Source organism: Nicotiana sylvestris, chromosome 8 (assembly GCF_000393655.2).
Source record: "Nicotiana sylvestris chromosome 8, ASM39365v2, whole genome shotgun sequence".
Lineage (NCBI taxonomy): Eukaryota > Viridiplantae > Streptophyta > Magnoliopsida > Solanales > Solanaceae > Nicotiana > Nicotiana sylvestris.
Window position 1 is genome coordinate 111700367 of NC_091064.1, and position 65223 is coordinate 111765589.

The window sequence follows — 65223 nt, forward strand, 5'->3', positions numbered from 1 at the left end:
AACTACACAGTACAACAGAATCCACCGAGTCATAATTCCCACGATGCACGCCCACACACCCATCACCTAGCATGTGCGTGATCTCAACACCAAACACATAACACGTATGTTTAGGGATTCATACCCTCAGCACCAAGTTTAGAAGTGTTACTTACCTCGAACAAGCTGAATCCAATACCTAGTAAGCCAAACAATACTCCAAAAATGTCATCCCGTACGTACCGACCTCTGAACAACTCGAAACTAGCCAAAAGCAACTCAAAAACATCAATAATACCAAAGGAAACAAACCCAATCGATAAAGGCTGAATCTTTAATCAAAAATCCAAAGTTAACTAAAAAGTCAAACACGGGCCCGCACCTCAGAATCCGACGAAACTCACAAAATCCGATAAGCCATTTAATTATGAGTCCAACCATACTAGTTTCACTCAAATCCGACTCCGAATTTATGTTTAAAACTCAAATTTAGACAAAAATCCCCAAATTTCACTTTGAAATCATCAATCAAATGCCAAAAACGAAGATGGATTCACGAGATATAACAAAAACAGAGTATAGAACACTTACTCCAATGTATATGGTGAAAATCACCTCCAAAATCACCCAAATCCGAGCTCTCCAACTCAAAATATGACCAAATAAACAAACCCTCGATATTATATGCTTCTGCTCAGCTATTTTGCCTCGCTTTTTGTACCAAACGATCCCATAACTCACTTTTGATACCTCCAATGGATTTCTCGTTATATTCCAGTGAAGTTAGGCTTTTTAATCACTCTATTTGACTCTATAATGAAGGAGATATGTTGGTTTCAATATTTGAAAATAATGTAGATTTTTAAGTATGAATGTAGTAGCATTTTCGTAATTAATCTGAAAAATCTGACAATCCAATTCTTAGTAAAATGGCCATATATTCCTCATACGATGTCGAAACTTGATGATTTTAGTTGCTGTAATTTCAAAATTACGATACAGATATAATGGTTTAGTCGAAACACAAATCAAAGGCCATTTTCTTAATATAATAACCTTTATGCTCAAATCGATGTCGAAATCGAAAACAATCACCATACAACCCAAACTTATCTAAACCTCATCAGAATTTAACCAAACTTTGTGAAAATGTCCAAAATCATCATACAAACCTATTGGAATAATTAAAATCCGATTCCAAGTTCGTTTACCCAAAAGTCAAACCTTGGTCAACTTTTCCAACTTAAAGCTTCTAAAATGAGAATCATTCTTCCAAATCAATCCCGAACTTCACGAAAATCGAAACCAACCATATAAGCACGTCATAATACATAATATGAAACTACTCAAAGTCTTAAACTACCGATGGAAAACTAAGCTCAAAACGACCGGTCGGGTCGTTACATCATGGGAAAGTTAGAATTTGTATATAGTAAGTCAATACTGGGTCGATCGAGACTCTTTCTTAGTGATATGGAACAATAGCATCGAATCATACTGGCACAGAAGAAGAAGTGGTTCCATCCTACCGACGAGACAATTCGATTTTTAGCCAGCTTGAAAGCTTGTCTTTTTTTATTTAATTCATCCACCCACGCTTTCACCCCCTATGGTGGTGGGGGGTTTGGCTTGACCCCTACCTTTTATACTAAAAATATAATATTACATTGGAGGGGGACATAAAACCAATATCTCCCGAAAAGGTACAACACCCAAAAATAGAGTTATTGAAATGTACCAAGGCTAAAGTGTGCAAGCACATTTAAAAGAAATAGAAGAGCTATTGCCAACAATATTCCTTAACAATGGCTCCTCTTTGGCAGATCATGGAGGTTCGAAGAACCAACCTGAATGTTTTTTTGCCTTTATTCTAAAGGTTGGAATTTGCATCCTATCCAATCTGTGAGCTCCTTTAATCTCATTGGATAATTCATTTTCTGTCAAGTAAATTTCCTTATCAGTGATGGTGTTGGCATACTTAGATAGTAGGTCGACAACTCCATTACCTTCTCTTAAGCAATATTTTATCGTGATATCTTGTTATTTTATCATGTTTTAAATTTGTGTAATGAAGTCCTGTAGCTTCCATGGTATCTTAGATTTGCCCAAAATCATGTTACCACCAAAAGGGAGTCCATTTCTAGCGTAAGCTGTTGTAGATTTTTTTGGCAACACCATATAATATCTTGAAGGGCAGCTTGGGCCTCTGAATAATTATTAGTCAAGAATTAGATTGGTGCTACAAATGCCATCACCATGTAACCGTTTCTGTTCCTAACAACACCTCCAGTTCCTGCTCTATTCAAGTTATTCATGTAGCTTCCATCCGTATTGAGCTTTCAGGCTCCCTCTAGTTTTTCCCATTTGACTATGGCACTTGATAATTTAGGCTTGTAATTTTTTACCACTTGGCAGACTTTGATCCAGTTCCATTCCCAGTCCGTTTTGCTAAACTTCTTCCCGATGGAAACTTTAACCTGAAAAAGAACTTGTTGGTAAATTCTAGAAATAAATATAGAATTATGACCATATTTTTTTCCGCATCTTGCTTGCCATAGTTCCCAGCAAACTATTGTTAGAGTGATTTGCAGTAGATATATGTGAATTATGTTTGTTGCTTGTTTGTTCCACTAGTATTTAAATATATTTAGAATAGTCCATCCTTGCGCGGATATATTCTTCCATATTTTCCTAGCTATTTCACCTAAAACAAAAACTTGGTTCATAGTTTCTTCTTCTGGCATCCTGCATCAAACAAATCTAGAAACAATGTTCATGTTAAATTTTTTAATAATATCATCGAGCGACAATCAGCCTTTTAAAATTCTCCAAAAATAGTTGCTTCCTTGGTTGATTTTCCAAAAAATGTTAGTATCTACTTTTTCTCTCAATTCTAGTAGATTCCTCCATGTATAGGAGTCTTTGGAGTTTAGCACTTTGGACAGAGGGTTTGATCTCGGGCAGTATTTGGCTTTTAAAAACTTGGTCCATAGGTTGTCTTTCACTCTGAATCGCCACCATCTTTTTGCCGAAAATGAGTTACAAATGTCTTGGAGCTTTTTAAAACCAACACCACCTTCATCGCAAAGGTAACTCACATTATTCGACGAACTCCAATGATAACTCTTCTTGCCTTCTTTTTCATCCGAGAAGAAGTTAGCTAGATACATTTCAATTTGACTAATAATCGTTCTTGGGGACCATGGCAGCGAAAAGGTAGAAAGTCTGGGACTGTAGCACGTGATTAATGATAGTAGCTCTTCCACCAAAAGATAGCATTTTGCTTTGCTTACCTAATTCTAGAAAGAAGTATCATTAAAAAATAGAAATGTTAGCTGAGAAGCTCTTGCTTGCTTTGGGCAACTCGAGAGGAGAAAGATATAGTCATTATTTTAATTATTGTGGCAACCAAACGATCTCTTAAGGCCTTAAGTGAGAGCAAAATCAGATATAATGTAGTTATGAGTTTATTCGAATCAAGGCTTTTGTTCAAAACTTATATATATTAAAAGAATTTAGTAAATAAAATACTAATGACAAATGTTAACAACAATGAATCAAACCGAGTGCAATAACTTTTAAACTTGAATCCATAAAATTCAAATCTGGGCCCTCCTCTCGTAAGTGTTTCCGACTAGACTAATCTACAATTCTACATGCACCTCGCTCAAAATAGATATTGGCTGCAACCGGGGCCAATGAAGTTATCCAGACAAGTATAGGGTTGGTACTGTAATTTAAAAATTTACAACGACCATATGTTAAAATAAAAAATCAGCCCCCTTTCTTTCCGTTCCCAAATTTTAAAACTCATAAGTTCAAATCCCACATCAGAAAAAAAATTCATACTAAAATCGAAAACGTTACTGCAACGCTGTCGGTTCTTCACCTCAAATCTTGAATCTTTCCTCAACGGCTTCTGTCGGTTTGCTTCAGTTCAAAAATTTCCCTTTCTGGGTCTTCTTGTACATATATATTTATGTGAGTTTGTCTGTTAATGTTACTTTTTCACTAGTTGGATACTAGTAAAACTGTTCAATCCCTTTTTTAGCTTGGTGGCTCTTCAAAAATTGAGACTAGTTTTAAGTTTTTCATGTAAGCTGCATTTTCTTGATTACTTTTTTTCTTCTGAATTTCACATTTTCTTGAACTTGTATTATGAGCTGATTCTTTGACCCTTATGATATTGGGATACTATATGAATGAAAAATGGGTTTAAATTTCTTTGATGACAGGTAAATTAGGTGCTTTATCGGCTAAGTTTTATTATGTCGCTGTTAAGTAGATTTTTCTACAGAAGGCCCCCAGATGGGTTGCTGGAACTTGACGATAGAGTATACGGTAAAACAACCAATTTTGACTTGATAATGTGCTTGATATTCTACATTTTATTGAATACTCGAAGTGCATTGTATTTTTCTCAAGTTTTTTTTTCCTTGTGTTGAATGTCTGCAGTTTTTGATTCTTGTTTTTCGACTGAAGTACTGCCTGAGGGAGTTTACAAGCTTTACTTGCACGAAATCATAAATGAACTGCACGAAGAATTTCCAGATTCCTCCTTTCTTGCTTTCAATTTCAGAGAAGGCGAGAAAAGGAGCCAGTTCGCGGAGATTTTATGCGAGTATGATGTAACTGTAATGGATTATCCAAGGCAATATGAAGGCTGTCCTGTACTGCCTTTGTCTTTGATCCATCATTTTCTATGTGTCTGTGAGAGTTGGCTTTCTCTTCGAAATCATAACAATGTGATTTTGTTACACTGTGAGAGAGGTGGTTGGCCCCTTCTAGCCTTCATTTTGGCTAGTTTCTTGATTTTCAGAAAGTTACAAAGTGGAGAGAGAAAAACTCTCGAGATGGTTTATCGTGAGGCACCTAAAGGTTTATCACAATTATTATCACCTCTGAACCCATTCCCTTCTCAGCTTCGTTACCTACAATATATATCAAGAAGAAATATATCTCCCGAGTGGCCTCCTCCTGAACAAGCTCTTTCTCTGGATTGCCTCATTCTTCGTGCCATTCCAAGATTCGACAATCAAAAAGGGTGTAGGCCAATTGTCCGCATTTTTGGCCGGAACCTTCTTAGCAAGGATGGATTGTCAACTCATATGTTGTACACCATGCCAAAGAAAGGTAGAAGTCTTCGACATTATCGCCAGGTAAAAAAACTGCTGTCACTGCATCATGTTTCTTGTCTTCTTCAATTCTGCTGTGGGGCAACATGATTATTATCATTTTGCAGAAGGACAGTGATGTCATCAAGATTGATATTCAGTGTTTGGTGCAAGGAGAAGTAGTATTGGAGTGTGTCCACTTAGACCTGGACCCTGAAAGGGAAGTCATGATGTTCCGTATAATGTTCAACACAGCTTTCATTCGCTCCAACATTTTAATGTTAAACTGCGATAACTTGGATATTCTATGGGATACAAAGGCACGCTATCCAAAAGGCTTTCGAGCTGAGGTGAATACTTTCTTGTGTCTGTCTGATTAGTGTTGGTTAAGTGGATCATCTTTGCTCTCCATATTTCTCCTCTAATTTTATACATTCTGCTCGCAGGTTTTATTTGGTGATGTTGAGAGCATCTCTCCTGCAAAAGCTCCCACTGCAGCTCTAAATGGTGAGGAGAAAGGTGGGCTTCCTATCGAAGCTTTTTCAAGGGTACAAGAACTTTTTAGTGGTGCTGATTGGGTTGATACTGGCGATGATGCTGCGTTATGGTTGTTTAAACAACTATCGGTGTTGAATGATATGAAAGATTTATCAATTTTGCAAAGTAGGATGAGCGGGTATTCGTCCCCGTTTGACTCTGAAGAAGAAAATAATGCATCGAGTATTGCTGACAGTTTGGACTTTCTGGACTCAGAGAAAGCTAGTAATCTTACTTATGCTAATACAACAGACATCAATTTTTTAGATGAACAGGATTCAGCTTCTGATGGAACTTCTGATCTGAAGATTTCTGAGGATCAAGTGAAGCTTTCAATGTCAGATATTGGTCCTGTTCAGTCTCCTTCTGAAAATAACAGTCAATTGGATGCTGCCATTGCTCCTGAACATTCAAAGGAAGTTCGAGATTGCGATACAAGAACTTCCTCTTCTTCTCCATTACCTTCACCACCTTCGTCACCTGTCCCTGTGATTTCTAGTACAAAAGTCCCTGAATCATCAGCACCATCTCCCCCTTCGGCACCCTCTGTGTTTGGTTCTCCTAGCAAGGAGGTTTCTTTACCTCCACCACCACCACCACCACCTCCTCCTATATTTGGTGGCCCTTCTTCTGTCCCGCATCCTCCTCCGCTTCCAGCACTTGCAAGTTCTAATAGATCACCTCCACCACCACCGCCACCACCACCACCTTCAATTGGTGGTAATAGAGGACCTTCACCGCCAAGAGAACATACTTCTTCAACTTCCCCTGATAGCTTTGCTAGAGAACCTCCGCCACCTCCACCACCTCCACCACTTCCAAATAAGAGCTTTTTATGCACGCCTGCTCCTCCACATCCACCTCCTGTCCCTACATTTTCTACTTCTCGAAGTGCTCTGCCTCCACCTCCACCTCCCCCTCCTCCTCCTCGGGGGTCATCTAACTGTAATTTATCAGCTCCCCCTCCTCCCCCCCCCTCCTTTTGTCTCTTCCAAGTTCCCCCCTTTATCTCCTCCACCACCACCACCTCCCCCTCCACCTTCCGTGTCATCTAAGTGTACGCCCTTGCCTTGTGTAACTCCCCCCCCTCCCCCACCTCCCCCTTCTGTCTCTTTCAAGGGTCCTCCACTTCCACCACCACCACTGCCTTCATCCTCTACATCAAATAGGTCAACTCCGTTGGCACCTCCACCACCACCTCCACCTTCATCCTCTACATCAAATAGGTCAACTCCGTTGGCCCCTCCACCACCACCACCACCACCACCACCTCCACCTTCATCCTCTACCTCAAATAGGTCAAGTCCGCTGGCACCTCCACCACCACCACCTCCACCTACAAGCAATTCTAAAAGGCCACCTGCACCTCCTCCACCTCCTTTGGGAGTTCCTAGGCAAGGTTCAACTCCACCTGCACCTCCACCAGCACCAAAGGCTCCTAATGCTCCACCACCTCCTAGGCGGGGTTTGACACCCACTCCACCTCCACCACCTGGTGGAAAGGGACATAATGTGCCACCACCACCACCTTCATCTACTGGACGTGTAAGAGCCTCTGTAGGCTCAAATGCTCTAGGGAAAGGGCGAGTTGCAGGAGGTACTTCAATTCCTCCTAAAAAAGCTTCATTGAAGCCTTTACATTGGTCGAAAGTTACCCGGGCCATGCAAGGGAGTTTATGGGCAGATACGCAAAATAAGGAAAATACATCCAGGTATGCAGATTTTATTTTGGGCGATGAAAAATTACAATGAGAACTTTCTGGATCATTTCAATTTAATACGCAGATCATAATGTTTGCTATTTATTTTTTCTCGTGAAACTCCGTTACAGGTCATCATTAGGCTAGTTCTGAGCACTTTGATTATACCCTAGCTTGCATGGGGTACTGCAATTTTGTTATTTATCTCTTTGTTATGGGAAGTTCTGATCAAACCTTTTTAATGTATGTGGCAGAGCACCTGAAATTGATATTACAGAGCTCGAAAATTTGTTTTCGGTGGCTTCAGCTACTGATGGAACTAGCAAAGGTGGAGCTCGACGTGGTTCCAAAATCAGCAAACCAGAAAAAGTGCAATTGGCAAGTTATATATGCTTTATCTTGTTTCCAGTCTCTATAATCGTTGAATGTGCTGATGATTTGCTATTAAACAAGTTTATTACTTTCTCTTAAATTGCTGAGCAAGGCACACAATGGACATGTAGGATGAAAATGCCCCGTTTCCTTTGTATGTTTCACTCACTACCTTATCTGTTTTATTGGAGATACTAATCATTTCTGTCTTTGTTCCCTTCCTCTGGGACTCACTCACTTTAGAGTGCTTTATGTGTTAACAACATTTTTCTCTTTAGGCTCAAATTAAACCTTAAACTCCTCCAGTCTGCAGAATTGGATATGTAATGGAGGATACTATAATCTAGCTCATCCACTTTCTTCTCCTTCCTCTTTATTCCCTGCACGGACATGGAAGCCGAATCTTATCTTGTTAGATAATCCTTCTCCTATTGATACTCCTTACTTTCCTCTTAGCCAAATAGGCACAATGGTTTCTTAATGATGCTTGCTGCACTTGACTAATGGTAATTGAGCGTAGAAGTTACATTTATACATGGCACTTTAATTCATAGATTTATATCAAATCATCTGTCATTGAAGGGGAGCCTTGGCGTAACTGGTAAAGTTGCTGCCATGTGACCAGGGTGGTCACAAGTTCGAACCGTGGAAACAACCTCTTGCAGAAATGCAGGGTAAGGATGCGTACGATAGACCCTTGTGGTCTAGCTCTTCCCTGGACCCCGCGCATAGCGGGAGCTTAGTGCACCGGGCTGTCCTTTTATATTGGATCATCTGTCATCTGTTGCCCATGCAATTATGCTTTTTCTTCTTGCCCAAATAAAACATTTGACATTGCGTCTTTGCCTAATTTAAAAATGCATGAACATCGAGATAATGTTGAATTTGCACATTTATAAGGTCAAAGGGCATATGAAAGCGTCAATAATCTTCCATGACTAGTACATGTAAGATGATTGTTTTAATGATTTAAACTCAAGAGGAGTTTAGAAGTAAATACACACCTTGAACCACATAGATTTTTTGAAATGAGAAATGGACTAAATTGCTACTAGTGCCGAATTACCATGATATTCTTGAAGTACTTGGTAGGACTGTACTAGTGTACTCTGGCCAACTAACAGTGTTGTAACTCAATATCAGTCGTAAATCCGATCCAGAAATAGAGTGCTGCCACCTCGTGACCTTCACTTTCAATGCACCTAGTATTGGATGAAAATTCAAAAGTTCTCTTGCTTGTTTCCTTGGGCAGCTGTGTTACCTCCACTTTGGACTTCCCAAAACACGTAACTTCCACCCAGCCAGCTAATGGCTTTTGTGCCAACATAGAAGTGGTACTGAGACAGTCTTGTGACGAGTCAAATCTATTGAGGATACTATAACCTTCTTCATGTATATTTTATATCTTTTTCTTTTTTCAAAAATGAAAAGTAAGTGAAGTTACTCTTGGAGTAATAGCCAAGTCCTCAGTTATGGCCAAATTGTAAGGGTAGGGATGCCTTTTGGACTCATTGTCCTGATAGGCATTATCATGCAAGTTTTTCATGTAGTTAGGAGAATATTGTAGGATGAGTATGGATCTCTTTCTTTCACTAGTTAAAGAAAGATATTAAGAATTTTGGATAGGTTTTAAAGGGGGGTTTTAGTGGTAAGTTGTGGCTAACAATGTGGAAACGAAGTTGAAAGTAAGGCCTTAAATGGGTTTAACATAGGCGAAGTTTGGAAGCAAGCATTCCAAGATAGAGAAGAACATGTGGTTGCGGGACGCAGATATGAATGATGAAATGATGAACTTTGGGTGGAAAAGTTCTACTTTTTTCCATCCCAGAGGTAACACCATTTCTGTTCCAGGAAACTTAAGTTAGTCATCTTTGACTGAATAATGGAGGGATATCCTAGTGGTAAGGTCCTTCACCTCCGACCATGAGGTTGAGGGTTCGAGTCACCAAGGGGTAAAGAGGGGAAGACCACTTGGGCCTCCTAGATAGAGGTAGGAGGTTTGGAGGATGGGGTCCATCATATCAAAAAAATTTCAAATGGTTATCTTTTGAAAATTTCTTAGAAGTTGTTTTAGTAGTTTGTAATATATATTCATGTAGCAAAGTCATTTTTATAGGTTGTGATACATGTCTAGATGGATTAGAATGAAAGGGTTATGGAGGCTGTGCTCAAACATAGACGCGTCCCGTTGGGATGGCCATTGACCATGAATGAACTGCAGTTCACTTGCTACTTAATTTATCTGTTAGTGCTAACTTGGGAAGAGATAAATCTCTTCTATAGAAAGAAACATTTACTTTAAAGCTTTCACTATATATTATGAGATCACTATGGAATAATTGGTGTACTGTCTACTGGGTGTTGGCTTCTTTTTCTTCTTGAGGTATTGGGAGTCCATTTTACAGAACTCACTCCGTTTGTAGTGAAAGACTGGAAGTGTTAAATTTTGGTTTAACTTGTTAAAGAAAGGGAATTATTTCTTAACATATGCTTTTGTCAGGTTGATTTGCGCAGGGCTTACAATTGCGAAATCATGCTTACAAAAATCAAGATTCCCTTGCCTGATATGCTGGTGAGTTCTTTTAGCATCTTCTTGTTTCTACTATCAACTTCAATATTTTATCTATTGCACTAGTTTATGTATCCTAGTCCACAGGTCGGTCTTTTGACCAAACCTTTTTATTGTTTATCATATGAAACAATTATATTAGTTAATCTTTACTTGGCTTTAGGACAATCAGAAACTTTTGAAATCGAGCTGCTTATAATTTTAAAGGTGACACAAATTAACAACCAAAAAAAGTAATAATGACTCGTTATGCTTTTATCAATTGTAATCAAGTAACAAATAACATATACAATTGAATGTATATACTGTAAGACTTTATTTTCCAAAAGATTACAATTAAGTATTTTGGTTCTTGTCCCTTTTTAAATTTGCTAAATCTATAGAAGTATCTGATGAATCAAATAGATACAATATTATGCAAAAATATTGAATCATCATCATGGTTTTGATGGTTCTCAACAAATAAAGAATAAGATCATAGTATGTCTTGAACTCTAAATTGGAAGTGAAATATCTTTATTTCTGCTTAAAAAAGAGTGATATACCAATTAACTATCTATATTTCTACTCAATAAAAGAACGAAGAACGAATCCCAAACTGTTTGGGGTTGGCTATGTGAATCATCTGTATCCATATTGCTCTATGTCAGTCGTCAGGTCTTATTCAAAAGAGCTATGGTAGTTTGACTATTTTTATGAGAGCCATTAACCGATCACAATTCTCCTCGTAATTCAGTTTCGAGTTAGTTATGTTTTTCTCATATAGGTGGAGTTCACCGAGCACCTAAGAGTGTGGCCTAGTGGTCATTGAGGGGGGAGAGGCCCTAGGATTTTAGTTCAAATGCGAACAGAGGCAAAAAGTTAAGAGGCAGTTTCTCTCATCTGATTAAATTTTGGTGGGCATACCTATGCCGATAGGAGGTATCGCCTATAGATTAGTGGAGGTGCGTGCACAAGTAGGACCGGGCACCATTGTCATTGGAAAAAAAATAGACGGAGTTCAATGAAATGAATAAAAAGAGAAAATGAGTTATATATATTATGAAGGTAGAAGTTACTGAAGAAAGAACTAGCTACACCTACTGATCAAAAAGGCATATTCATTCTTTTATAATTTTAACAACTTTAGAGAGTTGAAAAGATCATGTAATTTCACCTGACTTGAGGAGATCAAAATTAAATGTTAAACTCAATCGATATATTCTGTTGAAATTCAAAAGAATCACTATAGATATTGTATAAAATATTCTATCCTTTGGCTTTGTCATCAAATCGAATTGTAGTAATGCACAGTAATAATATGCTGATTCACACATGTGTTCAGTCAGCATGGTGAACATTCTTTAGGGATGCTCATGCATGGTTTCTTAGGATGGTTTTTTGTTTGTCTTTTTTGAGTTTTAATGAAGGTAGACTGAAATGAATGAAATATTTACCCTGAATCTCCTTTACTAATACAACAACTACGCCTCAGTCCCGAGCAAGTTGGGGTTGGCTATATGAGTCCTCACTGACCATGTTACTCCATTTAAACTCATCTCATGCCAATATTATGCGAATACAAGTAGGATTTCTTTTTACTAAAAATTTCTGGATTTCTGACACATTAGTATATGCATGTTTTACAGAATGCTGTTTTGGCTTTGGATTCGTCAGCTCTGGACATTGATCAAGTTGAAAATCTGATAAAGTTTTGCCCAACAAAAGAAGAAATGGAGACACTGAGGGTACTATCCCGTTCTAATCCTGGCAGTGCTTGCCTATCATGGCAAAGTTTAGCTCACAATAACATTTGTGTATTATGCATCTAGTCATTTATTTTGAGTTCATAAGTAATGTTAGAGATATCTTCTGAAATTAGCTTCAATTTTTGTTAAGTCTCCTCGTTTAGAGAAATTTTGTTTAACTCTCCTCGTTTAGAGGAAATAATTCACATTGAAGTTCTTACCAATGGTACTTGGAGCCAAGACCAACACATTCACCTTTTGCATTTGTATTTGATTTTAGAATACTAGTTCAGCGAGTCATTGGAGCCAGTGGCCTATGATTTTGTTGATGTGCCTTTTGTGTAAGTAGCTGTGCAGATTGATGCCCATAATTCATTGACCCATTTGGCAGTTGCATGCTTATATGGAGTACGTACTTGCATCTATGATGTGCAAGCTTACGTTTGATGACTCCCTTTCCTGGTGTCTGTGGATGTGTGTATCATAGTCTGTTGTGTACGTAGATCCATACTTGTTTCTTCTTGATTTCCCATACCTTTATGAATTTAGTTGTGCTAGTTTCTTAACAGTGTATACTTGCCATTTAACAACTAAAAGTTAATTTTTGGTTTCAGAATTTGATCTTACTGGTTATGTTCTATTTTTCAGAACTATAATGGGGACAAGGAAATGCTTGGAAAGTGTGAGCAGGTCTTCTCCAATTTGACTATATATATATGGGGAAACCTATGTTGCTCGGACTCTCCGAAAATGTCAGTGGGTGCGTGTCTGATCCTTCAAAAATAGTGATCCGACACGGGTGCGGTGCTATTTTGGAGAGTCCGCGCAACATAGTGGGAAACTACAAAATTCTTTAGCCTCTAAGTTCTGAGTTATTAACTGGATTAATAAATGTTTCAGTTTTTCCTGGAGCTGATGAAGGTCCCACGAGTTGAGTCCAAGTTAAGAGTGTTTTCGTTTACTATCACTTTTTCTAATCAGGTATTCGCTCTTGTACTTGTTAGTGAACCAATGTCTATGCACTCTGCCATTGATTTTTCTATTGACTGTAATATCTTGAATTGTTCAGGTGACTGACTTGAGAACTAACCTAAGTACAATTAACAATGCTACTAGAGAGGTACTTTTAATACCTTATGAAGTTTGATTTGGCACATTCTGATTTCAACTGGATTCTAACTGCATTTCCTGATCGAGTAGGTGAAAGAATCTGCCAAACTACGTCAAATAATGCAGACCATTCTAACATTGGGAAATGCACTGAATCAGGGTACAGCACGAGGTACAAGTTTCTAAGATCTAGATCTTCATACAAAAAAGATTAGTTGTTTGGTGGAGGCTCTGTGAATAATATCTTTGTTTTTGTAATTACATTGCAGGATCTGCTGTAGGGTTCAAGTTGGACAGTCTTCTTAAGCTTTCTGACACTCGTGCTAGAAACAACAAAATGACCTTGATGCATTATCTGTGCAAGGTAGAACTATTGCATTATGATGCTTTTCTGTTTTTACCTTTATGTAAAGTTGCATCATTTTAGATCATATTTGTTTCCTGGAAATTTCTTTTTATCTTGTTGTAATTGCACAAAGACTGTAACTATTTGTTGCTGTTTTTTTCTATTAAATGTCAGGATGTTACTTTTGATCCGCAAGCTTGAGCTCTAAGGTAGTATATATCAGTTAGCTCTAAATTGAGAGGGATTGAAGGTGACTTAAGGTTAAGTTGAGTTAGATTAGTTTGGCTCAGTGATGATTGATGAGTGGCTCAAGATTGAGTTGACAAAGTGCGAAATTTTTCTGAGCTCTGTGTCATAACTTGCCAAAAATATTTTGCACATGCTACAAGGGCTAAGGTGGCCATTGACAGAGAGGAGGCGAGCGCTTTCAAGGTTTCAACATTCAAGATCAAATGATTGTTTGTTTAAGTTCAATAATAAAATAAGGGTAATCGGGGAAGCGTTGGCATGGTGCATGCCAAGATCAAATGATTAGTTTGGCCATCACACGTGGTAGTGTTGGCGCGATGGTGGAGCATGCACAAGGCATGGTGACTAGCCGCAGTGAAGCACGAGCGGGAGCCATAGCGTGCAAGCAAGGCTTACACCATAAGTGTGGCATGGTGCCCGACAAGGGCAAGGTATATGCGCGAGGCTAAATGCCCGTGGATAGCGCATGTCATGCACGTGGTGTGATGTGCGAGGATGATAAGGTACATGTCAAGGGACGGGGGTCCAAGCATGGCGAGGTTCGCAGAGTGTTATCAAAGGTGCGCTTAAAGCACGCTTAAGCCCTAAACCGGGGCTCAAAACATGTTGAGCGCTTCGTCTCGCTTAGTGGGTGCTTTAGTGTTGTCATCAAGGCTCTAAGACATACTTTTCCTTGCCAATGAGTGTAATCCTGAAGGGGCGTCACCAAACAATAGTTAAAGTCTGCGCTTTATTTGTGCTTTGCGCCTAAAGCCCCCACAGACCTTAGAGCTTTTTTGCGCTTTTCACCTTTGATAACATTGGGTTTGCACGGGTGATGTGGAAGAATGACCAATAATATGCCAAGGAAGCTTGAGGGTGTTAGCATATAGGGATGTGCTGTGGAATGCAATTGGTCTAGGGTGTGATGGAGTGCATTGGGCTGGGCATGGTCTATGGCCCAACCCCTCTGACAACAGAAGTGTCTAGAAGGCACTTAAGGGTTTAGGGTTGCTGCCAATGGACACTCTGGTGGTCAAGTCAGCCCTAGCCCAACTTTTTGAGTCTACAATGATCCTTGGGGGCTTATAAATAGGAGGAGACCCACACCTTTTGTAAGCAAGCAACCCACCAATAGATCTAGCAATTTCCAAAGTCCTAAGGGGTGGTTTGGTTTGAATACGGCTTATGCCGGGATAAGTTATACTGGAGTAAGTTATGCTGGGATTAGTTATGCTGGAATTGTTTTTTATCCATTGTTTGGTATGTTGTATTAAATATGACAATTGCATAATTTGTAAGAAGAATGTATAAGTTATACCGATGCTAATTACCACACCCTCTATAAGATATAAGTTATCCCCGTGTTAATTTTATTCCCGGGATAACTTATACCTGGTTTGCTAACCAAACAAAGTATTAAGATGGTATTAAATTTTTATACCAGCACTATACCTTCTTATACCTCATACCAAACGACCCCTAAGTGTACTACTAAGCATTCTAAAGCTTTATATGAGTGTCCTAATGTCATGTACTCCTTCAAGCATTGTGCTAAGAGTTGTGTTATAATACAAATGCCAATTCCCTCACTAACCAAGGTTATTTTCCAAGTCATCCATTGTTTCAAAGTGTCGTTTAAGCATTGCTAAATGCCACAGATGCTACTAACACTTCCAAAACCTCGAGGCGTACTTTGTCTAAGTGTAGAGGCTTGCTTGAGTCAAGCGACACATGTGGGAAGCTAAACCTAGCGTCTATCATGGGCTAAGTTGCTCCGACATGGCAATTTAGGTGCCGCACCCGTGTCGACAGGATACTAGTATGGGTGTGGGTATGGGATCCATACCGGATCTGGTCAAACAATTTTGGGTATTTTGACCACGATGGGCGGAAATATTCGACACGAGATACAACTTGATTCCCAAAATCAGAACCAAAACTAGGATAAATTTGAAGAAAATAGCATACCTTATCTAAGAAATCAATCCTTTACTTATCTATAACTTGAGAATAAAAAGAAATCCACACTTTACAAGCTTATACATAATTATTCCACAAAATTTATCATAATTTAAAGATATTTTTATATATTTTTTTGAATTATTTTGTAGTCGGATCCCCGCACCCGTATCCGTACTAGGATCCGTATCCTCAAGTCTTAGAATTTACATCTCGAAAGATTCGACCTCTAGATCCGCACCCTTGTCCGAGCAACATAGATCATGGGGGATAATTCGACTAGGTGCCGCACCTGACGCTAGTGAAATTGAAGATCAAACATGAAACTAGGTATACGAGACTCTTACAGAAGTTAAAAATTTCAAGCTTAAGTTATCTTGCCAAATGAAAATATTTTAATAAAATACACAAAAAGAACCTACAAATCGCCCAAAGGGAAGTCCAGATGTGTTTTCTCAAAATTAAAAAAATAAAAAGCAAAGAAAAGTCCAATGTGTATAGGTGCTTCTGTTGAGCACCTAAACAAAAAGAAGATTGTGTAACAAATCTCTGAGAAAAGGGTTCCATTCATTATCAAGGAGAAGGAAGTCAAAACTTCTAATGATGAAAATCTGAAAACTAATCCTTATAAAGTTATCTGACAGCTTAAGACTACCCACGGTATTAGCAGGATCAGCACCATTAGAAGAACTGCCACTTTTATGCCTTCTCAACATTGTATAACTTTGCTGGCTAACATTCACAATAAAGTTCATGGGTAGCTTATATTTTTGTTCATTTCCTATTTTTGTGTGCCAGTGATACACATCCGCGTTATGTGATTCGAGAGATCCATTTCCTTTTTATCATGTAACTTCCTGTTCTAGGCATTGCTCTAAATAGGATTGGTGGTCACATTGATTTTTCCATTTGCTGCTTTAGATTCCTCTTCTGCATTAAATCTATCTGTCCCATGATCCTTTTCCCCCATTTTAAGGTAATATTATTTGATGTGTATCTACCAAATTGTGAAATCATTAAAGTTCCTAGTCCACTCTTCGAGAAGTTTGCGGTGGGCCAAAACTTGTGTATGTTGAGGGAATGTTGGAACTTGGACTCTATTCTGGAACATCCAGAAAATGAAATTTTATTAAAATATTGGAACAACATAAGACCTTGGCTCTGAGATTTCTTCCTGGTCCAACACTGTTGTTAGTCGATGAATCTGCTTACTAACTGATAGTACACTGTATTGAAAATTATGCAAGTTTCCTTGTGGATAATAGCAACAAGCTGGAACAAGTTGGAATTAAAGCTCAGTTGTGGTATAGAAGATTAGACGTCTTTTGTAGAGAATCATGTTTTGATGTAAATTCTCTACTTTTGGGTATACTTCTTGTATACGGGAGTTTTTTCTCCCTTTTGATTAATACAATTTACCTTATCAAAAAAAGGCTCAGTTGTGCTGGTACCCTTACATTAGGTGGCGTTTTCCGTCCTTTTAGCTTGTTTTGAGATTTGTCAGTGGAAAATGTAGAGAACCTTCAGTATTAAAGGAACCACTAATTTGTTTGAAAAGACAAATTATTGAGTATTGGATTGAAATGAGTTCAAAGGAAATGGTGTACAATGCATATGAGGATTCATATAGCCGACCTCAACTATTCTGTGATTGAGGCGTAGTAATAGTAGTGGTCATTCTTTTTGACATGCCGGGAAAAAAAGGAAAAAAAAAAGGAACGTCACAATAAGATTTTGAAACAGCGTCATACTGCCATTTTGTGAGCTCTTAGAAACAGATCTTTAGAACCATGCATCAAAGTGCCAAATCTGCATCATTTCCAAGTTATAACCACTTAAAAATTTTCTTTTTGGTGTTTTGCAGACAATTGATGACAGCTTTAAATATGTAACTAATTAATTCATGTGCACAAGTTATTTGAAGATTAATTAATACAAACTACTCCTAACTGCCTTATCGAGGTTTCTCATGGGGTTTGGATAGAGATACTGTCTTTTCTTTGCTAGCGCTGCTGAAAACAGTAAGAGAAAAGGAAGGAGAACAGATGCTGAAATTCACAGAACGAACTGAAGTTTTGTAAGGGGAGAAATTTAGAAATTTAATTATAAGTAATGAAAATATCAAGTTAAAAACAACTTCAGACACAAGCGCCAGTGATGAGATTAAATTACATCAGAAACAGTGAAAACAGAGAACTGATGAGGAAAGGGATGTGGAGAGAGGGTGCTGGATGCTAGGCAGGATGAATGTGCTGCTTTGCCACAAGTGGGTATGGCTATGACAGTGGCAGAAGCGAGGTTACTATATTTTCATGCCTCTTTTGTTGTTTATATCATCTGAGGTTTCCTCTTCAATGTCAATGGTGTGTGTGTGTGTGTGAAGAGATAGAGAGAGAGAGAGAGAGCGAAAGGGTCAGCCACTTGGCCAACCTGGACTTCTCTTGTGTCTTAACTCTTTTTCCATATGTATGTTTCCACTTTGCACTGCGATTCCAAAGATGTAAATCTGTCTTGTTTCTGTCAGCTCCTTGCTGAGAAAATGCCAGAGTTGCTTGATTTCGACAAGGATCTTCTTCACTTGGAAGCTGCTTCTAAGGTACTCTTTGCTGTACATAATGGTCTTCACTTGCAGTAATATTAGTATAACGGTGAAACTGAAATGTTTGTTTACGTTATATTAATTGATTAGATCCAACTGAAGTCTTTGGCTGAAGAAATGCAAGCAGTGAGCAAAGGTCTTGAGAAAGTTGAACAAGAACTTACTGCATCCGACAATGATGGTGCAATATCTTCAGGCTTTCAGAAGGTGAGATAAGAGAATGGTAAAATGTGATTGTTCCTACTTCCACAATGCCTTAGCTGGTTGCATATACTTTCAAGTTCATGTCTTTTTTTAGCTTTAACTTTTAACTGTTGAAGTCCATTTGACAATGTACCTGTTAGTTTGATAGTTAAATAGTAGTAAATAACCCTAATCCCATATGTATTAGAAGTAGGACATGTATTTTATATATATATATATATATATAGGGCTCATTGTATCATTGTAATTAATTAATCAATAATATTTTCTCCCGTGCATTCTCACATGGTATCAGAGCGGCAGTGAGAAAACATCCGGGAAAGAAAACCCACCCAAAATAGTCGTCGTGCTTCAATTCCGGCGACCTTTTAGAGCTGTTTTCTCGAAAAAAAAAACCAATTTCCATTGGTGTTGTGCAAAAACCAACACCACCACGAGGTATATCAGCTTCCGGCGACCAACCCATAAAAACTTCTCCGACAGACCACCTCCCACGTGCCCTCACGCGCCGCCGGAAAATATTTTCCGGCAAGTCTCCGTCGTCACGCGCCGGCGCGTGAGGCTTCTTCCAGCCATTTTTTTGGCCGAGCTTCTTCAGGACAGCCTGGTTGCACAACAATTCTGAGCCTACCCATACCTTTTTCTTTTTATTCCGAACACTTTGAGATTTTTCCGGCGTGAACAATAAGTTTTCCGGCGTGAACAGTAATTCCTTGAAAAATTCTGCTCTTTTCCGGCACAATATATAATGGCATTCGTATCAGAAGCCTTTAACTCACAATCCGTTGGATCCAATGCATTGAATCCAATCCAGATCGTTTCTTTTCCAGATTATATTGAGTTCCTTCAGTACAAAACACGTAAGCAGACATCTTCAGGATTAGCCTCCGTTGTTCCAACAAATAGTAGCATGACTTGTGTCTCCCAATCTTCAACTTCTGAATCTTAGGTCATTGATTCAGGTGCATCTAATCATATTTCTGGTAACAAATCTCTTTTCACTAGTATTTCATATTCTCAATCTCTTCCAACAGTCACAATGGCCAATGGGTCTCAAGCCATGGCAACTGCAATAGGTCAAGCAAGTCCACTTCCTTCCTTACCTTTAGACTCAGTTCTTTATGTTCTTGGTAATCCTTTTAATCTCATAGTCATTAGTCGCTTAGCCAAATCACTTAAATCTGCTGTTTTATTTCTTGATGACCTTGTTTTAATACAGGAACACACAGGGCGGATCATTGGTACCAGACGTGAATCAGATGGACTTTATTACCTTATACTTGCAAAATCACATAGACTCGCATCTTGTCTTCCTCCAATAACTTGTCCCGTTACTGATCCACCAGATTTATTACATAAACGGTTAGGACATCCCAGTTTGTCAAAACTTCAGAAAATGGTACCTGACTTATCTCACTTGTCCACTCTAGAGTGTGAGTCATGTTAGCTCGGTAAGTATACCCGCTCCCATTTCCCGCGGCGTCTTGATAATCGAGCTGAGTCACCTTTTACTTTAGTCCATTCAAATGTTTGGGGTCCTAGTCGGGTCAGTTCTACCTTGGAATTCCGCTACTTTGTCAGTTTCATTGATGATTATTCCAGGTGCACTTGGATATTTTTGATGAAAAATCGATCTGAGTTGTTTTCTATTTTCCATACCTTCCACGCTGAAATTCAAAATCAAGTTGGGGTTTCTATTTGCACATTTCGTAGTGATAATGCCCTAGAGTATTTGTCTTCCCCATTTCAACAGTTTATGAATTCTCATGGGATTATTCATCAGACATCTTGTCCGTACACATCCCAACAAAATGGGGTAGCTGAAAGAAAGAATAGACATCTTATTGAAACTGCTCGTACCTTACTCATACAATCTCATGTTCCGTTGCGTTTTTGGGGGGATGCAGTTCTTACATCTTGTTATCTTATTAATCGTATGCCATCTTCAGCTATCCAAAATCAAGTTCCATTCTCTATCCTGTTTCCCCACTTATCTTTGTTCTCTCTTCCACCCCGTGTCTTTTGGAGTACGTGCTTTGTTCATAACCTTACTCCAGGAAAAGATAAGTTAGCTCCTCGTGCTCTTAAGTGCATATTTCTGGGTTACTCGAGAATGCAAAAGGGATATCGATGTTATTCTCCTGACCTCTTCACAGGTCCAGTTAATCACTTAGATATTTCTGAGGTGCTACCAGTTCCTTCTTTTGGAGATTCAGTCCTTATCTCCCATTCATCTTCCTCCATAGCTCCGACCTACAGTTCCAGTTGCAGCTCCACCACCTATAACTCCAGTGCCACCACCGAGTCCAGTGCCACCACCTAGTCCAGTTCCACCAACTATAGCTACAGTGCCAGCACCTAGTCCAGTTCAACCTTCTACAGCTCCACTCCTGACTTATCATCGTCGTCCGCACCCAGTATCAGGCCCAGCTGATTCACGTCCTGCACCTGACCCTGCTAATACTGCGGACTTGTTTCCTCTTAATCAACCGATTACACTACGAAAAGGTATACGATCCACACTTAATCCTAACCCTCATTATGTCGGCTTAAGTTACCATCGACTGTCTTCATCCCATTGTGCATTTGTGTCATCTTTGTCTTCTGTTTCCATCCCTAAGTCAACAAGTGAAGCACTGTCTCATCCCGGATGGCGACAAGACGAGATGTCTGCTTTACATACGAGTGGTACTTGGGAGCTTGTTTCTTTTCCTTCGGGTAAATCGACCGTTGGTTTTCGTTAGGTGTATGCAGTCAAAGTTGGTCCAGATGGCCCGGTTGATCGACTTAAAGCTTGTCTTGTTGCCAAATGTTATACTCAGATATTTGGACTCGATTATAGTGATACTTTCTCTCCCGTGGCTAAAATTGTATCAGTCCGCCTTTTTCTATCCATGGCTGCTGTTTGTCATTGGCCTCTCTATCAGTTGGACATTAAGAATGCTTTTCTTCACGGTGACCTTGAGGATGTGGTTTATATGGAGCAACCACCTGGTTTTGTTGCTCAGGGGGAGTCTAGTGGCCTTGTATCCCGGATAGCGACAAGCTATGATTGACGAGATGTCTACTTTACATACGAGTGGTACTTGGGAGCTTGTTCCTCTTCCTTCGGGTAAATCGACCGTTGGTTGTCGTTAGGTGTATGCAGTCAAAGTTGGTCCAGATGGCCAAGTTGATCGACTTAAGGCTCGTCTTGTTGCCAAAGGTTATACTCAGATATTTGGACTCGATTACAGTGATACTTTCTCTCCCGTGGCTAAAATTCTCTCCCGTGGCTAAAATTGCATCAGTCCGCCTTTTTCTATCCATGGCTGCTGTTCGCCATTGTCCTCTCTATCAGTTAGATATTAAGAATGCTTTTCTTCACGGTGACCTTGAGGATGTGGTTTATATGGAGCAACCACCTGATTTTGTTGCTCAGGGGGAGTCTAGTGGCCTTGTACGCCGGTCCCTCTATGGTCTAAAACAGTCCTCGAGCCTGGTTTGGTAAGTTCAACATAGTTATTCAGGAGTTTGGCATGACTCGTAGTGAAGCTGATCACTCTGTATTTTATCGACATTTTGCTTCAAATCTCTGTATTTATCTGGTCGTTTATGTTGACGATATTGTTATTACCGGCAATGATCAGGATGGTATTAGTAAGTTGAAACAACATCTCTTTCAGCACTTTCAGACTAAGGATCTGGGCAGATTAAGTATTTTCTGGGTATTGAGGTCGCTCAGTCTAGCTCAGGTATTGTGATCTCACAACGGAAGTATGCCTTAGATATTCTTGACACTCCGATGGATCCGAATTCTAAACTTCTGCCAGGACAGGGGGAGGAGCCTCTTAGCGATCCTGCAAGATATAGGTGGTTGGTTGGTAAATTAAATTACCTCACATTGACTAGACCTGACATTTCCTTTCCTGTGAGTGTTGTGAGTCAGTTTATGGATTCTCCCTGTGATATTCATTGGGATGCAGTTGTCCGCATTCTTCGGTATATAAAATCAGCTTCAGGCAAAGGCTTATTATTTGAAGATCGAGGCCATGAGCAGATCGTTGGATACTCAGATGCTGATTGGGCAGGATCACCTTCTGATAGACGTTCTACGTCTGGATATTGTGTCATAGTAGGAGGAAATTTGGTGTCTTGGAAGAGCAAGAAACAAAATGTGGTTGCTCGGTCTAGTGCAGAAGCAGAATATCGAGCAATGGCTATGGCCGAATGTGAGCTAATTTGGATCAAACAGTTGCGCAAGGAGTTGAAATTTGGTGAGATTAGTCAGATGGGACTTGTGTGTGATAATCAAGCTGCTCTTCATATTGCGTCAAATCCAGTGTTCCATGAGAGAACTAAACACATCGAGATTGACTGTCACTTTGTTAGAGAAAACATACTCTCTGGAGATAATGCTACAAAATTTGTGAAGTCGAATGATCAGCTTGCTGATATTTTCACCAAGTCCCTCACTGGTCCTCGTATTAGTTATATATGTAACAAGCTCGGTACATATGATTTATATGCACCAGCTTGAGGGAGAGTGTTAGTTTGATAGTTAAATAGTAGTAAATAACCTTAATCCCATATGTATTAGGAGTAAGACATGTATATATATAGGGCTCATTGTATCATTGTAATTAATTAATCAATAATATTTTCTCCCGTGCATTCTCACAGTAACTTAACAATATTTTGTAGAAAACTTATTCTAGTACATGGGAACATTGTCACATTTGCACGTGATTAAGTCTGATTGACCGAAAGTCATCCGAAGCTTTTTATATGTTGAGAAGATCATAAAAATCAACGTCTAAAAGTATTAACAATTCTCTCGTGATTTTCTTACGACAAAAGTGAAATGAATGGCATTGAGCGGATTCCGCTTTTCCCCAGGTTTCCTTCATTATACAAGGATCCCTCTTTACTATTAAAAAACTTCACCCTGGATATATTATGAGAAGACAAAGTAGGGAAGAATTGTACCGCTGGTGTAGAAGAGTAATATGTGTCATAAATGGATGACAATTAGTTTCACTCAAAAAATCAAGTGAAAAGGGCACGCATGGGAAAGGCCCCCCATTTGGTTTGTATCGGACATGGTTTTCAAGTGGAGGCTAACTGGTATTGCAGTCAAATATGATTGCAATGCCCTCGATTTGGTGTACATGCATAATTTTGTTGAACTTCTGAAATATGTGGTTAATTACTTGGTCATTTCTTCTCAGGTGTTGAAGAATTTCCTTGATACTGCTGAGGCTGAAGTCAAGTCTCTCACTACTCTTTATATTGAAGTGGTTAGTTTTCCTGCATTCATTATGTCATACTTTAATACTCCTGGAAGTTTGAGCCATGTCATGTTTGCTCATTGTTCTATCTCGTAAATCTACAGGGAAGGAGTGCAGACTCCCTGTCCCTGTATTTTGGCGAGGATCCAGCTCGATGCCCCTTTGAGCAAGGTTAGAACTACATAGGATATAATTTTCTTGCTGTGTTATGAGTCATCTGGTGAGATTTCTGGAAAAGAAAAAAAATAGAGTCTTGTAGCTGTTTGGTGCAACACTTGGTAGCTATTTCAGTATGGGTTATCTATACACTATTTTTTAGTAGTTTAAGCGTTTAATGTGAAGACTATGTGATGCACAGTGTATGTCGCTTTCCTATGATCCGTTGTCAGGTTGATGCCACCCTTCTTTAGGTCTTTTGTAGCATCTGTTTAGTGCATATTGCCATTGGCTAGATTTTTCGAATTGCATTTGTCCTGGGGATCTTGTTTAGTTCATGTATCATTTAGATCAAGATTTGTATGTTCAACCAATGTGAAAATTGCTTCAACAGATTTCTCCTAGTGTAGCAACTTCTTGACCAGGCATATCTATTAATAACATTTTGATCTATGTGATAAATTTTGACGGTCTTCATATCTTTTAGTGTGAGTGATGCATATGTTTACTTTCTGGATGCAGTGACACAGATTTTGGTGGTCTTCACCAAGATGTTTAAAAAATCACGCGATGAGAATGAACAACAAGCTGATGCTGAAAGGAAGAAATTGGAAAAGGAAGCCTTGAAGGAACAAGCAGCCGCTAGTTCTTCTGGAAAGAAAGAAGTTGATGCTGATCGAATAAAACTAAACTTTCGAAATCAGTTACATGCTGTATGATCAGTTCAAGTTGACCAAGCTTACTATACTCCATAAGCCGAGAGAGTGTATACGGAGAACAGTTCATAATCGGGTAAAAAAGATTTACATTCTTGATGATAGCAGCCTTGGAGGGCTTTGCTCAAACAAGTTGATGCCAGTGTACTTCAGTGTTAAGTTTTATAGTTAGTTATATATGTACATAATTACCATAGTTTTATTTCTTGCCATGTAGAATCGCGCGGTACTGCCATGATTACTCCAATTTTGTATCCAGAGGTAAAAAATCGGTAGATCTCAAAATTCGAGAGGTTTCCAAGTTGTACATATTGAAGTTCCATATCTGTGTATATGTATTTAAAGGTGATTTATTTTTACCATAAGCTGTATTTCATAGCAATGGAAGTTCAAAAAAATGATGATGATGGAAAAAGGATCATTTCATAATATTTATTGATAGAACAAAGAACAAACTAAATGAAAACTTTCCTCCTTCGCTTCGTCATATCTCTTAGATCATTTAAATTATTGGTAGATTTCAGATGATGAATTCAAACACTTCTAATTTCAAATTTGCCTTTATCCACACAGATATCTTATTAATGAAGTGGAAAAAAGTATGTAATGAAGTGACATCTATAACGGTTGGACCATTTCAACGTTACGAGTCTCTGAAGTTACAATTTCACATGCTGTCATGATTGCTTTGCATATTTTTACAAGAAAATTCTAAACATAAAGGAAAAAAAAGAAGAAGCAAAGATAGTTCTATCAGTTTGTTATTTGAACTTTTAAGATAACTCAGCACTTCTTCCATGCATGATGGTCATGAATGAGAATAGTAGTATAACGTACTGAATGAAAGATGAGGTTACTTTACATAATAAACAGGCAATCGAAGTAAGTATTATATAAACTTAAACTAATTTCCATTTTGGGTTGTTGTTGCACTTTGCAAAAACTGAGTTTGTATCTTGTTGAGTAGGACATGTTTCATGCTGATTCGATCTTGAGGCAATTCAGCTGTGCAATGTAAGGCTAATTCCATTAGCAACTTAAAGCAAGTCTCTTTGGAAGAAAACTGCTCATCTTCTCTTGAAAACAGATTAGCATCTCCAATATCTACCACATTATCAGGGAATGCTTCAAACACCCATCTCTTCAAGGTGAGTTCTTCAACGAAGAGATCGTCCGTGGGTTTCTTTCTTGTAAAGGTCTCCATTAACAAGATACCACAGCTGTAAACATCTCCCATGGTTGACACTAATCCTTTCGATCCATATTCCGCAACTAGCTTCCGCATGACAACTGATCATTTCGATCCTAAATATTTTTCGGAGGAACATACATATTTCTTCCATAACCAAAGCGAATGATGAGCATATTCGACAATAATGATGGATTTTGCTAATAATTAAGTTCAAATTGATTTTGAAGAGTAGAAATTCCACCTAACACACATCACCGTTTGAGCCAATTACTTTGATAACAATTAGAAAAATGAAAATCAGTTAATGTGTATGCTTTAAGAAATGGTTTGATTTGTAAGGTGATGTTCTCAAAAGAATTACAGTGGAGAATTATTTGTGTTCATGAAATACATTCATTGTTGGTAATTTTTATTCCAGACAGTTGCCATTAAAGCTTTAAACGTGACGAGAAATACCAAGATGAAAGGAGAACGGGTTAGAGAGAATGGCTATAATAATTAATTTAAATGTAAATTAATTCCATATTGTCCAATTGAAAATTGACATTTGTACATATTAGTTAGTCTTTAACTCATTTTACGCCTATGACGCGCTCCCATGAAAGTGCAAGCACATTCACTGCCACATCATCATTGAAGGGACCCCACAAAGATAAAGTGTGTAGTTAGAAATATATACATTTTCCTAAAAAAATATTTGATAAGAAAATGCTTGGTTGTTCTTATGTGTAAATATTTTGGCTGTTTGTTTGGAAACACATGATTTCTTAAATACTATGAATATATCATTAGTTCACGATACATATTATCTTACATAAATTGAATTGCCTTGCATAATAATTCAGCTAGCTCATAATATTATAAGTAATTGAATCTCTTGATTGTTGTTATGTCATTGCTTGCACTAATTCAAATTTAGCTCAGATTAGACATATGTGATCACATACGGTATGAGAGAAGTAACCAACTTCCCTGGGGTATGAGTGACATAGTTACCGGGGCTAGCTATCCCATACTCGTAGGTGTTCCATTATAAGATTCAGATTCAGAAAGAAAAAAATATGGTTAACCTCCTTGAGTATAAATTAAAAGCCAACAAGGCAGGAAAAATGATACATCCATCCTCACACTTGGTGCCATGGTTTATTTAAATTTATGTGTTCGGGAGAATTGTCCAATATCCCCGAGTGTAAAAATTGCCATGGTCGCGAAATGAGCCAGCCATCCTCACACTCACAGGCGTTGAGCGTGTGGGTGACAAAGCTAGTGGTTAGATTTCGGACTTCTCGTGGATTCAGTAGATAGCATCAATTGATTCCTTCCAGCTGTAGTTGACTATAGACTTTGAGTTATTTAGATATTTTTGTTACTCCAGGAGGATGTCCCGAATTATACTGCTCTTAGATTTAGTCCTTAGAGGGTCATGACTGTCATGATGGGTAGCTTTTAGATACTATTTTCTAAACTTTTGTTACAGTTTTCAGATACTTATGATATGTGATTATTCGTATTACGCTTGTTTTAATAAGCTTAGCATCATATTCTGTAGTTAGAACGTGGTTCGCTCGATGGACAGGTTGGTTAAGTGCCATAATGTCCTACCCCTGTTTCAAGGCGTAACAATTTATAGACTTATTGAGGATTTATTTTTACTAGAAGGTCTGAGGCAGCAATTTTCACTAATGCTTTTCCTTTTCCTTTTTCAGAAAAAGATACTAAATAATCAAATGAAATAATAGGGTACAAGTAAAGTAGAGTGAAGAGTAAATTATTCTATACTGTAAGAAGAAGGAAACCTATATGCTTTTGTTGTTCTTTCTCCTCGTTGCTAGACTCGGGACTAAGGCATTAATCCGCAAAAGCTAGTGGGCATTTTATGTAAGGGTTGCTCTAGGAGTAGATTTTGGGTTTAGATTCAAAATCTTGATTCAAAAGGTTCAATATGAGTGCGATTATATATATAATTTTTTTTTTGTGTGTATATAGATGAGACTCCTCTTCATTTCCTATTGTACTCATTTCCCCAAGTTCTTACTTGATGGAGTCACATGGCATAATTGAGAATTAAAAGTTGAAATTTAATTAAGCAAAGCAAGGCTCTAACCATAGTTAATTCCTTCCATATAGAGAATTTCCTTATCAATTTCTTAAGTTTCCAATAATTCTTTTTTTTTTCTTCCAGTTTTCTGAACTTTGGTTACCCTTGCTTTTAACCTCTACTACCTATACAAGGAGAAGGGCAAGGCTAAGTCCACGAATTGGGTTTATATAAGACTTCAAAAGTCGAGACTATATGTGTCGACCTTTTCACTTAAATTTGGAATACTTCTTAAATTTGGAATACTTCTTTGTGATGTACATAATTTTAAGGTCAAACAGATTCTTTTTTATTTTTATCCGGCAATAGTATTTTGTAGAGTTTTAAACATTTTTTTTTATCATTTGTTAATTAAATCTCAACCTTTAATTCTTGACTATGCTATGTGGTTCTCAGAAACTTGGGGAAATGAAAAAAATAAGAAATGAAGAGCAACTCCATCCTATACATAGTTCAAAACAATAAGTTCAGTTGATCAAGCCACAAAATTCGAGGTATATTTATAACGATCCGACTGGTCGTTTTGAGTATTAACTTTCCTTTCCATGTTCCGAGACTTTTTGTAGCTCTATTTGATGACTTATGAGTTGTGTGTGTGGTCCGCGTCGATTTTCAAAAAATATAAATGTGAATTTTTAAAGAAAATTTGATTTTTGAGTTTGAAAATGACTAGAGTAGACCACGATCAAGATTTTTAGTAAACAACCTCGGATCGGTATTTTGACGATTCCGGTAGGTTCCTATGATCATTTTTGACTTGTACATATGTTTGGTTGGAGTCCCAGGAGACCCCAGGCCATTTCGGCGCATTATGTGAAAAGTTGGCAAATTGAGTTTTAAGTTGAAATCCTTGGGTTTTGATGATCGATTCTTGTTGTTTGATGTATTTGATGATTTGAGGTAGCAAGCGAGTTTGTATGATGTTATTACACTTATGTGCATGTTTGGATTGAAGCTCGATGAGCTCGGCTGAGTTTTGAATGTGTTTTGGAAGGAAATGAACTGCCGAATCGAAATCCTGCATCTAGGTTGCAGGTCTCGCAAATGCAAAGACTTGCTCGCAAATGCGAAGCCAGGCTCGCATTTGTGGCTCGCATTTGCGGAGTTGGGATGAGGACTGAGGACTTCGCATTTGCAAAGAAAACATCGCATTTACGACTAGTGGCGCATTGCATTTGCGGTTGTGAAAGATGGCTCGTATTTGCGACTCTGGGAAAATCTGGGTTGCTTTGCTTTTGCTACACCTGTACCTGCAATTGCAAACTGGTGGCCTTCGCAAATGCAAAGGGAATGTCTCATTTGCGACTACTGCACTGCTGGGACACTGATTGTATTTGCGATTAGTGGTTCGCTTTTGCGATGGTCGCAATTGCGACATCTGCAGCTGGGTAAAAGTGGAGAATTTCAGAACTTAGCTTATTTACACTATTTTTCAACTCTAAACTCCATAGGGGCGATTTTTGAAAAAGATTTTCTTCCCAAATTCATTGGTAAGCATCTTTAACTAGTTTTCAATTAATTTCAAACACTTTTCCATGAATTTTAATATCAAATCTACGAATTTCAAAATAGAAATTGGGGGTTTTAGGTAGAATTTAGAAATTTTGTAAAATTAAAATTTAGATCTCAAATTGAGGCCGGATTTCGAAACAAATCACATATTTGGGCTCGGGGATGAATGGGTAATTAGAATTTGGTCCGAATCTCAGATTTCGACCACGTAGGGCTAGGTTGACTTTTGGGATTTTGGCCAAGACATAAGATTTATTGATTGAGGATGTTTCCTTTAAGCAATATTTGACTTTACTAGATGATATTTGACTAGGTTTTCATTGTTTTAAGGGGTATTTCTATAGAAGATGGTATTGGATTGTGGAAATTATTCCGGAATGAGGTGAGTATCTTGCCTAGCTTTGTTGGGGGAATTTTTTCTACTAATTGATATTGTTTTCTCCATACGGAGGTGATGCACAAACAAGGTGACGTCCGTATATGATTGTACCTGGATTTTCATGCGGGGGGGGGGGGAATTATATGGTTCTTTATGCCTTTGTTGAACTTGATAATCCCTTAACCTATGCTTCATTTAATTCGATGACTAATAAACTCAATTAATTGTATTAGAAATCATGTTAGAATAGATGACATCTTAATAAGGATTTAATGTGCTGTTTTTGAGATCCATTGCATACTTAACTTGATCGTGATATCACGAACCTATATTCATACCTACTATTATCATGTTACTTGAGCTTCTTTATTCGTTATAAGAGATGGTGATTGGGACCTTAGGGCTATGTTTGTCCTGATGAGTATTTCCGTATGGTTGATAAGATGTTAGCACGATGAGTATTTCCGTGCGGTTTGAAATGAGATTAGTTTGTTGGTTATTACCATGTGAAAATAAAGGAAGTTGGAATTCTGTTATGGTTACTCGTTCATTAAACACTTAGATACCCTTTTCTTTGGTCTACTAATGTTTGTTGTTTTGTAGACATCTTCCGTTTAAGTTCCTTATGTAGTTACCTCTGTGTTTTCTATTTGGCCTGTTACTATTATAGCTATGTGTTTACCTTATTTGTTAGTGTTACACAGGCTTTTACTTGATTTACTTCTGCTACATGTCCTTTTTGAATTCTTATCTTTACTTGTTATTAGCCCATACCCGTTACATGCCTCTAATTGTCACGTGATTTACTTGTTAGATGCCTTAACCTGCTACATGTCTTCATTTACTACATGTTTTCACTTACTAATTGTCTTCACTTACTGTATGCTTTTACTTACCATATGCCTTCACATATTAAATTCCTTTACTTGTTATATGCTTGTACTAGCTACGCGATTTCGTATATTGAATGCCTCATTTGTTCCTTGTTCTACTTGACAAACATCTTTACTTGTTTCATATCCTACTCTCCTTTGCTTAACCGGATTATGTGACCTTTAGATTGGTTGCGTGTTATGCTTTGTGGAAGCCTTGTTATTTTATATGGTAGACTAGCTTTTGATATTGGCTCATCTTACCTTGTTTGAGTTGTATTACCTAGTTGAATACCACATGTTCGTTTTCTCAATGTTACATTGTGAAATTATTCCAAGTTCGGTTGATGTTGTGATTTCATATGTTATTACTGATATTGGGATCAGGTTGCACGCCACAATAATATTTATTGATATTGGGATCGGGTTGCATGCTGCAATAGTGTTTATTGATATTAGGATTGGGTTGCACGCGACAATACTATTTATTTATAGCGGGATCGGGTTGCACGTGTCAACAATGTTAATTGAGATTGGGATTGGATTGCACGTCGCAACGGTATTTATTTGCAATGTTTGGTTATGATCCTTGCATGTACTTCATGATTATTGGTTCAGTCGTAGAAATGGGCATGAGGTTATGACTTGTTGCCATGTCTGTTAACTGCTCCATAGCTCTCCAATTGATGCTCTTACCATTATTCGACATATCTTTTGCCTTGTTTCTCCAGCTTATTATCTGCACAACTACATGGTAAGTGAGTATCTTTAACTTAAAACCTCGTCACTACTTCACCAAGGTTAGTCAAGTTGATATTTACTGAGTACATGGGATTACTTGTGCTCATACTACACTTCTGCACCTTGTGTGCAAATCTTGGAGCTGCTAGCTATGGAAGACGAAGCCATGCATTGAAGACGTACCTGCGTTCTAGATTCAAGCTACCTCTTATTCATTGTAGTTTAGGATTTAAGTTTTGTTTATGTAAACTTCAAACAAATATTGTATTTATTCTTCCTATCAATTTTGTAAATCTAAATCATAGTGGCTCATGACTTGTACTACCAATCCTTGGGGTAGTTATATTGAATTGGGTTATAGTTTCTATTATATACATTGTTGAATTCTCAGTTTGGTTGTAATTTATGTTGTTTGGCTTACTTAGCAGGTTGGTTAGGTGCCATCACGACTAGGTGGATTTTGGATCCTGAAAATATTGGCTTTGAATTCCCAACGAGGTGTTAGTTGATGGGTTGTTCTGCTCTCAGAACTCCGGAAGGTGTTGCTAAATAATACAAAAAATTTAATTGACATCACTAGATTCGTATAATACAAAGTGTCATGAATGGAAAACGATTACAAGTGCATAAACTGATATAATGCAACTAAAATATTCCATAAGCGTTAAACTGGAGAGACCAAATCTATATATTATCAAAGGACAAAGTGTGGATTTGAGTATTAGCCCTTAATTCCGTATTTCGAGACCTCCGTTAGCTATGTTTGATATTTCTTGGTTTGTGTGCATGGTCCGTGTCACCTTTTGAAAAGCTTTTATGTGAAAATTTGAAGAAAATATGATTTTTGGTTTTAAAAATGACTTGAGTTAACCACGATCAACATTTTATGAAAATGACCTCGGATCGGTATTTAATAATTCCGGTAGGTCCGTATCGTGATTTTGGACTTGGGCAGATGCCCGAAATTGAAATTAGAGGTCCCTAGGTTGATTTGACTCATTTTGCCGAAAACTAGTATTTTGATAGTTTGGAAATTTTTTAAGTTTGACCATAAGTTGACTTCATAGCTAACAGGTTCATATTTTGATATTGAAACTTAAAATAGGTCCGTATTGCTATTTGAAACTTGTCTGCAAAATTTGGTGCGATTCAGAATTGATTTGACATGATTCGGATGCTTAGATATGATTCTAGTTGTTCTTGAGTTTACTTTGAAATTTCATTCATTTTGAGGTTCGATTTGTATAATTTAGATGTTATTTTGGTGATTTGATTGCGTGATCAAGTTCATATGATGTTATTACACTTGTGTGCATGTTTGGTTTGGAGTCCTAGGGGCTCGGGTGAGTGTCAGACGCGTTTTGGATGAGTTTGGATGGTTTGAAGTCAGCTGGTGTCCTTCCAACTCTGGTGTTCTGATGCAGATCTCGCATTTGCGAGGTTTGGCTCGCATTTTCGAGCCTCACTTTTGCGAACAAGAGTTCGCATTTGCGAGCAGGGCCTGAGATTGGGTAACCTCGTATTTGCGAGGAAATGGTTCGCAATTGCAAATATCTAAGGATCGCTTTTGCGATCACGTGGTCGCATTTGCGATGCCTGGCAAAATAGGAGTTCTTCGCAATTGCGAAGATATTGAATGTATTTGCAAAGGCTGGTTATTCACATTTATGATCAAATTTGTCGCATTTGCGACTTCTATTCCTCTAAGACAGGGTTCGCATTTGCGACCCTTTTATAGCATTTGCAGTGTTCGCAATTGCGAACAAGACTTTGCAATTGGGACATTTGCAGCTGGGCAAAGGAGGGAAAAATTGGGACTTAGCTTATTTCACACCATTTATCAACCCTAAACACTCTAGAGGCGATTTTTCAAGAGACTTTTCTTCCCAAATTCATTGGTAAATGACTTTAATCCCCTTCTTTTCAATTCCCCATTACTTTTCATGAGATTTTAACATCAAATTGAGGATTTCCATGGTAGAAATTGGGATTTGGGTAGAAATTGAAGATGTTTGTAAAATTGAGAGCCTCAAATTGAACAAATCACATAACCGGGCTTGGGGTGAATGGATAATCGGATTTTTGTCCTAACCTCGGGTTTGACCAAGCGGGTCCAGGGTTGACTTTTGTTGACTTTTTAAAAAATGATCAAAACTGAACCTCTTTCATTAATGAGTAGTTTCTAAAGCTTATTTTGAATCATTTGATCGATAAATTTCTAGATTATGTTGGTTTGGAGGCTCGTTCGAAAGGCAAGGCCGTAGAATTGGTTGATTGCTTTGATTCACTGAGTGAGGTAAGAGTTGGGTCTAACTTTGACTTGAGGGAATTAGGAATACTTGAACTATATGTTATGTGAATTATGTAGGAAATGACGTATAAGTGAGGTGACGAATGCATATACGTTGACTTGATATTTATTTCCATATTTTCGTTCATTTCATGATATATCTTGCTTCACGCTTAAATTGTTACATGCCTTTATTTGACTTCTACGCATTAATTGTTACATGCCTTTTTTTGACTTCTATGTTTTAATCGTTACATGTCATTTAGTCATTCCTTTGCCTTAATTTATCTATTCCTTTCATGACTCCATGCTTATTTGTTACTTGTTTCTACTTACTTTAATTGCATACTTTAATTGTCACATGCTTTAATTGTTTGTAATATTTGTTGCATTCTATAATGTAGCTTCATTTGCGTGAGTTATTTAGTTGTTATATACCGATAAATTGGTAAAGTTGAGATTTCGAGTTGTTAGAGTTTTTTTGATTATTATGTGATTCTTTATTACCTTGTACATTTACCCTCTTAATGGAGTAATTCTTGTAAATTTGGTTGTTGAATTGTTTATGTTGATTGAAATTGTTTGGGAAGTGTGATGACTCGATAGGTCACTTTGAGTTTTAGCCTTTATTTCTATGTTCCGAGTCCCCGAATAACTTTGTTTAGCCTTCCTCGATTTGCATGTGCAGTCCATGTCCTTTTCCAAAAATATTTTATGTGAGAAATTGAAGAAAATGTGAAGTTTAACCTTAAAATGAGTTGAGTTGATTATGGTCAACATTTTGCATAAACGGATCCGGATCAGTATTTTGACGTACCGGTGGGTCCGTATTATGATTTGGGACTTGGACGTATGCTAGAAATCAAATTCGGAACTCCCTAACTTGATTTAATGTGATTTATTGAAAACTAGTAATTTGAAGGTTTAAAGAATTTTTAAGTTTGACCGTAGGTTGGCATTGTTGCTATCGGGTTTGGATTTGGGTTCCAAAACTTGGTATAGGCTCATTTCACTATTTATAACTTGTTTGCAAAATTTGGTGCAACACAGAGTTGATTTGACGTGATTCGGATGTCCAATTGTAAATTTGAAAGTTCTTAAGTTTCTTTGAAAATTTCATTTATTTTGATGTCCAATTCATAATTCTAGGTATTATTTTGTTGTTTTGATCATGCGAGCAAGTTCATATGATGTTATTACACTTGTGTGCATGTTTAATTTGGAGCCGTATGGGCTCGGGTGAGTTTTCGATAGGCTACAGAATGATTTTGGGACTTAGGCATGTGCTGTTTTTTGCTGATATTTGGTGTCTGGTGTTTTGTGCTTCGCGATCGCGAAAGGGAAATTGGGACTGGGACGGAGTTACTCTTCGCAAATGCGAGGTACTGGTCACAAACGTGAAGCGGATGAGGGCTTACTCTTCGCGAATGTGAAGCTTTGTGGGGTTCTGGGGGAGTTGAGCAGTGACTCTACGCGAACACGGACATTGGCTCGCGAATGCGAAGGCGAGGGGGGAGGGTGCTAAGCCTTCACAAATGCGAAGAGTTGACTGCAATCGCGATGAACTTTGGCCAGTGCTCTTCGCGAACGTGTCATGTGCTTCGCGAACGAAGGACTCCTGACGCCTAGTCTTTAAGACTTCTAAAAATCGGGATTTAACCCATTTTTTCACCATTTCCAAGTTTGAGCTCGGCCTAGAGGTGATTGTTCTTGACGATCCAGCCAGTCGTCTCATGAGTTACCGCTCCGTTTCCCCCATTTCTACTTATTATTGCTTTGTTTATCGGTATTATGTGTTATCGGGTTGGTTGGCTCGGGTTCGGAAAGGTTTTGGTAAGGTTTGAGACACTTAGTCTCTTTTGAGAGAGCTTAAGTTGAAAAAGTCAACTGGATATTGACTTATGTGAATTAGGGATCGGATGTGAATTCCGATGGTTCAGATAGCTTCGGGAGGTGATTTGGGACTTAGGAGCATGATTGAAATGGGTTTTGGAAGTCCGGAGTAGATTTAGGCTTAAATTGGCGAAGTTGGAATTTTGGCATTTTCCGGTTGCTAGGCGAGATTTTGATGTAGGGATCAGAATGGAATTCCGGGAGTTGCAGTAGGTCCGTTGTGTCATTTGGGATGTGTGTGCAAATTTCAGGTCATTCGGACGTGGTTTGATAAACTTTTTGATCAAAAGCGGAATTCGGAAGATTTTGGAACCTTAGGCTTGAATCCTAGGTGTTTTGGTTGATTCGATGTGGTTTGAGGTGTTTGGAAGATTGGTATAGGTTTGGATAGTGGTATATGTCTTGTTGGTGCTTTTGGTTGAGGTCCCGGAGGCCTCGGGGTAATTTCGGATGATTGGCGGAAGATTTTTAGTTGGGTTTGCCAGCTGAAGATTTCCTACTACTGTCATAACCGCACCTGCAGCTAGGGGACCACAGGAGCGGGCTCGCAGGAGCGGGGATGGAGCCGCAGATGCGGCCAATAGGGAGATCAAGTGGAGCCGCAGAAGCAGACATATGAGCGCGCATCTGCGATGGCGCAGGTGCGAGAGAGTGACCGCAGGTACGGTCCGGAGGATTTAAGTCATTTTCGCAGGTGCGTACCTGGGACCGCAGGTGCGACCATTTCACCGCAGGTGCGGTTTTGCTGGGCCAGAAAGTATACATACCCTCCTTCGTGATTTTTGAGATGTTCTTCACCATTTTCATTCGGGTTTGAGCTTGGGGGAGCTATTTTGAAGAGGGATTCAATGGATAACGCTTGGAGGTAAGATTTTTGAACCTAATAATCGATCCTATGGCATTATTTCACTCATTTGGCTTGAAATTAATGGAAATTAAGGGTTAACAATTGGGAATTAGGGGTCAGTGTTGGAGATCTTTGAGTGAGGGTTTAAGGGGTCATTTGTGGTTGGATTTTGGGACTTTTGATATGAATGAACTCGTGGAGTGATAAGGATTCCGTTGATTTTAATTTTGTCGGATTCCGAGACGTGGGCCTGGGGGTCGGGTTTTGGTTAATTTCGGGATTTAAGTTGTAATTTGACTATTTTTGCATGGGCTTCGTTCCCTTAGCATATTTTGACGTCATGATTCTGATTTTGGATAGATTCGACGTGAGTTGAGGCCGATTCGAGAGGCAAAGGCATCGCGGGCTAGAGTTTGGACCGGATAGAGGGTGAGTAATGATTGTAAATGTTGTCTTGAGGGTATGAAACCTCGAATTTTACATCGTTCTGCTATTTTGAGGTGACGCACACGCTAGATGACGAGTGTGGGGTCGTGCACCATTGGGAATTGTGACTTAGTCCGTCCCGTATGATTGTTTTACCGCATATTTGATTAAAAACTATTTGCTATCATCATGTTTGGGCTGAATGCCATATTTAGGCCTCGTGCCAACTATTTTGGACCCTTAGGGGATTTTTACGACTATTCCTCACTATTTTGACTTTATACTTGTACTCAGTCATGCTATATCCTACTATTTTCATAACTCAGCCATGTTTACTCTATTTTGACATCTTAAATGATATTTTGAGCTGAGAATCATATTTTACTGTTCCCGAGTGGCTTTAGAGATTTCTGACTGAGTAGGGCCGAGGGCCTGTGTTGTGAGGTTACTATGGGGTCGGGCTGCGCGCCGCAGTAGTATCATATTGATTCTTGATTATGAGGTCGAGGGCCTGAGTTGTATGCCACAAGGTGGCTTGATATGAGGTCGAGAGCCTATTTGATTATGCCACGAGATGGCTTGATATTGCGCTTGGGCTATAAGGGGCCCCTCCCGGAGTCTGTACACCCCCAATGAGCGCGGGTACCCAGTGTGATATGTGATATAGCCTGAGGGGCTGATGTTTTTCCATGTTATTGCCCGATGGGCTGCTACGAGTGATTGTGAGATAGCCCGAGGGGCTAGTTCTGTTGGTATTTTTCCCGAGGGGCCGATTTATGTTTCTATCTGTTCTCACTGCTTTTCATTCACTCGTTTAAACTGCTAAAAGATGTTTTAAAGAGGTTTTCACTGAATGAAGGTGTTTTTATGAGCTTTCACTATTTTATTGCATTGTATTGGACTGCCTCGTTGTAGCATTTTGCTGTGTCTTACGTGTTTTCTTATCACTCAGCTTTTTTTACTTTTATTACTCACTGAGTTGGTGTACTCACATTACTCCATGCACCCTGTGTGTAGATTCAGGAGCTTCGGGTCCCGCTAACGAGTGCTGATTACTTCTAGCAGGCGGTTCGGAGTTCACTAGATAGCTGCTCGGTGTTCGCAGCCTAGTGCTTCTCCCTCTTATCTTACTTTCCTTATACTAAATCTGTAATAGACTGTGTAGTCCTTTTTTATACTCTAAGTCGGATGTTTAGATACTCGGTGACACCCCAATGTCAGGCTGTGTTTATTTCCGCACTTGTTCTATTTCACTATATTTTGGGGTTTATCACTTATTAATGGCTAAATTATGAATTATTATAACTAATAATTGGTTTGGGGGTATGTGTCGGCTGGCCTTGTCTTGACGAGAGGTTTCATCACGATGGGGTCCGGATTTAGGGTCATGATAAGTTGGTATCAGAGCCTAGGTTACATAGGTCTCACGAGTCATGAGCAGGTTTAGTAGAGTCTCGCGGATCAGTGCAGAGATGTCTGTATTTATCCTCGGGAGGCTGCAGAACCTTTAGGAAAACTTCATATTCTTGAAATTCTTTTCGTGCGAATCTGTTGATCCTAGTACTAAATTTCTGTTATTTTATTCTCTCACAGATGGTGAGGACACGAGCGACCGGTTAGGATGAACGACCACCAGTACCATCAGTTGTGGCCACTAGAGGCCGAGGACGAGGTCGAGGCCGTGGTAGGGGCAGGGGTGTAGCCCGCACAGCAGTTAGGAAGCACCTATAGATCCACCAGCCGCCCAGTTCATGATCAGGTTCCAGTTGTGGATGCTCCAGCAGCACCAGCTCAGGCACCAGCTGTGCCCATTGTGATTCCGGGTGTTCAGGAGGCCCTGGCTCAGATTCTATTAGTATGCACTGACCTAGCTCAGGTGGTCTCAGTTACTACAGCCGCAACTACCTCTCAGGCCGGGGGAGGCACTCAGACTCCCGCCGCTCGCACACCTGAGCAGGTCGTGCTGGGACTTCAGACACCGGGGGCACCTCCAGCCCAGCCGGTTACAGCTGTTCAGGACTATGTGGCTCCTGTTATGCTAGAGGATGAGCACCGTAGATTAGAGAGGTTTGGTAGACTTCAGTCTCCGAGTTTCAGTGGTGCAGAGGGAGAGGATGCCCAGGGTTTCTTGGACAAGTGTTAGAGGATTATTCGTACAACTGGTATTATGGAGACTAGCAAGGTCGCTTTCACTACCTTTTAGTTTTCTGGAGCTGCCTTCACTTGGTGGGAGGCTTATGAGAGGCGTAGTCTTGTTGGTGCAGCACCCCTTACCTGGCAGCAGTTTTCCATTTTATTTTTGGAGAAGTATGTGCCACAGTCTCGTAGAGAGGAGCTGCGCAGGTAGTTTGAGTGGTTACGTCAGGGAGATTTGACTGTGACACAGTATGAGATGAGGTTCTTAGAGTTAGCTTGTCATGCTGTTTGGTTGGTTCCGACAAATAGAGAGAGGATCAGGAGGTTCGTTGTTGGCCTCACATATCAGCTTTGCATTTTCATGACCAGAGAGAGGGTGTCTGGTGCTACTTTTGAGGAGGTTGTTGACATTACTCGCGAGATTGAGTCAGTTCGTCGCTAGGAGCGAGATGAGAGCGAGGCCAAGGGGCCTTGGGGATCTGGTAGTTATTGTGGTGCTCCTTCGAGGGGTCAGTTTCATCACGGCAGAGGCCGTCCATTCAGACATGCTCAGTTAGCTTGCCCAGGTTATCGTGGGGCATCGTCGGGTCATGGTTCTCACAGTTCTCATCAGGGACATTCATCACTCAATGACCTTCTAGCCTAGAGTTCGCCTCATGCTCCATCAGTTCAGGGCTCTTTTATGCCAGGTGCATCTGTTAGTCATTCCGGTGCTAGGGGTTCCCTTTAGTCTCCGTCTCCAGCACCAGGGAGTTGTTATAAGTGTGGAGAGTTGGGCCATATGTGGAGGCAGTGTCCTCGTCTTCTTGGAGGTTCATCCCAGTAGAGGAGTCAACCATCGACTTCAGCTCCAGTTACTTCACCAGCACTCACCCAGCCAGCTAGGGGCTGCCCCAAAGGGGGAGGTCGATCAGGTGGTGGTCAGGCTCGTTTCTATGTACCCCAGCTAGACCCGATGTTATTGCTTTAGAAGCTGTGATTACAGGTATTGTTTCAGGATGCCATAGAGATGCCTCTGTGTTATTTGATCCCGGTTTCACTTTTTCTTATGTGTCATCATATTTTGCTTATTATTTGGATACGCCCCGTGAGTCTCTTATTCCATCTGTTCGTGTATCTACTCCGGTGGGTGATACTATTATTGTGGACCGTGTGTACCGATCATGTGTGGTGACTATTGGGGGTCTGGAGACTTGAGTGGACCTATTATTACTTTGCATGGTGAATTTTGATGTGATATTAGGCATGGATTGGCTATCTCCGTGTCGTGCTATTTTGGACTGTCATGCTAAAACAGTGACGTTGGCTAAGTCGGGTGTGCCACAGATTGAGTGGCGAGGTTTGACTGATTTTGTCCCCAGTAGAGTGATTTCGTTCTTGAAGGCCCAGCGTATGGTTGGTAAAGGTTGTCTTTCATACTTAGCCTTTGTGAGGGATGTCGGTGCAGAGACTCCTAGTATTGATTCTATTCCTGTTATGAGGGATTTTTTCGATGTGTTTCCTACAAACCTGCCGGGCATGCCACCGGACAGGGATATTGATTTTGGTATTGATCTAGTGCCGGTCACTCATCCCATTTCTATTCCACCGTATCGTATGGCACCAGCGGAGTTGAAGAAGTTAAAGGAGCAGCTTCAGGAACTCCTTGATAAAGGGTTTATTCGGCCTAGTGTGTCGCCTTGGGGTGCGCCCATTCTATTTGTGAAGAAGAAGGATGGCACGATGAGGATGTGCATTGATTATAGGCAGTTGAATAAAATAACAATCAAGAACAAGTATCCTTTGCCTCGTATCGATGATTTGTTTGACCAGCTTTAGGGAGCGAGAGTCTTCTCCAAGATTGATCTCCGTTCAGGTTATCACCAGTTGAAGATCAAGAACTCGGATATTCTTAAGGCAGCCTTCATGACCAGATATGGTCATTATGAGTTCCTTGTTATGTCTTTTGGGATGACCGATTCCCCGACAACGTTCATGCATTTGATGAACAACGTGTTTCAGCCTTATCTCAACTCGTTCATTATTGTTTGCATGATGATATTCTAGTGTACTCGCGTAGTCAGGAGGAGCACACAGAGCATTTGAGAGTTATGTTGTAGAGGTTAAGGGAGGAGAAGCTTTATGCAAAGTTCTCCAAATGTGAGTTCTGACTCAGTTCAGTGGCTTTCTTGGGGCACGTGGTGTCCAACAAGGGTATTCAGGTTGATCCGAAGAAGATAGAGGTGGTTCAGAGTTGGCCCAGACCGTCCTCAGCTATAGAAATTCACAGCTTTCTTAGATTGGTGGGTTATTACCGCTGGTTTGTTCAAGGATTTTAATCTATAGCATCACCCTTTACCAAGTTGAATCAAAAGGGTACTCCATTCAGGTGGTCAGATGAGTCTGAGGAGAGCTTTCAGAAGCTCAAGACAGCCTTGACCACGACTCCAATATTAGTTTTTCCATCAGCTTCAGGTTCATAAATAATGTATTATGATACTTCGAGAGTTGGTATTGGGTGTGTGTTGATGAAGGATGGTAGAGTTATTGCTTATGCTTCTCGTCAGTTGAAGCCCCATGAGAAGAACTACCCTGTTCATGATTTGGAGTTGGCTGCCATTGTTCACGCATTGAAGATTTAGAGGCATTATTTGTATGATGTGTCTTGTGAGGTGTTTACTGACCATCGTAGTCTCCAGTAGTTGTTCAAGCAGAAGGATCTCAATTTGAGGCAGCGAAGATGGTTAGAGCTGCTAAAGAATTATGATATTACTATCTTTTACCATCCGGGGAAGGCCAATATAGTGGCCGATACTTTGAGCCGGAAGGCGGTGAGTGTGGGGAGTTTGGCATATATTCCAGTTGGGGAGGGACCTCTTGCAGTTGATATTCAGGCCTTGGCCAATCGGTTCATGAGGTTGGATATTTCGGAGCCTAGTCGGGTATTGGCTTGTGTGATTTCTCGGTCTTCCTTATTTGATCGCATCAGAGAGCGCCAATATGATGATCCTCATTTGCTTGTCCTTAAGGACAGAGTTTAGCACGATGATTCTAGAGATATGACTATTGGTGATGATGGGGTGTTGAGGATGCAGGGCCTGATATGTGTGTCTAATGTGGACGGGCTTCAAGAGTTAATTTTGGAGGAGGCCCATAGCTCGCGATATTCCATTCATCTGGGTGCCGCGAAGATGTATCAGGATCTGAGATAGCATTATTGGTGGAGGAGAATGAATAAGGACATTGTGGGATTTGTAGCTCGATGTCTCAATTGTCAGCAGGTAAAATATGAACATCAGAGACCGGATGGCTTGCTTCAGCAGATAGATATTCCAGAATGGAAGTGGGAGAGGATCACTATGGATTTTGTAGGTGGACTCCAGCGGACTTTGAACAAATTCGATGCTATTTGGGTGATTGTGGATCGGCTGACCAAGTCTGCGCACTTCATTCCTGTGTGTACTACCTATTCTTTAGAGCGGTTGGTAGGGATCTATATTCGGGAGATTGTTCGTTTGCATGGTGTTCCGGTTTCCATCATTTCAGATAGAGGTACTCAGTTTACATCGCAGTTTTGGAGAGCGGTGCAGAGAGAGTTGGGTACTGAGGTTGAGTTGAGCATAGCCTTTCACCATCAGACGGACGGGTAGTCCGAGCGCACCATTCAGATATTGGAGGACATGTTGCGCGCTTGTATCATTGATTTCGGAGGGTCATGGGATCAGTTTCTACCGCTCACAGAGTTTGCTTATAACAACAGTTACCAGTCGAGTATTCAGATGGCTCCATATGAGGCCTTGTATGTGAGACGGAGTAGATCTCTAGTTGGTTGGTTTGAGCCGGGTGAGGCTAGGCTATTGGGTACAAACTTGGTGCGGGATGCTTTAGACAAGGTGAAGGTGATTCAGGAGAGGCTTCGTATAGCGCAGTCGAGACAAAAGAGTTATGCTGACATGAAGGTTCGGGATATGTTCTACATGGTTGGTGAGAAGGTTCTGTTTATGGATTTCCAACGGGACGGGCCGACCCATCCCATCTCGCGTCCCGTCCCGATCCCGCCCCGTCCTGTCCCTTACCGCTTCAAGTTAAATGGGATGTGCCAATGTTAAACGCGACAAGGGATGGGACGGGATGACCATTTTGTCCCATTTGTCCCGTCTCATTTTGTCCCGTTTCTTCCTATCCCGTCCCGCGTCCCGCCAGATTTTTTATTTTTTTAAAAATCTAGCCATTGGACAACGACTTAAATTGCAAAAATAGCCGTTGCCAACAGCTATAAACGGTCAAAACAGCCCCTACCCCCCTCCCCGAAACACCCCTACCCCCTCAAACTTTTAATATAACCCCTAAGTTTATTAAATTACACTTTGGCCCTATTTTCTACTATAAATACCCCCCATTCTTCTTCATTTTTTCCCACAAAAAATCAATCTTCTCTATCAAATCTCTTACATTCTAATATTCTATCTATATTACTCTCTCAATTTTGTTACTATCAACTATCAAGTACAACTATCAAGTATCAAGTGATAACTTTCAAGTTTCAAGTATTTGGACAAATATTTTGGAGCAACTTTCAAGCTTCAAATTAATTCGTCAAGTATTTGGAGCAATATTTTGGGTAATTTCTTCAAGTTTCAATATTTAATCACGGTCCACTCGTTCCATCTCCTAATTTTGATATATAATTTTTGCGTATCATTTTAGTGCTTAATTTTTGTGTTTACTTTATGTGTTCTATTTTCATATTTCATTTGTGTTTTTAATTTTTGTGTTAGCTTTTTTAATTTAATTTCATATTTTAATTATGGTACCTAAAAATATATTTGGCATTTTTAAAAAAAGTAGTAAAAAAATAGTAAAGGTGAAAGTAGTAGTAATCCTAATCCTAGTCGTAATCCTAACACTTCTCCTAGACCTAGAATTAGAAAACATATAGATAAAATGACTCATGTTGATGAAACTTCATTTTCCCAACACCCCCCCCCCGCATTTTATGATGTTCATGTCGAAGAACAACTAGATCATGAAACTTTACAAATACAATTTGGCAATGATATTTTTTTAGAGGACGAAGAAAATGAGGATGAAGAAAATGAGGAAGAAGAATTAGATGAAACACCCACTAGTCCCGCAACACAAGCTCCAACTCAGAGTCAATCTCAGTCTGGAGCTTTACCCCTGTACCCCTGTAAGGGGTAAGCCTAAGGCTGAACGTCCCAAAATATCACTTGTATGGAAAATTTTTAAACATGATAAAGTCAATTATCATGCTATATGTGAAAAATGTAAGCAACAATTTGCACACACAACAAGTGGTAAGACGGAGGGTTTAACTAGACACTTAAGAAGGGATCACAAATCTTTATGGATACAAGCTAACATAGAAGCCGGAAAAATTATAGATCGTACCATCAGTATTGGCACTCCTAGTGGATCTGGTTCTAATCAAATTCAACAATAACTTGACCCTGCTTCTGGTCATGTTTTACGCCCCTATAATAAAGATAGAGATCGTGAGAACTTAGCAAAAATGGTGGCTGTCTGTGGCTTACCTTTTACTTTTCCTTCTCACCATGCTTTTGTGCATTATATACAAGAAACTTATAACCCTACTTTTCAATGTTTTCCTAAGACCACAGTTAGAAATGATGTTTTTAAATTTCAAACCGAATATCTTCAGTATATTCGTTGTGTATTTTTTCCACTTAGATTGTAAAGTGTCTCTCACATTTGATATAGGTCGTAGTCCTAATGGTTGTGATTATTTAACTGTTACATGTCATTGGGTTGATCATCACTGGAACATGCAAAAACGTATTATTGGTTATAAATTTATTGATTCAAAACACACTAGAGCATATATTGCAATTACTGTTCTACAAATACTTGATTTTTATGGACTCATTGATAACGTTTTAAATATCACCTTAGATAATGCTTCTGCTAACACAACCGCAACAAATAGCTTAAAATCTAGACTTTGTCCAATTAATCTAGTAATTTTTTATGTTAGATGTGCATGCCATATTTTTAACTTGGTTGTGAAAGATGGTCTTAATTTATTTTCTGATGCTTGTAGTAAAATACAACATGCTTGTGGCTATATTTTTCGTGCTCATAAACAAAGTAGAATTTGTGAATTTGCTCAACAATGTGCTAGTGCTAACCTTCTATTTAGAAAGTTCCAAAAGATGTTTGTACTAGGTGGAATTCTACTTATGAAATGCTTAAGTTTCTTATGATTATCAAGTGCCTATCCAAAAGGTATTTAATATGCATAATGGTATCCCCGCTGATCAAATTGTTGATTCTGATTGAGATGAGATCAAAGAGCTTATTAAAATTTTAGAAATTTTTTATTATGCTACAAAATAATTTTTTGGTATATATTATCCTACTGTTACACAAATATTATGGTATATTTGTGGAATTTTTGTTGTATTTGGTAAGTATAAAACAAATCCAACTTATGCACCAGTCATTAATGAAATGATTTCAAAATTTAAAAAGTATTTTTTCCCTATTCCAGAAGTTTATTTAATTTCTACTCTACTTAACCCATCTTTAAAACTAAGAGGTGCAAAAGGACTTGTTCGTAAAATTTATGAGAATTTAGCAATTCAAGAAAATAAACAACCATCTCTCAAAGACTGCCAAGCTAGCATATATTCTTTGCTAGATCAATGTTTGATAAATATAAATCTATGGATACAACAGGTTGTGAAACTGCTCCTTCTACTTCTAAGTCTAGAGCAGAAGTTTTATGGGAAGATATGGATGATATAATAGGTTTTGATTCCTCTATTGATGATGAACTTGATTCTTATCTTAATCAAGGATTGGAAAGTATTAAAGACGAAGAAGGCAAAGAACAACTTTTGTCATGGTGGAGGGAGCATGGCCAGGCTTTTCCAACACTTTCAATAATGGCCCGAGATATCCCGTTTATTCAAGCATCTTCAGTAGCATCAGAGAGTGCTTTTAGCGTGGCAAGATTTCAAATTGGAGATCATAGACATGCATTAGCGGAGGACAGTCTAGAGATTTCCGTATTATTCAGAGATTGGATTAATTCAGAAAGAAGAAATCGTGATTTTGAAAAATTAACTAATAGGAAAGAAGAAGAAGAATATAATGAGATACTTACAACTGGGAGCGATGACGGCACGAAGTTCATGGAACATCAATCAACATTGCCAATTCCAACAGAATGTTCGAGAGATATTATTGATAAGTTGCAAAGAAGCTATATAGGAGCTTACAAATATTAGTATGATAATTTATAATTGGCTACTAAGAGGCCTAGTTCAAACAGAATCCTTCCTAGAAGGTGGTTGCGTAGATTAGGTGCTCTTCAAAATAATTATATTTGTATTTGGGATTTGAAAGTTCTATTAATAAAATAAAAGACTCTAAGCGTTGAATTTTTTTTTATGAATTGTCTTAGTTACTTAATAGTTAATACTTTAAAATTATATTAAATAAATTATAACTCTATTATAAATTTATAATTACCAAAATGTTTCATTACAAGTCTTTTGTTTTAATATTTTATAATTCTTTACTTAGTTTTCTAATTTTTGTTTTAACATAATAACATTTAAGTTTATTAAATAACTAAATAAGTCAAAAATCTAGCCGTTGAAAACTTTAAAAACATAGTAATTTTAAAAAAACTAGACATTTTTTTATAAAAAAAATACACTTAAGGCCCACGAACCCGTCCCATCCCGTTCCGTCCCGTCACATCCCATTCCGTCCCGTCCCATCCCGTTTTTTAGCGGGACGGGATGGGACGACCGTTTCGTCCAGTTTGTGCCGTCCCATTTCATCCCATCCCACCACCGTCCTGCTTAAATGTCGTCCCGTCCCATCCTGTTAATTTCGTCCCGTCCCGTCCCATTCCGTCCCGTTGGACAACCATAGTTCTGTGGAAAGTTTCACCCATGAAGGGTTTTATGAGATTTGGGAAGAAAGGTAAATTGAGTCCTTGGTTCATTGGGTCTTTTGAGGTGCTTCGGAGGATTGGGGAGGTGGCTTATGAGCTTGCTTTGCCACCCAGTTTATTGAGTGTACATCCGGTATTTCATGTTTCTATGCTCCGGAAGTATATTGGCGACCCGTCTCATGTTTTGGATTTCAGCACGGTTCAGTTGGATGATGATTTGACTTATGATATGGAGCCAGTGGCTATTTTGGAGCGTCAGGTTCGAAAGTTGAGGTCAAAGGATATAGCTTCAGTGAAAGTGCAGTGGAGAGGTCGTCCCATTGAGGAGGCTACCTGGGAGACCGAGCATGAGATGCGAAGTAGATATCCTCACCTATTTGAGGCTTCAGGTATGTTTCTTGACTCGTTCGAGGACGAACGTTTGTTTAAGAGGGGGAGGATGTGACGACCCGGCCAGTCGTCATGAGTTACCGCTCCGTTTCCCCCATTTCTGCTTCTTATGGCTTTGTTTATCGGTATTATGTGTTATCAGGTTGGTTGGCTCGGGTTCGGAAAGGTTTTGGTAAGATTTGAGACACTTAGTCTCTTTTGAGGGAGCTTAAGTTGGAAAAGTCAACTAGATGTTGAATTATATGAATTAGGGCTCGGATGTAAATTTCGATGGTTCGAATAGCTTTGGGAGGTGATTTGGGACTTAGGAGCGTGATCGGAATGAGTTTTGGATGTCCGGAGTAGATTTAGACTTAAATTGGCGAAGTTGGAATTTTGGCGTTTTCCGGTTGATAGGCGAGATTTTGATGTAGGGGGAGGAATGGAATTTTGGGAGTTGTAGTAGGTCCGTTGTGTCATTTGGGATGTGTGTGCAAAATTTTAGGTCATTCAGACGTGGTTTGATAGACTTTTTGATCAAAAGTGAAATTTGGAAGATTGTGGAACCTTAGGCTTGGATCCGAGGTGTTTTGGTTGATTCGATGTGGTTTGAGGTGTTTTGAAGATTGTTATAAGTTTGGATAGTGGTATATGTCTTGTTGGTGCTTTTGGTTGAGGTCCCGGGGGCCTAGGGGTGATTTCGGATGGTTGGCGGAAGATTTTAGTTGGGTTTGCCAGCTGAAGATTTCCTACTGCTGTCATAACCGCACCTGCGGCTAGGGGACCGCAGGTGCGGGGATGGAGCCGCAGATGGGCCAAGAGAGAGAGCAGGCGGAGCCGTAGAATCAGACATATGAGCACATTTACGATGGCACAGGTGCGAGAGAGTGACCGCAAGTGCGGTTCGGAGGATTTAAGTCATCTTCGCAGGTGCGTACCTGGGACCACAGATGCGGGTCCGTAGGTACGAGCATTTCACGTAGGTGCGGTTTTATTGGGCCAGAAAGTATATATACCCTCCTTCGCAATTTTTGAGTTGTTCTTCACCATTTTCATTCGGGTTTGAACTTGGGGGAGCTATTTTGAAGAGGGATTCAAGGGATAACGCTTGGAGGTAAGATTTTTGAACCTAATAATCGATCCTATGGAATTATTTCACTGATTTGGCTTGAAATTAATGGAAATTAAGGGTTAAAAATTGGGAATTAGGGGTTGGTGTTGGAGACCTTTGAGTGAGGGTTTGAGGGGTCATTTGTGGTTGGATTTTGGGACTTTTGATATGAATGAACTCGTGGAGTGAGCACGGGTACCCAGTGTGATATGTGATATAGCCCGATGGGCTAATGTTGTTCCATGTTATTGGCTGATGGGCTGATACGAGTGATTGTGAGATAGCCCGAGGGGCTAGTTCTGTTAGTATTTTCCCCGAGGGGCCGATTTATGTTTCTATCTGTTCTCACTGCTTTTCATTCACTCGTTCAAACTGCTAAAAGATGTTTTAAAGAGGTTTTCACTAAACTAAGGTGTTTTACGAGTTTTCACTGTTTTATTGTATTGTATTGGTTTTTACTACCTCGTTGTAGCATTTTGCTGTGTCTTACGTGTTTTCTTATCGCTTAGCTTCCTTTACTTTTATTATTCACTGAGTTGGCATACTCACACTACTCCTTGCATCCTGTGTGTAGATTCAGGAGCTTCGGGTCTCGCTAGCGAGTGCTGATTGCTTCCAGTAGGCGGTTCGGAGTTCACTAGGTAGTTGCTCGGCGTTCGCAGCCCAGTGCTTCTCCCTCTTATCTTACTTTCCTTGTACTAAATCTGTAATAGATTGTGTAGTCCTTTTTCATACTCTAAGTTGGATGTTTAGATGCTTATGACTGGTGACACCCCGATGTCAAGCTGTGTTTATTTTCGCACTTGTTCTATTTCACTTTATTTTGGGGTTTATCACTTATTAATGGCTAAATTATGAATTATTATAATTGTAAATTGGTTTGGGGGTTTTTGTCGACTGGCCTTGTCTTCAAGAGAGGCGCCATCAGGACCGAGTCCGGATTTAGGGTCCTGACAATTTTTAAGAGAAATTTCGTCCCCACTTCATAGGTTAGTATAGTTTAACTCGTTTTCTTCCATTTCCATCAACACCCATTGATTTCTAACCTTTAATATATGCTCGTTCATGGTAGAAATTAGGGATTTGGGTAGAGTTGAGAATTTTTGTAAAATTGAGATTTAAACCTCAAATTGAGGTCGGATTCTGAAACTAATCATATAATCGTGCTCGAGGAATGGGTAATTGAATTTTGGTTCAAATCTCGGTTTTTGACCAAGCGCGCTCGGGGTTGACTTTTGCTGACTTTTTGGGAAAAGTGTAAAGATGTTTGATTTATCTATTGTAATTTATTTCCCTAGCATTGTTTGTTGATATTAAGTCGATTTTAGTTAAATTCGATTGGTTTGGAGGTGAATTTTACAGGAAAAACCCTGATTGAGCTTTGAGTTGATTGCGGAGCGAGTTAAGTTTTGGATCTAACCTTGATTTGAGGAAATTATGAATCTTTGAACTATATGTTATGTGAATTACATGTGCAACGGTGTATATGCGAGGTGACGAGTGTATATACACCGTCAAAATAATTGTTTCCATGCTTTCTCGTATTTCATGAATTATTTTATTTCCTGCCTTAACTGTTATATGCTTTAATTCCTTTCTATGCCGTAATTTGCTAATTATCATTAATTATTCTTGTATTATTCTCCCTTTCATAACTCCGTGGTTAATTGCTACTTGCCTTATTGTCTTACTTTCATACCTTAATTGTCGCATTTTGTATTATTTGTAGCAATCCTTTGATTAGTATGCGGTTCCTTTATTGAATGCTTTCATATTTTTTAATTGTAGAGATTCTTGTAATTGAGCTATTGGATTGGTTACATTTATTTTAATTATTTATCGATCAAGTTGCACGCCGCAATGGTTGTGATATGGTGGAATAAGGGAGGATTTTGATATTAATTATGATGATATGGTGGGATTGGGTTTCGCGCCGCAATGGTTGTGTATGTAATACTTGTTATTGATAAATTATGACATGGTAAAATAAGGAGAGGATTATGATATTGATTCTGATGATATGGTGTGATCGGGTTGCGCACCGCAACGAATTTTTATGTGATTCTTGATATTAATAAACGATGTTATGGTAGAATAAGGGAGGATTGTGTGTGTACGGTGGGATCGGATTGCGCGCCGCAACGGATTATGTATGTTGTATTCGTTGTTGTTATTGTGTTGGTTTCTAGCTTTATTATATGAAATTATGAGATCAATTATTCTGAGTTCTCTGATTGCGAGGATTGAGCTCATTTTCATAAATTGACTGCTTTACCGTCATTTTCTGTTTTCCTCCCTATTATTACTGCGTACAATTTATTATAAGTGACCCGCCTTAGCCTTGTCACTACTTCGTCGAGGTTAGGCTCGTCACTTACAGAATACATGAGATCGGTTGTACTCATACTACACTCTGCACTTCTTGTGTAGATTTTGGAGTTTGTCCTAGCGGCGGTCAGTAGATTGCTCGGATCTAGTACTTGACAGAGACTTGAGGTACAACTACACAACGTTCGCAGCCCCGAAGTTCCCTTCTACATTACCTTAGCTGTTTATTTCAATTCAGACAGTTATGTTTTTATTCAGACTATTATTTGTAGTACTCTAGATACTCGTGTATTCGTGACACCAGTTTTGGGATTGTATTGGGATATCGCCATTATTTTAGTTTATTCACTCTATTTCAGTTTATTCAGCTTATTGGTTTTTATTTGATTTGAATTGTTAAAAATGGCTAATAATTATATCTAACGTTGGCTTGCCTAGCAAGCGAAATGTTAGGCGCCATCACAGTCCTGAGGATGGGAATTCCGGGACATGGAACGGGTTGTACATCACAACGGAAATTGAAATGGTGGAATAATGATGGATTATGATATTGACCAATGATGATATGGTGGGATTGAGTTACTCACAACGGTTTGTATGTGTGGTACTTGTTTGAGATCGTTGGATTTACCTCGGTATTGTGATATGAGACTATGAGACTTGTTATTTTGGGCTCTCTGGTAGTTGAATTTCGAGTTCGTTTTCATGAGTTAACTGCTTTACTTCCATTTCCCGTTTTCCTGTTATTATTATTATTATTATTATTATTATTATTATTATTATTATTATTATTATTATTATTATTATTATTATTGCGTATAGGTTATAGTAAGTGGCCCGCCTTAACCTCGTCTCTACTTCGTCGAGGTTAGGCTCGACACTTACAGAGTAGATGGGGTCGGTTGTACTCATACTACACTCTACATTTCTTGTGTAGATACCGGAGTTAGTCCAGCAACGCTTAGTGAGATTGCCCGGATCTAGCTACCTGTGAGACTTGGGGTATAGCTGCACGACATCCACAGCCCTGAAATCCCCTTCTATGTCATCATTGATGTTTTTTTAATTCAAACAATTGCGTTTATTCAGACTATTATCTGTAGTACTCTAGACGCTCATGTATTCGTGACTCCAGTTTCTGGGATTATATTTGGATTACGTCGTTCAGCAGTTTATCACCTTATTTTAGACTATTCGGTTATTATTGTTATCATTTGATTTGAATTGTTAAAACTGGTTAATAAATATAGCTGACGTTGGCTTGCCTAGTAGGTGAAATGTTAGGCGTCATCACGATCTCGAGGATGGGAATTATGGGCCGTGACACAAAGCTCCATATATAGAATTTACCTGACAAGTTATTCCATCCAAGAAACATATCTTCAAGCTTTGACATGTTCCACATGTCTCTTGGTAAATTTCCTACATTAAAATACAACATATCAGGAAGAAATAAAATTAAAGGATCACTTCAAGAAGAAATTAAAAGGAAATGAGAAGTAGTACAGCTAGCTTAGTTAGTTACCTGTGAATCTGTTATAAGACAAAGACAGATATTTAAGTTGAGTGCATTTATCCAAACCACTTGGAAGTTCACCCACTAAGTGATTATGTGCCATAAATAAACTTTGCAACAGTGGGAGATTACTGCACATGTCATTTGGCAAAGTACCAGTTAGATCATTGAAACCCAAATCAATGAGCTTTAAAGATGAAACATTGAAAATGGACAGTGGAACATTTCCAAATAGATCATTTTCAGAAAGATCAAGGAGCTCAAGCCTTGGGAGAAATCCAAGGCTTTGTGGGATTTGACCAGTGAGATTATTCATTTGCAAAGACAAGTACTTGAGCTTCTTCAGAAACCCAACTTCATTGGGGATTTCACCTATAAAAGTGTTGTTCCCAATTTCTAAGAAACTAAGGAAGGAGAGATTCCCTATTTCTTTAGGAACAGACCCTCCTAGTCTTAGGCTCTTGAGGTTTAGTGCAACAACTCTTTGATGCTTTGTGCTACGAGAAACACCAATCCAACTGCAAACTGTAGTGCCTTGTTGTGTCCAGTTTTTGGACAGAATTTCATTAGGATCGTTGGTTATTTGTGCTTTGAAGGCTAACAGAGCTGATTTGTCAGTTGATATGTTCCTTATTACTGAAGCAGAAATATTATTGATGCAGTAGATTAATAAAAGGAAGCCAACAATTATTGCCCTTGCCATCATTTTTTTTTTCAAGAACCAAATTTTTTGAAAGGTGTAGTATGAAGGAAAATGGAAAAGGAGAAGAGAAGTTGTATGTATTTTTGTTCTTTCAGCATTATATAATGGAATTAATTAATTGCTTCACCACTTGTCTATACATAACTCCTCTCCTCAGAAGACAAACCCAATAAGTGTTTGCATGCAATAAATGATTTTCTTTTTCTGTTTGAAAACTAAAATATATAGTCGTCATGCATGGTCACCTGTTGTAGTTTCAAATCCCACATTCGACTCGCGATATTACATTTACTGGGGAGAGTAATATGCAGTCTTATGTTATGTGTCATACTATTTTAGTATGTCATACAATTATTATTCGTGGAGTTAAACCATTTCTTTCTTTAATTAAGTGTTTTCATATTTTCTTATTATATCTTAATTAGTTATGTCAAATTATGATTTTTAATTCTGTTCTCCAAGTACTAAATTATTTTTAAGAAATTAAGATAATGAAGTCCCAATTGTGACAAAAAATTAATTGCTTGATTTGATCCGTGTACTCAGAATTCCTTTGTTACATTTGGACGAATATTTCCGGTCATTAAATATGTGAAAGTAATTAAATCTAAAAAAGCTGCACAGATAATGTGTATATTTAAAAGTTTTGGTTTTCTAGTTCAAATATCTGAAGAAAGTGAAGAATCTATATATTATTAAAAGGAGAAGAAAAAGTCCTCTCCTTAAGCCAAGTGGCAGCCTAGAAACAAGCCACATGGCATAAGTAGTTCATAATTATTTATTTAGTTAGTCATTGTTTTTGAATTTAAATATATATAAAATAATAAATAAAATATATTACAATAAAAAACGAAAATTAAAAAAAATTGTCCATTTAAATTGGAGAGTAGTTTCAAGTTAGAGTTTTTAAATTAAATTAAAATAAAAAACTAAAATTACAGAAAATAAAAAAACCGCCAATTCAATTTTTTTTAATTATTTTTTTTTCGTTTTTAAAAATAAAAAAATTATTTCTATATCTATATATTATTTTGGAGTTTGAAATAATATTATATATATATATATATATATATATATATATATATAAAAGTCTTTTAGTTATAATAACAAAAGAGAGAAAAACCTAATTTAATCCTCTAAATCATGTACCCACTTCCCATCCCCCCATTTCGCTTGCACGTCAACACAACCACCTGCATACATGCAATTGAAATATAGGACATTACACGATAAAAAATGAGAGAGATCAAATATTAAATAACTGGCGTTTACAATAAACCCGGATTTTTACCGATAGTAGCCTTTCTCTCTCTATATAGATATAGAAAATCTTCAACATATAATAAAAGAAGAAAAAAACTCACCATATTAAGCTAATTGGCATAACCATAAGATGAAAATTGTAAATTTTTAGGACAAAGCTCCACTTCAAATTTATTTGGTAAAATTAAGTAAATAAATAATATTAAAAAATATTATTGAAAAGAGAAATCATACCACAAACCAGATCATGTAACTAAAATCTTAATATATTAAGCCAAAAACCAAAATACAATAATGAATGTTTTTGAAGAAATAACAAAGAGTTAATTTAAATACAAATTCTCGAGTAAGTTATTAAGAAAATAAAACCCAAACGTTAAAAAGTCATTAATTACTAATGAAACATAATACTAAAAAGACAATCATGAAATATTAATAGATTTTACGACAAATGTGTTAAAGAACTTCTCTATTCTCTACACTGATTAAAAGTTATATTTAAAATAACACATGAAAAATAATAAAATATTTTAGTATAAAATACAAAACGTTAAGACTTATCTTAATTTGAGTTGAGAATGTCTTTTGAATTATGATAATAAAGGTAATAATAACTAAAATCATAATAAACAAATAGTAATAATAATAATAATAATAATAATAAAAAGTCCCAGACCCCACGATGTGAGATAAGACTGGTATGTTGTTGTTGTTGTAATAATAAAAAATAAAAAATTTCAGTAATAGTGTAATATATATATACTAATTAAATTTTTCATGTAGAAAATTTTAGTTAATAAATATAACTCATAGTTTTATAATAGAAAATACAAAAATATGAATATACTATTAGGATATTATACAAGCGATAAGTATATATATTATATATTTTAATATATAAGAAATTAAAAAGTATTAAAAATATTGGTAGGTTTTTTATAAAAACAAAAAAAAGCTTATCTCTTTATAGTTTTGATGAATTCAAATTTATAATTTAGTTATTTAAATTTTGAATAAAATACTTCAAATATTACAGTACAAAAGAATGTACGAAAAGAGGGCGATAAAGATAATTTTATGATATTTTTATTTTAAATTAATTAATAAAAAATACAAATAAATAACACTCAAGAAAATTATTGATAAATTTGGACAATTGAAGAATTTTGAACAGTATAACATAAGTTTTAAAAATACAAATATTTCCAAGGTTTGAAAATATATATTTATATTATATTAAAAGAGAAGTAGTATCAAATATTAAGCCAATTGACAAGTTAATAAAAAGCCATATTAGTACTAAGTACTTACTATATTTTTGTACACTACATAAAATAATAAAATAACAACTAATATTTACTAAAATAATATAATATATCAGATCATAATTTTATAAGATTAATATTCTGCCAAATTATCTGCGCATCGTGTGGGTTCTAACACTAGTTTTAGTAACATGAATATCCAAAAAAAAACATACTAGCTTTTTCTTTTTTGATTTTTCAAACTAGATTCTCGTGATCTTATATGAATGTATTTCTTAATCTTTACCAAATTGAAATGCGATACCAACTATTTATACTTCTCACTGGATCAAAATATCTGTTTTATGCATAGAAATCGTACTCGAATAGTCTCAGTACTTATCCTACTTGTAAGGGGGGTATTTTAAATATCATGAGAATTGTGAGAGTAGATATTGTATGGGTCCAAATTTAACCAATCACGAACAACGACGAGTACGACGAATGACGGGGTCTCCTTGAGTCGACGTCCTGAGGGAGACGACCTTAAGGCAAACAAGAGACTGTACGACCCTTGTTATAAGTATAAGCCCATTAGGGAATATTAGAAATATTCCTTCGAATATTCCTTGTAATTTTTCTTTTACAGCTTAGATGAGTTTCATTCTTTGTATATATAGAGGACAATAACCTTGTAAAAGGGGATTAAGAGTTTTTTGATTACACTACTATTTATGAGTGAAAAGAAACTTTGTGACCGTCTTCTCTTTATCTATTATTTTTTCTAGAGATTATTATACTCAGCTAAGATTTACCCCTTCATCTTTAATTGATTTGTTCAAAAAGGTTTCAATATCTTTTGAGTCAAACGGATATATTTTTGGCTCTAGCATGCGTAAGATGAAGGTAAAGGATCTGCAGTATAATATAGTAGGATGAAGGTTATTGAATAGCTTTTCCGTTCCATTGCCATCTTATAGGGCCACCTTCCTAGCTCTTTGTTTTTTATTTTTTTCTATTTGGTGCATTTAAATATTAAAAATATATTATTAACATATGAAAAGTCAATAAGACAATCTCTAACATGTAGGTCATACATATTTACTTCAATTCAATGTCGTTGTTCTAATCAGCTGGGAAGATGGAGGGCATTGATTCTAGACAATGACAGACGCCAAATTTTACCCTTTTTGGTATTTGCTCGTATACGGTAGAAATTGGGGCTACCCGATTTCATCCTTTGGTCGAAATAGGAATGTCGTGTCAAAGAGCTAGGACGTGAGTCCGGAATCGAAACCTGTTTTCGGACCGAGGTCGATATCAATTGCGGCCAGAAAGAGGCAGACTTCAAGTGAAATCGGTATAGCTTGATAACGGAAAAGGTGAGATATCCGCGATTGGTCAAGGATCGTGGCGTGAATCTCGGAACGAATCAATCTACGGCGGTTAATCAGATGTTAATATGGTTTCATACCATAATTAAAACTGTACCTTATTTAGGACTCCTCTATTATATAAAGAGAGATCACATTCATTTGTAAGCATCATTGTTCACCGATAAGAATATATACACTCGTTATTTTCCTGCTAGTTCACTTACTATTCATCAGAGTTGCTTTATCATTTACTGTTCTTATTATTCCACCTTGAGATTATCCCGAGTCGAGGTCGAGACCTGGCTAGCATACTGGTTTGATTTATTTTATTCTCTAATTTATTCATTTACTTTCTTGCTTATCTATCGGTATTGGACGAAATCACGTATCCTTAAAATCACAATATAAGTTTAATTGTTATTCGAATTTGAGGGTAAACAGTTTGGAGCCCACCGTGGGGGTAAGTATAATAGTGATTGTTCGGTGTTGATTTTGATAACACACATTATTTCACGCTTGTTCTTGTCGAGTATCTTTGCTCTCGGATTAAACATTTCAAACTCACAAAACGCACCCACACATGGTGACTATGGTCTCGGGTTTTACGGGGAAAATGACAATGTAATTACTCCAGAAGCCGAGGTTCTACACGCTAATCTCGGGGAGCACCGGTTGCCAATCCAGTCGATGTCAGTTCGCACATTGTTTTAAATGTGGACCTAGGCGCGGAACCTGAAGGGAGTATACGCAGAGAAGACTGATCTAGTGACCAAGGTACACATGGCAGATGAGACGGAGGAGTTAGTCTCCAAGTTGTATTCGATATGCTAAAGGCTCAACAAGCCGCTATTGCTCAGCTACAAAATCAATATAGAACTCCGAGGGGTCGAGCCATAAATCACTCGTCGTACCGAGCTAGTGCCAGAGAAGTCGAATAGTAACGAACCAGGGATCGATCCTGCAATAATGAAAATGCTCGAGGAGCTTACCAAAAGAATCGAGTTAGGAGAGAAGAAAATCGAAGCTAATGATAAAAAAGTGAAAACATACAACTCCCGAGTTAATCAGATACCGGGGGCACCACCAATCTTGAAAGGGATGGATTCAAAGAAATTTGTACAAAAGTCGTTCCCTCCGAGTGCGTCTCCGAAACCCATTCCAAAGAAGTTTCGTATACCAGACATACTTAAATACAATGGGACCACCGATCCCAACGAGCATGTCACCTCCTACACATGCGCCATCAAGGGTAACGATTTAGAAGATGATGAGATCGAATCTGTTTTATTGAAGAAGATCGGGGAAACCCTATCAAAGGGAGCAATGATTTGGCACCACAATCTTCCACCAAATTCCATGGACTCGTTTGCCATGTTGGCGGACTCTTTCATGAAGGTGCATGTCGGAGCAATAAAGGTTGCGACAATGAAATCGGACCTTTTCAAAGTAAGACAGAGGGATAATGAAATGTTGAGAGAGTTTGTATCCCGATTTCAAATGGAACGCATGGAGTTGCTACCGGTCACATATGATTGGGCCGTTCAAGCTTTCACTCAGGGATTGAATGAACGAAGTTCGATAGCATCACGTCAGATGGAGCAAAATTTGATCGAGTATTTGGCTGTAACTTGGGCAGATGTACACAATCGGTACCAATCGAAGATTAGGGTCGAGGATGACGAATTAGGAGCTCCTTTCGGTTTAGTGCACTCAAACAGGTCAGCAGCCAAAAATCAGAGGGACATCGATAGGGAGCCTAGATCAAACAAAGATCAATATCAACAGTACACCTCAGATCGCAGGAACAATGGTCCAGGATGCAATTCCTCCCGGAACGATCGAAGAAGCGATCGAGGACAGAATTCTCAAGGACTCATGAGCAAAAGTGGTTATTATAAGTACGCCGATCCCGTAGAGGCACCTCGATTGTCAGAATATAATTTGTGTCGATGTGTCAGGCATTGGATCAGCAATTGGAAGAATCAAAAATACCAAATGGACCAGGCCCATACAGACCGATCCTTCCCAAATGAACCCAATCTGATGTGTAAATATCATGGCACGCATGGTCACAAGACCAAGGATTGCAGGAAATTGAGAGAGGTGGTAGCCCGTTTATTCAATGAGGGCCATCTTCGAGAATTCCTAAGTGATCGAGCCAAGAATCATTTCAAGGAAAGGGATGACAATAGGAAAAATGAACAGGAGGAGCTGCAACATGTAATTCATATGATCGTTGGAGGGGTCGATATTCCACAAGGGCCCTTGTTCAAACGCACTAAGGTATCAATTACTAGGGAGAAATGGACCTGAGACTATGTGCCAGAAGGCACCGTATCATTCAACGACGAGGAAGCAAAAGGAATCTCTCAGCCTCACAACGACGCTCTGGTAATTTCTATCTTATTAAATAAAGTTCAACTTAAGCTTGTTTTAGTGGATCCAGGTAGCTCGGAAAATATCATCTGATCAAGGGTCGTGGAACAGCTCGGCCTACAAGAGCAGATCGTGCCCGCAGCTTGGGTCTTGAACGGTTTCAATATGGCCAGTGAAACAACTAAAGGAGAGATTATCCTACCGTTGAACGTGGTTGGAACTATCCAAGATACCAAGTTTCACGTAATCGAGGGCGACATGAGGTACAATGCCTTGCTCGGGAGGCCTTGGATCCACAACATGAGGGCAGTCTCTTTGACTCTCCACTAAATGATGAAATTCCCAACGTTGAACGGGGTAAAAATAGTGTACAGTGAGCAACATGTTGCAAAAGAAATGTTCGTAGTCGATAAGGTAATATCGATATCGGTGATATCAACATCGGAAGGATCGACCATCAAGGGTCATGAAGCCAAATAGCAATCACAACCACCAGCCTCGACCGAATTGGAGAAGCAGGAAATGGAAGAGGAAGAGGAAGAGGAAGATTTTTTGACCCCTCGAACTTTTGTTGTTCCCGAAGATTCCAACGCCACCAAATCAACGGTCGAAGAGCTGAAACAGGTTATATCGATGGAGTACCTGCCCGAGCGAAAGGTATACCTGGGAACAAGGTTAACCCCCGAACTCAGGAAAAAGCTTATTCAATTTCTTATTAACAACATAGATTGTTTGCTTGGTCCCACTTAGACATGACAGGGATCCCGCCGGAGATAACAACACATAGACTAAGAGTGGACCCAAACTTCAGACCGGTGAAACAAAAGAGAAGGCTCCAGTCCGAGGTAAAGCACGCATTCATAAAAGACGAGGTAACTAAACTCCTCAAAATAGAGTCCATTTAGGAAGTGAAATATCCCGAATGGTTAGCCAACGTAGTCGTAGTTCCTAAAAAAGGGAACAAACCTAGGATGTGTATAGATTAGAAGGATTTAAACAAGGCATGTCCCAAAGATTCTTTTCCATTGCCTAACATCGATCACATGATCGACGCCACGGCCGGCCACGAGATCCTTAGTTTTCTCGATGCTTATTCTGGGTACAATCAAATTCAAATGCACTCGGAAATCAAGAAAAGACTTCGTTTATCACCAAGTATGGAACATATTGTTATAATGTAATACCCTTCCAGCTGAAAAACACAGGAGCTACCTACCAACGCCTAGTAAATAAAATTTTTGAAGAACAAATAGGTAAGACAATGGAAGCATATATTGATGACATGCTAGTTAAATCCCTGTGCGTAGAGGACCATTTGACACATTTGCAGGAAACATTCTAGATATTGAGAAAATACAATATGAAGTTCAACACCGAGAAATACGCTTTCGGGGTCGGTTCGGGAAAGTTCCTTGGCTTCATGGTGTCGAATTGGGGGGTTGATATCATCCCTGATAAAATCAAGGCTATCGAAGACATCACTGTCGTAGACAATGTTAAACCCGTGCAAAGGCTGACAGGGCGGATAGCTGCCTTAGGCCGATTCATCTCGAGATCGCCGGGTCGGAGTCATAGATTCTTCTCTCTACTTAAAAAGAAGAACGATTTCTCCTGGACCCCGGAATGCCAACAGGCATTAAAGGAATTGAAGCGATACCTCTCGAGCCAACCATTGCTTCATACTCCAAAGGCAGATAAAAAACTCTACTTGTACCTGGCAGTCTCAGAAATCGCGGTAAGTGGTGTCCTGGTTCGAGAGGAACAAGGTACACAATTAACTGTTTATTATGTAAGTCGAACTCTAGGAGAAACAGAAAGTAGATATCCACACTTAGAGAAATTGGCACTTGCACTGATAAGTTCCACTAGGAAGCTAAAACAATATTTTCAATGTCATCCCATATTTGTATTAACTACTTATCCGCGTCGTAATGTTTTGCATAAGATCGAACTATCGCGCTGATTTTCCAAATGGGCAATCGAACTCAATGGGTATGATATCGAATATCAACCCCGAATGGCCATCAAGTCTCAAATTTTAGCAGACTTCGTGTCCAATTTCATGCCAACCTCGTACCCGAAGTTGAGAAAGAACTCTTTTTAAAATCGGGTACATCATCGGGGGTGTGGACCCTTTTCACAGATGGTGCTTCGAATGTGAAGAGGTCCGGGCTAAGCATCGTTTTGAGGTCGCCCACAGGCAATACGATTAGACAATCTATCAAAACCCCTAAGTTGACTAACAATGAGGCCGAGTATGAGGCTATGATTGCAGGTCTCGAGCTGGCTAAAAGTTTGGGAGCTGAGGTCATCGAGGCCAAGTGTGATTCCTAGCTCGTGGTTAACCAGGTCAACAAAACCTTTGAAGCCCAAGAAGATCGAATGCAAAAATACTTGGATAAATTGTAGGTAACCTTACACCGGTTCAAAGGATGGACCGTATAGTATGTACCTCGAGAACAAAATGGTGAGGCCGACACCCTTGAAAACTTAGGGTCATCAGTTGAAGATGATGAAATTAGCTCGAGGATTGTCGTCCAAATCTCGAGACCGTGATCGAAGAAGGTCACGCTGAGATAAACTCCACAAGCTTAACTTGGGATTGGAGGAATAAATATATTGAGTACTTCAAAACTTTCCGTTCCCATCAGACCCTAAAGAATCAAGGGCCCTACGAACAAAAGCTGCTCGATTCACATTGGCTATAGATGGAACATTGTACAGAAGGACGTTCGACATACCATTAGCAGTATGTTTGGTACTAGGGGACATCCATTATGTTCTACGAGAAGTCCATGAAGGTACATGCGGGAACCACACCATTGCCGAATCACTAATTCACAAAATTATCAGAGCAGGATACTATTGGGATAGTATGGGATAAGACACTAAGGATATTGTTCAAAAATGTGATAAATGCCAAAGGTATGCACCAATGATCCATAAGCCCGGGGAACAACTTCATTCGGTTCTATCCCCATGGCCATTCATGAAATGGGGGATGGATATTGTCAGCCCTCTGTCAGCGGCTCCAGGTAAAGCTAAATTCATTTTGTTTATGAATGACTACTTCTCTAAATGGGTGGAAGCACAGGCCTTCGAGAAAGTCAGAGAAAAAGAAGTTATATACTTCATCTAGGATCACATCATATGCCGATTTGGGATACCTGCTGAAATCGTATGCGACAACCGAAAGCAATTCATCAGCAGCAAGGTAATGAAGTTTCTCAAAGAACATAAAATAAAAGGATCTTATCGACACCGTATCATCCAAGTGGAAATGGACAGTCCGAGTCAACGAACAAAACTATCATTCAGGCCGAGTCAAAGAAAAGATTGAACGACGCCAAGGGAAAATGGAGAGAAATTCTACCCGAGGTCCTTTGGGCATATCGAATAACATCGAAGTCCAGTACGGGGGCAACCCCGTTCTCCTTACTGTATGGCTCCGAAGCTTTGATTCCAATCGAAGTCGGGAACCTAGCGCCAGATTTCGACATACAATGGAAGAATCAAATCACGAGGCTATGAATACTAACCTCAAACTGTTGGATGAAAAATAAGAAGCTGCAGTTGTTCGGATGGCTGCGGAAAAACAACGAATCAAGAGATATTATAATAGAAGAACCATTTACCACTTCAGAATCGAGGACTTAGTCTTAAGGAAAGTCACCATTAACACTCGAGATCCTAATGAAAGAAAACTCGGCCCAAATTGGGAAGGACCCTATCAAGTCTCGATATTGTTGGAAAGGGATCTTACAAGCTTGGCATGATAAATGGCGAGCAACTACCAAACAATTGGAACATCTCGCTCCTCAAGCGATACTACTATTAAGGTATGGCCTTCTCCTTTTTCATTTACATTTTCACTAACTTATTTTTAGATTTTTAAGCAAAAAAATTGGAGTAATCGTCAAGTAGGAAGATATTAGGACCCTAAAGCACACGTTGCACTCTTTTTTCCTTCGACTAGTTTTTATCCCAAATGGGTTTTTCTGGCAAAGTTTTTAATGAGGCAACTATTGTTCGTGCTGACTTAGAGTATCCGAGTTCTCCTTAAATTCAACCTTGAATACTGGGGGGCATCACCCTCGGTTGATTTATGTTCAAGGGAAAATACTTCGTGCCAAAAGGGCCTCGATAGGAAAACTTTGTAATGGGCCAAACGGTCGAATGAACCGTGTCCACGTAGATTAATCGAGCCCTAATGGCGAAACATGTGCGCATGTATAAATTATTTAAAGAAGCATTTTTCCTCATCAAATACCTTGTGCCTCAAATAAACTTTTCTACTATACAAGCTCATTGCTTATGAGTTTTGTGAAAAATGGCTCAACGACCAAGTATAAATACACCTCGAACGATCGACCCCCTTACTCGGGGACTACCGTCGAAAATCAACATGTTTGAATTATCTAAAGACCTCAAAGAGGCACCCCTCGATTTATAGGCCAAGGCCATCATTCTTGGGGACTAACGCTTCGAAAAAGTTCGAAGTGTTGTTGGGAAAATAAATCCAAGAGTCACACCCAAAGGCTACGGCCAAACTAACGTGGCTTGGAGACGTCCGAACCCTGCAATAAAAACAGGCCTTCAAATTCTTTGAAAACCGGTTCATAATCAAAGGGCTTCGATAAAATCAGCCCTCGAAAAACCTTAAGAGGTATCGAATTATCCAAATACAAACTTGTGTTAAGTCACAAAATACAAAGGGGTTTCGATTGACACTAAACCCTAAAAAAAAACCAATGGGTATAAAAAATATATGCTAAGGCATAAGAAAATTTTACTGAGTCTTTGAGCCGAAAAAGGAAACAAATAGCCATCCTTTGGAGGCCCTATCGGCCCAATTCAAAGAGCCCAAGGGCCAACACACTTTGAGTTACAGAACACGTTCTCACTTGATTCGAACCTAAGGGTCCTGCTATCCCGAATTCGAAAAAGAACCTACTCGACTACAGATCGAGGATCCATTGTCGTTCAAAACAAACCTAAGGGTCTTTTTACTTCGAATTCATGTTTCACTCGAATCCGACTATAAAAGCAGTATTATTATTGTGGCTTCGATCAAGTCATTTAAAACAAAAGCCTCGAACATATTGTTGAAGAATAAAAATGTGCTAAAATTTTACAAAGCACGAAACATGTTTGAAGACAAAATTTTAGAAGACATTTAAAAGAGAAATTTCTTTATATATATGAGCAAAAATATGTACAAGGGATCGACAAGGGTCTTACAAAAAAGAAAAGTAAAAATAAAATCCTAACTATGCCCGGTGTTGATTTCTCCCTCGGGGGCAGCTTCTCCTTCGGGCCCCTCGCTGTTATCAGACCCACATTGGCTGCCTCTATCATCATCGTCATCATCGGAGGAGGCAAACAACCTGGCATCGGCTTCAAGCACCTTAGATATAGCTATCTCCTTGGAGAGGTCAAAACCTCGAGCATGGATTTCCTAGAGGGTCTCCCTTCGAGATTGGCACTTAGCCAGATCATTACTCCATCATGCTCGATCAGCAGCCTCCCTAAGCTGAATTTGGGCAGCCTCGACATCATCCAGGTACACGACTATGGACTTGTCAGCTAAGACCTTTGCCTTTTCGACCTCCGCCTTGGCATCAACAAGCTCGGCCTCGAGCTCTTCGATCTTTTTGGTCTGGGCTGAGCTCTTCTCTTTAGTACTTTGAAGTTGAACTTCGGCTGATGACAATCGCACCAAGGCAGCCTCTTTCTCCGCAGCTAGGTAGTTCATGTTCTCTTTTCACTAATTGCAGTCATCTTTAACTTGATCGACTCCCCCCTCCCCGAAACATCTCAATCCTTTCAATCATTTGCTGCAACTGAGACATCGAGCTGTTAACCTCCACCCTTGGGTCAAGCCCATGTTTTCTCAAAAGGACATTTACCTGCTCATTCAGCTTGGCCTCTTCCTTACGAGCCTGGGCCAAGTCTGATCGAAGATCCCTGAGCTCTTCATCCTTTTGACCGCAAAGGATATTCAAAGCATTCCTCTCATCCGAGGTCTTTTG

At 38.8% G+C, this 65223-nt stretch overlaps 2 protein-coding genes across 12 annotated transcripts; one reads left to right on the forward strand and one right to left on the reverse strand.

The window, feature by feature from the left end:
* Positions 1-3979: 3979 nt before the first annotated feature.
* Positions 3980-24954, forward strand: LOC104246349 (formin-like protein 14). Its single transcript, XM_070152843.1, is given in 19 exon segments — positions 3980-4074; positions 4215-4320; positions 4435-5138; positions 5222-5443; positions 5540-6597; positions 6599-7342; positions 7585-7708; positions 10203-10274; positions 11900-11998; positions 12647-12688; positions 12899-12979; positions 13068-13118; positions 13199-13280; positions 13378-13472; positions 18169-18240; positions 18334-18450; positions 23658-23726; positions 23822-23888; positions 24396-24954. Coding segments are annotated over 18 exon segments (3969 nt in total). The 5' UTR covers positions 3980-4074; positions 4215-4247; the 3' UTR covers positions 24593-24954.
* Positions 24955-25334: 380 nt separating this feature from the next.
* LOC104247441 (LRR receptor-like serine/threonine-protein kinase EFR) lies at positions 25335-53012 on the reverse strand. 11 transcript variants are annotated; one of them, XM_070155479.1, is made up of 4 exons: positions 52673-53012; positions 52239-52360; positions 52064-52135; positions 25335-25861 (listed from the first exon to the last, which is right to left on the reverse strand). In XM_070155479.1, exons 1-4 carry the CDS (start codon positions 52933-52935, stop codon positions 25494-25496), a joined length of 825 nt encoding a protein of 274 aa, XP_070011580.1. In that variant the 5' UTR covers positions 52936-53012; the 3' UTR covers positions 25335-25493. The 11 variants fall into 11 exon arrangements, 9 of the variants coding, with proteins under 9 accessions (XP_070011580.1, XP_070011578.1, XP_070011585.1 ...); XR_011401780.1 differs by lacking the exon at positions 25335-25861 and adding exons at positions 29912-31381; positions 31481-31573 and having other exon boundaries at positions 52239-53012; XR_011401779.1 differs by lacking the exon at positions 25335-25861 and adding exons at positions 29912-31389; positions 31481-31573 and having other exon boundaries at positions 52239-53012.
* Between the last annotated feature and the right edge of the window lie 12211 nt (positions 53013-65223).

Excerpts from the sequence above, each read along its gene's own strand:
- LOC104247441 (XM_070155477.1), bottom strand. The coding sequence starts at position 52,935 with ATGATGGCAAGGGCAATAATTGTTGGCTTCCTTTTATTAATCTACTGC. Across the intron at positions 52,136-52,238 it reads GTCTTATAACAGATTCACAG|GAAATTTACCAAGAGACATG; the intron begins GTAACTAACTAA and ends ATTTTAATGTAG. Across the intron at positions 25,862-52,063 it reads TGGATGGAATAACTTGTCAG|TTGCGGAATATGGATCGAAA; the intron begins GTAAATTCTATA and ends TGCGGAAGCTAG.